The 72089-nt window shown below is 41.5% G+C and overlaps 2 protein-coding genes across 2 annotated transcripts; one reads left to right on the top strand and one right to left on the bottom strand.

Annotated features, from left to right (window-relative positions):
• The first annotated feature begins 2944 nt into the window (after positions 1-2944).
• On the top strand, positions 2945-6036 carry LOC123667097 (NADH dehydrogenase [ubiquinone] 1 beta subcomplex subunit 9-like). Its single transcript, XM_045601083.1, has 4 exons — positions 2945-3105; positions 3740-3838; positions 4525-4670; positions 5747-6036. The coding sequence occupies exons 2-4, from the start codon at positions 3741-3743 to the stop codon at positions 5923-5925; spliced, it is 423 nt and encodes a 140-aa protein (XP_045457039.1). The 5' UTR covers positions 2945-3105; position 3740; the 3' UTR covers positions 5926-6036.
• A 6294-nt stretch (positions 6037-12330) lies between these two features.
• On the bottom strand, positions 12331-67741 carry LOC123666918. Its single transcript, XM_045600937.1, has 20 exons — positions 67584-67741; positions 59585-59696; positions 48783-48936; positions 47337-47439; positions 45353-45655; positions 43219-43291; positions 42173-42253; positions 40534-40561; positions 38826-38952; positions 37584-37838; positions 36129-36380; positions 35005-35091; positions 34115-34224; positions 33612-33736; positions 19225-19230; positions 18929-19084; positions 16045-16211; positions 14497-14588; positions 12997-13084; positions 12331-12506 (listed from the first exon to the last, which is right to left on the bottom strand). The coding sequence occupies exons 1-20, from the start codon at positions 67663-67665 to the stop codon at positions 12331-12333; spliced, it is 2577 nt and encodes an 858-aa protein (XP_045456893.1). The 5' UTR covers positions 67666-67741.
• Positions 67742-72089: the final 4348 nt, after the last annotated feature.

Below are 72089 nucleotides of genomic sequence, written 5' to 3'. Positions count from 1 at the left end.
GGCATTCGTGTGATATAGAAAAAAAGAACGGGATAATTATTTTTGTACCTAGTAGTTTAATTTGTAATAGTGTTAGGTCATCAGGCACATACATTTTCTTTTTTACAGCGCTAAAAGATTGTCAAGTATTATAGTTACAAATATTGTTAATAAAATTGAACGTTTTTTATACGCAATATCAAAGATTACTCCTAAAAATGTAATCAGATCTCGATGAAATTTAAATGTGACCACATGCTAATCGGATGATCGGCTTTCGATTAAATTAAAAATCATCAAAATCGGTTCACCCTGTAAAAAGTTATGCGTCTTTTCGAGAATTTCCCTCGATTTCTCTGAGATCCCATCATCAGATCATGGTTTCCTTATCATGGTACCAAACTAGGGATATCTCCTTTTCAACGAAACGAGAATTATCAAAATCGGTTCATAAACGACGGAGTTATCCCCGAACATAAAATATATATATACGGTCGAATTGAGTAACCTCCTCCTTTTTGTGAAGTCAGTTAAAAAATAGACTAATTATGTTAAATAGCAGTATTGTTATTGTGCAATCTTTTTATTTTTTGTTTAGATTCCTATTCGCTCTGGGGTTTTTGATATTTTTTTTGCAAAAGAAGGCTAATAATGAAACATAAATGGTCTAAATAACATTAAGTTAATTTAAATTTCGATTTTTCTTTTTTAAATGTGATTATTGAGTTATTTTTGTGAAAAATAACTAATTATTGCAACTTCTATGCAGCTAAAGGTTTATTTTGTTGATCTGTACTAGTTTTAAGTGCTTAAATACTAAGTTTTCATAAGTTTTCTAAGACTGTTTAGTTGGCTTTCAAGTTAATGTAACAACCCAATGTGATAAATAAAGAACAAAAAATTTTGGTATTTTTTCTTTTTGTCTGACAAGCTTAAATCAGTACTATAATAGCCCTAAAATATGACACCTGTAAATATTGGGATTAACCAGATACAAACAATTTTTGGTCTGGGCGTTCAGTACTTTATTAATTAGTTCTAATATTAGGACATTGGGTCATCCTTGGAAGTCCCCTCTATTAAAGTGGGCCGCAGGAGGATAAAGAAAAAATTTCTGTGACCTTCCTTTGCGTACCGCTTATGTAGTTGTTTTTATTTTACTACCCTGTTCTTTAAGAAATGACAAGTGCGTGTCTTATAGACTCACACGGTTCCAGGTGCTGGGTCTTCATCTTCCGATATAAAATATTTTCTTTTCGGACAGGATAACCTCAAATTATATATAATATATAATATTAATATTATATATAATTATATATAATATCTTTTCAATATCTATCTTTATACTAAAATTCATCAAAATTGGTTCTGCGATATAAAAATCAATTTATTACTACCAAATGTGTATTAATTATCAATTTTTAATTTTTCATTGTAATTATGATTCACTGTTTTGGCGATAGGCTTACATATAAAATATATGTTGTCGCGGACTTTTTCTGTAGGACTATTTAAGATAAATACTTTTCTCATACATTATATATATATATATCTTATAATATAAAGATTAATCCCAAATGTGTTGGTAAGCGTATAACTCAACAACGCCTAGACCAATTTTAACAATTCTTTTTTTTTAATGTTCGTTGAAGTCCAAAGATTGTTTTTACGGCGAGAAAAACCCTAAAAACAGCTCTTTTCTTTTTCCCATACAAACGTTTTCTAAGTAAAATGTAGAGTAAATTTGAACTTTATAGCTATTTAATAAAGTTCATATTAAATTACAACCACTCACTGTTGTCTAAGCAATGTAGGTGTGTTCCTAACGTCAAAAAGTCAATTTGCACTTTATTATCGCTGTACAAAGTTAAAATTCAATCATATCTATCAAAACAGTGTGCGTGTTCGCGTTGGAGGATCTAATGTCGCGTTCCGCTCTATTACCCCGGATCACGAGTGGAAAGAATGGTGTTCTTTTCCCACTCAATCGCAAAAGGTGAAAAATCGCATATTGGCGTGAAAATAAGAATGAGAGTTATGAGGTAGGTCGTGGGTCGACGAAATAAACAGCGAAGTAAATACGTGTGATTGGATATAACTCGAAAATTGCTGTCAGATCTCGATTAGATTTAAATGGGACTATATAGCAATCACCACCAAATCGGTTAACCCAGTAAAAAGTTCTGAGGTAACATGCATTCAAAAAAATACAGTCGAATTGAGAATCTCCTCCTGTTTTGAAAGTCGGTTAAAAGTAATCGTCAATATTGATACATCCAGTAAAAATGTATGATGTAACACACATAAAATGTACATTTGAATTGAGTGTTTATTTTGTAAGTTGGTTAAAGATGCGTATTAAGTTGCTTTCGTTAGTAACAGATGTCGTATCTATTTTAAATCCATCCATCCATCCATCAGCTTTTAACACTCCACTGCTGGACATAGGCCTTCCCTAATATTTGCCACCCCGTCCGGTCCTGTGCCCCTGAATTCAGCGGCTTGCCGCTATCTTCTTAATGTATCCAGTCTGTCTTAAATACGTATATATATACGTATAAAGAAATTTATGATTCAACTAGCTGTGCCTGCGACTTTGTCCACGTTTTTAATATGGTTATATTCAACGTGAACTTTTTTAGTATTTATGAACCCATTGATACAAGCACTAAATTTTACCACAAAATATTAATGAAAATCACATCTAAATTGAATAAGCCGTTTCTGAGATTACCGTGCACGATACGCACAGACAAATAGACAAAAATTCTAATAATCATTGTTTTGGATTGCTATTGGCGTTGATAAAGGTCTCAATAATATTTTTCTGATACATTTTAAATGTACAGACAGCGACCCGTTACATTTTTATTATATGTATTGAATGATAATAGATTTATTTAAAGCTGGCTTGTTATGTATGCTAATACATTTTAAAAAAATACGAAATTGACAAAACGTGTCCAATTGTAAAGTTTTAGTTGTCACTTATTTGTCGAAGAGATTTTAATAACATTTAAGAATTGCGTGCCTTTTTCATTCTAAGTTACATTGGCTATACCAACCAACCTTGACTGGCACGGCACTACTTCTAGCTACTAAAGCAATCAATCAACATTTCAGAAGGTAATTTTCAAAGGTATTGACCACAATCTGTTTCACAATTCCACCTACGACGCACGTCAAGCTGTCGTTCCCGGTTGTTATCATAAGTATTTGACTGATGACATGAACTTCATGTCTGTTGGCGGATTGGTGACCGCAGGGCTGGTTTTGTCACACCGAAGACGCTGCTGCCCGACTTCGGCATGTGTATTTCAAAGCCAGCAGCTGGATGATTATCCCAGCGTCAGTTAGCTTTCTTAGTTCCAAGGTGGTAGTGGAACTGTGTTATCACTTAGTCGCCTTTTACGACACCCACGGGAAGAGAGGGGGTGGCTACATTCAAACTGCCAGACACCAGACAACAGAGTTACTCGTAGTAAGGAATATATTCGCCAAAATGCAGTGAAGCAGCGTGATGGATTGAGCTGCAATCTTTCTCCTACGTGGAGAAAGAGGCCTATACATCAGTCGCTGATAATACAGGGCTGAATTGAGATCTTGTTCGCGGCTAATTTGAAAAAATTAGGAGAAACTTAAAATTATCTTTAATTAATATTATATTAGACTTGGTTTGGATTGTAAATAAGTTACAATCGTAGAAATATTTGAAATAGTTTATAGATGACTGCTTTTGAAAAGGACTCCCTGTTTTAAGAATGGTGTATGCTCCTGAATTACGCACGCACGCTCAGAAAGTGTGTACTCTCTACAAAAAAGCTATGAGACAGATAGAGGCGTATTATGGCGGTGCAAGGTACGTATAGCAAATAAATTAAAATATGTCACGCTCCTGTAATGTGGGGTGAGGAAAAATTATCTTAGCATAATTAATACTTATCAGGTTTTTATGATAACAATCGGATCTGACAGCTTGACATGCTCCAAATATCCACTTGGGAATACTACACGGACACCAGAAACAAATATTTGTTCCAATATAAATAACTATACCGAGCGAGTGTCGAATCGCCACCGCTGGTCAGAGGATACGATCCCCTACCTTTTTTTTATATACCTAGGTCGGCAAACAAGCATACGGCTCACCTGATGGTAAGTGATTATCGTAGCTTATAGACGCCTGCAACACCAGAAGCATCGCAAGCGCGTTGCCAACCCTATCCCCAATTCCCTCCAGGAGTTCTGCTCACCTTACTCAACAACAGGAACACATCACTGCTTGAAAGCAGTATTATTTAGCTGTGATCTTCTGTAAGGTGAGGTACTACCCCAGTCGGTCTGCTCCATATTTTGAGCAGGAAATTTCCTGCTGTGCCCTACCTCAGTTAATCTAACTGGTGTACTTGGGATTGAAATCTTTTTTATGTATACATCAAAGAGATTTAGCCTAATTCTATGGAGATGTCAATATTATCAACAAAGTACTAACTATCCAGTGTCCGGGGCGAAGTTACACTCCTAATGCCATCACTTCTGCTTCAGGCATGTGGTTCGCTACCATCAGGTTCTGTTGAGGAATAGATTCGACGTGAACGCCTGTGTGAGTGACCCAAAAGACCAGCGACTGCTCTACCGCGTCGGAGAACACGAGCTCTTCACAACGCAGCATCCAATGCCCATAGCCAAGTGTACGTAACTTTTTAGGGGAATATAATATAATAATAATGAACGCCTCACACTCAACAGCCTCCAGTAGGATTTTCTTCTGTGTCGGGGATCCGGAAACACATAACACACAAGCGCAAACGCCCAGACCACGAAAAACATCTATATGGCCGATACCATCTCTGTCGTGAGCGGTGATCGAACCGGTGACTGCCAGCACAAAGTTGCCAGCCAGTGCTATGACCGCTGCGCTAACGCGTCGTCAGCTACTACCGGGTTACTCTTAAAAAAAAGTCATATATTTATTTACAGTTCAAAATCGAAAGTATATACACCTGGACACTGATTTTATTTACACAAACTTTTTAGTTTTAGTTTTTTAAAGTTTTCTGCAATTTCATCAACGGTCACCTATATATTGATATAAGTCTATTACAATATCTGTGTAACTGGGGCCTCATCATCATCGTCATCATTTCAGCTTATCACAGTCCACTGCTGGACATAGCCAAAAATGGTGTGGACTCACGTGTATTGACCGTAGTCACCACGCTGGGCAGGCGGGTTGGTGACCGCAGGGCTGGCTTTGTCGCACCGAAGACGCTGCTGCCCGTCTTCAGACTGTGTATTTCAAAGCCAGCAGCTGGATGGTTATCCCGCCATCGGTCGGCGTTTTGAGTGTTTTTTTTTGTGTTATACACGATTATTTAGATAAATAACTGAAAGATAAAGTATCACGATACTTTTAATGGTGACGCAGAAATCAGTGACGGCGGCATCTTCCTTCGTATAGTAATTACTTTTTAATTTAACTTAGGTGTAAAGCATCCGTTCATCAGCAGAAATATGTCCCTACAAACTCAACATCAACGGTCACCTACATATTGATTTATAAGTCTATTACAATATCTTTGTAACTGAGGCCTCATCATCATCATCATCATCATCATTTCAGTTTATCACAGTCCACTACTGGACATAGACCTCCACAAGCTCACGCCAAAAATGGTGTGAACTCATGTGTGTTGCCCATAGTCATCACGCTGGGCAGGCGGGTTGGTGATCGCTGTATTATTAGTAAAGATTTATTTTGTTGTAGTTCCCAACTCTGTCGGCATAGCAGGGGGGGTGGCGTACGGCCGAGTTGTGGAGCCTCCAGACTGGGTCCTCGACTACTGGCATCCTTTAGAAAAAGCCCAATACCCGGAGTACTTCAAGCGAAGGGAGTGTCGGAAAAGGGAGTATATCGAGAAGTGGGAGAAAGGGGAGTTGATGTGACTCTTTAGTTATAGTTAGGAGTTAACTCCTTTGTCGTAGCAAATATTTTAGTCATGTTTATTGTTGCAACTATTTCAATAGATTTTTTTGTTGATTAAAAAAATTAGATAATTATGTTGATTTTTATTTCGACTAACTGCTCTTATCTAATATATAAAATTCTCGTGTCACAGTTTTCGTTGCCATACTCCTCCGAAACGGCTTGACCGATTTTGATGAAATTTTTTGTGCTTATCCGGTATCTATGAGAATCGGCCAACATCTATTTTTCATCCCCCTAAATGTTAGAGGTAGTCCACCCCTAATGTTTTTTTTTTTAGACAAAATTTTTAATATCTATTTTTTTATGATACAACATTAAAAAATACATACAACCCTAAATTTTCAACCCTCTACCATCAACCCCTATTTTTAATAGCGTTTAGCGGCAAGACAACGATTGCCGGGTCAGCTAGTTTAAAAATAAATGTAATGTTTACTACTAATTACAAAATGGCTTTTTTGCAAAATCCAATTTATTAAAATTAATAAGCTTAGAAAAATGGTGTTACTGTAATTATTTTTCCTTCTAACAAGATAGATTAAGCTAATTTTTTTACGAGAATCACAACGCACTTGGCAAAACAAAGAAATGTATATTGTCATGGGCGTATACATGGAGTGCTGCTTGAGGCAAGGTGGGGCAAACCCCCCACCCCGATTCGAACCCAATAATTGATATTTAAGATTTTAATAAGGAATTTTAAATATATTTAGCTAAAACCTTCTCAAGATATTATATTCATAGTTTACATAGTGATAGTAAATAAAAATAATAACATATACTACCCTATATATATACCTACTACTGATCGAGTTTTACGTTTATTTAAATTCTAAGTAAAATATACCTATTTAATTAATTTCCTAGATTAAGCCATAGTTAAAGTTAATAGTCAAATAATTTCATAGATTTAAGCATGCTGTGACACCTTCATAGGCTGTACAACTACCTTGTTTGTTATCGAGTGTTAGTATTTGTACGGGTCAACGCACATTGAGCAATATGATTGTTTTGCTAATTAGTAACCTCTTTAATTTAGCTGATTTATTACGAAATTGTTATTTTTCTTATGCAGATTTCTAATGAAATTGATATTTGTTTGCTACGAATGACGTCAAATGACGTCTGTACTTCTGCCTATATATACTCAAAATAATCTTAATAAATTTAGTGTTTGATCGACTCTCATTGGGTTTGGTTTCCCTCATAACCTTCCCTCACATGTCGTCTCTCACTCAACCATAGACTGTACCATACAGTATTAGATATAAGATTTGCTGTATTAGCTACTGGCTGTCCATAAATAAATCTAATATATAAAATTCTCGTGTCACAGTTTTCGTTGCCATACTCCTCCGAAACGGCTTGACCGATTTTGATGAAATTTTTTGTGCTTATCCGGTATCTATGAGAATCGGCCAACATCTATTTTTCATCCCCCTAAATGTTAAGGGTAGTCCACCCCTAAATTTTTTTATTTTATTTTTTAGACAAAATTTTTAATTTCTATTTTTTTATGATACAACATTAAAAATACATACAACCCTAAATTTTCAACCCTCTACCACCAACCCCTATTTTTAAATAGCGTTTAGCGGCAAGACAACGTTTGCCGCGTCAGCTAGTAAATAAATAAATTTTCCCCAACTTTACAAAGTTCTTGGTAGGCCCACGTATGTTATACTATAACTTTAATATCTGCCCTAACTTAAGACCATTTCCTATGCCCTAGGTTATAAGGAAGCAGCGTTTTGTCACTCACGATAGCCATTTTACCCATCTAATATATAAAATTCTCGTGTCATGGTGTTAAACATTGAACTCCTCCGAAACGGCTCGACCGATTTTAATAAAATTTTGTGGGCATATCGGGTAGGTCTGAGAATCGGCCAACATCTATTTTTCATACCCCTAAGTTATAAGGGGGGGGGATTAAGCGGGTTAATAACATATATGGCAAAGAAACTTTTGCGGGGTCAGCTAGTATTATACAAAAGATTTTAAAAATACAATAAAACAACAAGCATCGATTATATCTTTTATTTTTAAATTTTCCTAACAGGTATTAGTTTATTTTGTTACAATACAGCGAGAAGCGATGCGAGTCGAACGGTTGAACGCAAAACACAATTATTTTACAAGAACAAAAGTAACAATTGTGAAACAATTTATTTTACAAGAACAAATGTCAATGTCAAACAATTGTCAAACAATTGTAATACAATATCATTTATTACTTAAACAATATTGAGATACAAATCTTAAATGTGTGTGTATGTTCAACACATTGTTTTCTAATGTTTACGCGAATTTTACTCGTTACAATGAAACAACTTTTTCGGATTTTATCGCGGTTTATAAGGTTTCCGAAAAAATTGGTCCATTATAATGTGTGTTAAACAAGTTACCTTAACAGCAAGTTCGATTGACAATCTTATTTTCCCCTATCGCTTATTGATAATCTATCAGAGACTATGACGAGCTCAATTAATAAACAAAAACTATTAGTTTCACAAACTTCTATCTGACAGATAAATTGGGAGTTCGATGATATAATTATAGATAAACTGTGATTCCCCTAGTTTCGAGTGGGCAAAGTCACGGGAGAAAGCTAGTTTATAGCACTTTTAATTCATTACATCATCTGCCATATTAAGATTAAAAAAGTTATCTAACTAAAAATAATTATTACAGATAAAATTAAGACAAAATCTTTCTAAAACGGTTTTAGTCAATAGATAATAAGCACAGAACTATATAAAAAGCGAATTATATTAATGTTATTTTCGATAACACTTGATTTCTCTTGGACACAAGATCCCCATTCACACGAATTCGTGTAAATAATTCAAAATAATTAATTACATTAATGATTGTATGAATGACTCGATCGCTCCTGCGCGTCAAACAAAAGTAACATCGCGTCCTCCCTTACACAATACACGTAATTCTAAAAAATAATGAGTTTTGATTACGCATTAGCTAACAATTACAAGAAATTACTTACGACGTTTTACAAATGAGAACCACTGGACACTTAGAACCCTGCCGTATTCAATTATAAATATTATTTAGAACTATAGAGGTGGCAAAAATGGATACCGCCCGACTGATGGTAGGCGGACACCGTAGCATAAAGACGCCTGCGACACCAGAAGTATTCCAACCGCGTTGCCGCCCCTAACCCCCCCCCCCCCCCCCAGGAGCTCTGATCACCTCACTTCGCCACAGGAACACAATACTGCTTGAAAGCAGTATTATTTAGCTGCGGTCTTCTGTAAGGTCGAGGTACTACCCCAGTCGGGCTGCTCCACGTTTTAGGCAGGATACTTCCCCCTTGTGCCCTCGATAATGTTTTAAATTTTTTGCATTAATTTCGATATGACAATGATTCTCATTTGTAAACTCCTTTTATAAAAACTAATCACCGTCTTCGGGTACGTCTTCATGCTTTGAGTCGATAATCTTTGTAAAAGCAATGTTAAGTTAGTTACATTCCAAAAACATTTTTAGTCATAGCTCTTAATTTTTTTTTTCGTATTACCAATACAGTAGTCAATATATTTTACAGAAGATTACTATTACATAGCAATAACACTGTAATAACGTACATTTTATAAAAAATCCGAATGATTCGGATAATTTCGCATACAACATAAATTTACTTAATGTATATGTTATGACTAAAAACACATTTTTTAAACAATTTCAAACGCGAAAATAAATCCAATTTATACGTAATTTTCGTAAACTTACGGATGATTCCGCAGACATATCAACTTTACAAACTCCCAATACTGCAAACGAAAACGCACCCTCGACCGGCGTTCAATAATAAATAAACATTTTAAAAACTATGAGTCGATAACAAAATTTAAAAAAAAATAATAAAATAACTTAAAAAATAAATTATTTTACAGAAAATTTGGTACGAGCATCCAATTTGATTTGGATAAAAATATAAAATATACTATAGTCCTAATATTAATTATATATACAGCTCAGAGGGGTGGGTTCTAAGAATATCATTTCGAGCTAACGAGAGTCAAAAAAAAAAAACACGTAACGTACAAATTCAAAAGATTCGGAAAAACTCGCGAGATACGAATATCTCGGAAATTATTTCGTTTAGACCGACAGACGTTCCGACACTTGTGTCTGACATTGAAGACACTCATTAGTGTAGTATCAGTATCTCGTAGACAGCGGACATTTATAATAATATCGCTTAAACATGCGTAGTCCAAAACCAGTCAATCGAATAAAAGCCATCCACGGTCCGCAGACCAATATAAATCGACGACACTTAATCCTCAATGTCTAGTATGGGCGACGGTATAAAAAAAATTGAGTTCAACATTTTAAAAAAAAATCCTTAAAAATAAAGGCCTCTTAATATATCTAATAAAATCTCTTTCAACAACAAATAACGCCTGACGTGCCTCAGAGATGGGGAATAAATTCATTACTTTACATTTATAATTATTAAAATTATTTCAACAGAAAATAAAAAATTTTCGTCAATTATTTTACTATGTAAACTATTTTTTTTTTTTAAATCGTAACATACAATAATACTAATGAGTTAAATTATTGAACCTTAATAGTAATATGTAAAAAAAAAAAACAAACTTATCATATCTTTAACATATCAGCCAGATAACTTTTATATTAGAAATATTTATATTAAAAAAAAAAATCTAAGTGGACATTTAGAGGAACGATGAAAAATCTTCATAACTATCTATAGTAATAATCCTTACACGAACTAACCGACGGTATTCATATATTAACGGCTAAGCTATAAAAAAATTATACGGTAAATTTTTTTCATATATATATTTTTTTTTTCATATTTTATATTTTTTATATCTATACTAAAAAATATCCCTCTTCATTGTGGAAATAAATGGAATTTTATTTTGTAATCGTACTTCATTTACATCGATTTCATTTATTTTTACATTTAAATGTAAATAATCAGTCACACACCACATGATTTCTTACGATATAGCAACAATAAGTAAAAATATATAGTTTTTATATTATATTCGCTCGGTGACAGTACATTTAAATGAAGTCAAATGAACAGAAAACCTAGCTCCTTCATTTAGATATACTGTCACGTCGGAAATACTTACATATATTATCAATAATTTTGGTCGGCTATATAATATTTACAGGAATAGTTATTTTCAGACATGTTAGCGGTCTGACACGCTGTCTTGTCGCCACGACACTATGACGTGACACTTGACGGTTCACGTTTTATTCCATACGTCACTTGAAAGACGTCTCGACTTGTTATCGAGGCGTTATAACGAAAAAACTGACGAACAAAAATGGTGTGACTGCGAAATTATATTTATTATTTTCAGACAATTTAATTAATAATGTTTGAAATGTATTTTTGATAATTATACTAATATTATAACAACGATGTTATATGTTTGATGCATTGCAAAAATTAAATAGTTAGTAATTTATATAAAGTATTAAAATATTTATAAGAAATTAATTATTGTCTAGATAAACCCTTTTGTTTGTCAGCTTTACATATATATATCATAAAAAATATAAACATAGGTATGTATTATAAAAAAAAACATAGTAAATAAACTAAGATTGCTTTTAGATGAAATTTGTATAAATTTTAATTATACCCTTTTGAATACATGTATGTATACACGTCTCTTTATGTATTTATAATTGTTACTGAATTCTATCGAAACAAATTTGATTCCGTAATTGTTAAATGTCACGAAATATGTCACAAAAACAAACACAAACAATACTATACAAAAAAAAAAACATTTAAAAAAAATAACCGTATCAAATAAATTTTATTTTTATTTTTGATTGACAACAGATATCGATAATTAGGATAAAACAAAAATGAAAAGAAAAAACGTGACATCAAAACATTTTTGCTGTCACGTTTTTTATATAAAATATATATTTTTATTAAATAATCTAATTCTCGTTTTCATTTTTTCAATAAAAAAAAATAGTTTACATATTACGTGACAGTAACGTGACACTACTTCTGCAGTAAAAGCAAAATATATCATAAAATGTAACATAATCAACTAAGATTGTTCGAAAACAATTTCACAAATAAAGAAAAAAATATACACTTACAGGTACAAAAAGTTCAATGATCGATTAACACTAGTAAACTAGTTGAACGATTGCTTATAAGACACAAAATATAAAACGTGACGAGAAAAATAAACAAGTCCAAAAATCTCGGGGCAGCGTCACGTCATTAGCGACTAACATTCCAATCTCCGGTGCGACCCAACGTGACGTTGACGATCTCCGAGGAGACGTGACGGTGACGGGACGGCTTACCTGGCGTGTCACGAGTCCGACTTGGCGTTTCTTGCGGCCACGATGGTGAGGTCGGGCCGCGTGCGCATCAGCTGTGAGGGGGAGGGGGTGGGGGGCGCCGGGGGAGAGGGGGGCGCGGGGGAGGGGGGCGCCTCCGAGCGCAGCGACTCCAGGGACGCCACGCGGATGCTCGGCCACTTGCCACCTGGGGGGGGGGGCAGAGGCGTAAGTTGTGAAGTTAGGTGGGGCACAGCAGGAAGTATCCTGTTCAAAACCTGGAGCCCGTCTGGGAAGCACCTCAAGCTTACAGAAGATCACAGCTGAATAATACTGCTCGCAAGCATTGTTGTGTTCTGGTGGTGAGTGACGAAATCCTGGGATTGACTTGACTACTTTTACGTCCACTTACAAATTGTATTATACCTCATAACTTCTTACTATCTGCGTCGATTTTGATGATAATTTTTTAATCGACAGCCGATGCTTGTTATATTGTCTCACTTAAATTCGATTAAGATCTAATGATAACTTTTTGAGTGATCTTTGATAACGCGAATTTACTTGAGTACTTTTTCGTCTAACTACGTTGTATTACTCATAGATATAATTGAAGTCAGTTTTTTTTTTCGTTTGAGAGCGTACACAATTATGTTTGAAAACGACCATAGGCTATAAAAAGTAAGAGTGTGACTCACTGCAGGCGGGCTTGTCTATGGCGGAGATGACGGTGGCTGCGAGGGGGTCCTCGTCCGCCAGGCTGCCGGCTGGCTTCTTACCGGGGACCTGGAGTGTAGCGCATCTCGATGTAAATACATGCCTCATAACATACACACACGGGCGTCTGTTCCTATAGTAGGTAAGCAACTTAATGCTTGTACTACAGGTAACAGCCGACTGTTATAGATATATATATATATATATATATATATATATATATAATACTAGTTGTGACCACGACTTCGTCTGCGTTTTGGGTATTTGCATGTTCAATTTGATTCTTTATATTGGCATTACTTTCTTATTTTTGGACCGATTGACATGAAACAAACAGTAAATGTTGAGTGAATCTTACCACAATATATTAGTGAAAACCACATCTTAATCGGGCAAGTCGTTTCTGAGAGTAGCGTGCACAAACAGACAAAAATTGTAACAACCATTGTTGTGGGTGCTATTTGCGTTAGTAAAGGTCCCGATAATATTTTTTCTCATATATCTTCCATGTAAAAACAGCAATCCGTTACATTTTTTAAATAAATAAATAAATAAATATCTACAACATACACTCACGATCATCTGTTCCTAAAGTAAGCAACTTAATGCCTGTGTTATAGGTAACAGCCGACTGGTATAGCTACATATATTTTTTTGATAAACCTACATACAAATAATACATATCGACTGTCCCTACGTATAATATCCAAATTGAAAAAAGGCACTTTACATTTTATACGCTGAATGATTTGTTAAGTATCGATATTGAGTATAAGCTCACGAAAAATGTGATTTTTTGTGTATTTTATAGCATTTTCTTCTCTTTTTTCTTTGAAAATATAGGTACATCAAAAGTAGTTTTTTCATGCAATAAAAAAAAATAGAAAATTTTCAGATTCGATACTGTACGTAGGGACAGTCGATATATAAATAAATATATTACACCCGTCTCGGGGTGGGAATCGAACCCACAACCCCCGGAGCTGAAAACAGCTCGCTACAAACTGCGTCAACGGGCTAACGACCTACATCTTTAAAATTCTTTATATTTAAACTAAATAACAAGTAATTCAGGTTTTACTCCAAAACATTTGATGGTCGGTGACAAAACGGTGTTTTTTTTCAAACGGTCTCGTAAGGAAAAGGGGTCATTCATAAATTACGTGACACGTTAAGGGGGGTCGACGAAGCGTGACAACGTGTGACAACGAGTGGGATTGGTCAAAATTTTTTATATATCTAATAATTTTTATTTAATATTTAAATTAGTTAAATAGAAGTAAAAATAATGTCGAAACTGATGTTATATTAACAATAATATAGGCGTCAAATTGCAAAATATATGACGTCACAATAGGTAGGGGGCGGATATGGCATCATAAATGTGACCATCTGTGACAAGAACGGGGAGGTACCAACATGTAACGTAATTTATGGATGATCCAAAAGGTTAAGAACCACTGGCTTAGAGTATCACCCACCTTGTCGGGTTTCCTCGGCTTGAGGGCGGTGTTGTATGTGCGCGCGCGCTGCTTCAACGCCTCCGCGACACTTGGGTCCGTCTCCAAACCGCCTGGAAACAGGTTCATTAGTGGCTTTAATACAGCCTACTACTACCTAGACTACTTTAGTCTAAGAAATATATACCCTCGTGTGTTTAATAACAATGATCCAGTGCATACGCAATTATGAACGTACTTACGCGTTAATTGGACATAATTGAAACTATATTTTATTAGACAACGTTTCAGATATACATATATCTATATATGTATTATCTTGCATGAGTCGCATCGCAGTCAGCCTGTGACACCCCACTGCTGGGCATAGGCCTCTTTCTCCATGTTGGAGAATTGGAGCTTAACTCATCACGCTGTTTCACTGCGGATTGGCGGATATTAACTCTACTATGAGAAAAGATCGCTATCAGGTGTATATGGTAACAGTCGGGACCACCAAACCGGAAAGAAATATTCGTACAAATACCCGCAAGCCGTCGGTGTATTAGGCGACTCTCGCACCGCTGAAACTGAGGTAGGGCACAGCAGGAATTTCCTGCTCAAAATATGGAGCAGCCCGACTGGGATAGTACCTCGACCTTACAGAAGATCACAGCTAAATAATACTGTTTTCAAGCAGTATTGTGTTCCTGTTGGTGAGTAAGGTGACCAGAGCTCCTGGGGGATTGGGGATGGGGTCGGCAACGCGCTTGCGATGCTTCTGGTGTTGCAGGCGTCTATAAGCTACGGTAATCGCTTACCATCAGGTGAGCCGTACGCTTGTTTGCCGACCTAGTGACATAAAAAAAAACCGCTGCACCAGAGACCTTGTTATGCATATGTAATGAATTATCATCATTAAACATACGAGAGTATACATTCCTTCGGATCTCGTACTGTTATACCCAGGTTTAATTCGCGGTTGGTGCTGACGCCGCTATTGTAATTCCTTTTAATTGTTCCATTTTCCATGCGGTCGAGTCAGTTGCCGTTTACCATCCAGCGCGTTACTATATATATTTTTTACCCAGAAAAGGAAAGTGAGGTGTTTTTAGGGACAGTTACTGTTAGTGTTTGGACGATACAATAAACTAAATCAATATTTGAACAACTTGTGTGTTTATTTTAAAAAGACTACCGAGAGGTGCCGCTTAACAATTGGTGTCGGAAGTGGGATACGCGGATATGGGGACCGCGAACCTAGGTATAACAGTACGACGTACGTAAGGACTGTCCTTGTACGAGTAATGTGGACGATTAGTAAATTATGCTAATATAATATTGCTAATTATCAAGACGTCATGAGAAGTCCATTATTAGCGTGACAGATGGCGCTATTACATTACGACTAGGTCGGCGAGCAAGCGTACTTATAGACGACTGCAAAATCAGAAGCGTCGTTGTGTTGCCGACTCTACCCCCTCCCCCCCCCCCTCAGCTCCGGTCAGCTCACTCCCCACAGGAACGCAACACTGCTTGAGGGCAGTAGCAGCACCAGAAGCGTGCGTGGAGTACGGAACCTCCACAAACACTTAGGCAGAACCGTAAACAGACGGATCTCCGCCGCCTCCACGCCCAGCTCGCCGTGACAAACAGACGGACAGTCACCCTGGTCGTGCTCGGCCACGTAGGCGGCGAGGTTGGCGGGGTTGACGCCCAGCGCCAGCGCCGCCGTAACAAACAGACGGACAGTCACCCTGGTCGTGCTCGGCCACGTAGGCGGCGAGGTTGGCGGGGTTGACGCCCAGCGCCAGCGCCGCCGTAACAAACAGACGGACAGTCACCCTGGTCGTGCTCGGCCACGTAGGCGGCGAGGTTGGCGGGGTTGACGCCCAGCGCCAGCGCCGCCGTAACAAACAGACGGACAGTCACCCTGGTCGTGCTCGGCCACGTAGGCGGCGAGGTTGGCGGGGTTGACGCCCAGCGCCAGCGCCGCCGTAACAAACAGACGGACAGTCACCCTGGTCGTGCTCGGCCACGTAGGCGGCGAGGTTGGCGGGGTTGACGCCCAGCGCCAGCGCCGCCGTAACAAACAGACGGACAGTCACCCTGGTCGTGCTCGGCCACGTAGGCGGCGAGGTTGGCGGGGTTGACGCCCAGCGCCAGCGCCGCCGTAACAAACAGACGGACAGTCACCCTGGTCGTGCTCGGCCACGTAGGCGGCGAGGTTGGCGGGGTTGACGCCCAGCGCCAGCGCCGCCGTAACAAACAGACGGACAGTCACCCTGGTCGTGCTCGGCCACGTAGGCGGCGAGGTTGGCGGGGTTGACGCCCAGCGCCAGCGCCGCCGTAACAAACAGACGGACAGTCACCCTGGTCGTGCTCGGCCACGTAGGCGGCGAGGTTGGCGGGGTTGACGCCCAGCGCCAGCGCCGCCGTAACAAACAGACGGACAGTCACCCTGGTCGTGCTCGGCCACGTAGGCGGCGAGGTTGGCGGGGTTGACGCCCAGCGCCAGCGCCGCCGTAACAAACAGACGGACAGTCACCCTGGTCGTGCTCGGCCACGTAGGCGGCGAGGTTGGCGGGGTTGACGCCCAGCGCCAGCGCCGCCGTAACAAACAGACGGACAGTCACCCTGGTCGTGCTCGGCCACGTAGGCGGCGAGGTTGGCGGGGTTGACGCCCAGCGCCAGCGCCGCCGTAACAAACAGACGGACAGTCACCCTGGTCGTGCTCGGCCACGTAGGCGGCGAGGTTGGCGGGGTTGACGCCCAGCGCCAGCGCCGCCGTAACAAACAGACGGACAGTCACCCTGGTCGTGCTCGGCCACGTAGGCGGCGAGGTTGGCGGGGTTGACGCCCAGCGCCAGCGCCGCCGTAACAAACAGACGGACAGTCACCCTGGTCGTGCTCGGCCACGTAGGCGGCGAGGTTGGCGGGGTTGACGCCCAGCGCCAGCGCCGCCGTAACAAACAGACGGACAGTCACCCTGGTCGTGCTCGGCCACGTAGGCGGCGAGGTTGGCGGGGTTGACGCCCAGCGCCAGCGCCGCCGTAACAAACAGACGGACAGTCACCCTGGTCGTGCTCGGCCACGTAGGCGGCGAGGTTGGCGGGGTTGACGCCCAGCGCCAGCGCCGCCGTAACAAACAGACGGACAGTCACCCTGGTCGTGCTCGGCCACGTAGGCGGCGAGGTTGGCGGGGTTGACGCCCAGCGCCAGCGCCGCCGTAACAAACAGACGGACAGTCACCCTGGTCGTGCTCGGCCACGTAGGCGGCGAGGTTGGCGGGGTTGACGCCCAGCGCCAGCGCCGCCGTAACAAACAGACGGACAGTCACCCTGGTCGTGCTCGGCCACGTAGGCGGCGAGGTTGGCGGGGTTGACGCCCAGCGCCAGCGCCGCCGTAACAAACAGACGGACAGTCACCCTGGTCGTGCTCGGCCACGTAGGCGGCGAGGTTGGCGGGGTTGACGCCCAGCGCCAGCGCCGCCGTAACAAACAGACGGACAGTCACCCTGGTCGTGCTCGGCCACGTAGGCGGCGAGGTTGGCGGGGTTGACGCCCAGCGCCAGCGCCGCCGTAACAAACAGACGGACAGTCACCCTGGTCGTGCTCGGCCACGTAGGCGGCGAGGTTGGCGGGGTTGACGCCCAGCGCCAGCGCCGCCGTAACAAACAGACGGACAGTCACCCTGGTCGTGCTCGGCCACGTAGGCGGCGAGGTTGGCGGGGTTGACGCCCAGCGCCAGCGCCGCCGTAACAAACAGACGGACAGTCACCCTGGTCGTGCTCGGCCACGTAGGCGGCGAGGTTGGCGGGGTTGACGCCCAGCGCCAGCGCCGCCGTAACAAACAGACGGACAGTCACCCTGGTCGTGCTCGGCCACGTAGGCGGCGAGGTTGGCGGGGTTGACGCCCAGCGCCAGCGCCGCCGTAACAAACAGACGGACAGTCACCCTGGTCGTGCTCGGCCACGTAGGCGGCGAGGTTGGCGGGGTTGACGCCCAGCGCCAGCGCCGCCGTAACAAACAGACGGACAGTCACCCTGGTCGTGCTCGGCCACGTAGGCGGCGAGGTTGGCGGGGTTGACGCCCAGCGCCAGCGCCGCCGTAACAAACAGACGGACAGTCACCCTGGTCGTGCTCGGCCACGTAGGCGGCGAGGTTGGCGGGGTTGACGCCCAGCGCCAGCGCCGCCGTAACAAACAGACGGACAGTCACCCTGGTCGTGCTCGGCCACGTAGGCGGCGAGGTTGGCGGGGTTGACGCCCAGCGCCAGCGCCGCCGTAACAAACAGACGGACAGTCACCCTGGTCGTGCTCGGCCACGTAGGCGGCGAGGTTGGCGGGGTTGACGCCCAGCGCCAGCGCCGCCGTAACAAACAGACGGACAGTCACCCTGGTCGTGCTCGGCCACGTAGGCGGCGAGGTTGGCGGGGTTGACGCCCAGCGCCAGCGCCGCCGTAACAAACAGACGGACAGTCACCCTGGTCGTGCTCGGCCACGTAGGCGGCGAGGTTGGCGGGGTTGACGCCCAGCGCCAGCGCCGCCGCCTCCACGCCCAGCTCGCCGCGCTGCAGCCGCTCCAGCACCTCCGCCGGGCCCTTCGCCTGCCAGAAGTCGCGCGCCGTGCTGGAAGGGAATGGCGGGTACTCTTAACGTTGTCAGTCACTCGTAAGGAATATTTTCGATCGACTTTTAAAAAAACGGCCAAGCGCGAGTCGTGCACGGAGGGTTCCGTACGATTATTTATAAAAACGGCTAAAAGCGACATAACTCTATTCTGTGAATATTTCAAGTGTCTAAAAAAGTCACGTTTGTTGTATATATATATATAAATATTTCGACTGTCCCTACGTACAGTATCGAAACTGAATTTTTTTTTTTTTTTTTTTTATTACATGAAAAACTACTTGTTATATTTTTAAAGAAAAAAGAGAAAATGCTATAAAATACACATAAAAAATTACATTTTTAATGAGTTTATACTCAATATCGATACTTAAGGTTAAACAAGTCGCTCATCTTTCCATACAAACGTATAACAGTACCTACTACAATGTTTGACGTTGACCATTCAAAATTAAGGATAATATCAATTAATCTCGTCATTATCTATGTATGTATGTACCAAAAACCGTAAAAAAAGTGTACATTTAAAAAATACAAGCTTCTAAACTTTCGTATTTCAACACTGATTTTAGCCCAACTTTGGGCGAAAATAAATAGTATACGGAGAAAGAAAACTCTAAAATAAAGCCCGTACCGATATTTTATTTTATTTTTTATCTTACTTTATTTTGGAAACAAACGGTATTACATAAATATACAGGAAAATACAACACAATAGTATCACTTAACCAAAAATAGTTTCCGATATTAAAAAAGAACATATGACAAAGTTCAGAAGAGATGCTTCACAACAATAGTTCAAGATCAAAAAACTTAATAATAATACTAAAAACATTACTATAAATTGATTAACAATCATTGAGAGAAAAAAAATTAATCAATAAAGAAATTCAAAAATCATTACGGGCATTATGGAACAAATAAATTAAAAAAAAAACAGTTTAAAAAATCACAAATCAAATAATTAAGTATCAAGCTACAATTAAAATCATAATTAAATTAAAATCAAAAAATAAAATCAAATTAAGAAGAACATCACGAATATCATAACATCTGTCAAAGATACATTAAATCAAAGCATTCATCACATGCAATTTAAATTGATTGAGAGAGAGATGAAAAATGTCAATATTTATAAACAAATTATTGTACTGGGCACAACTTCTGTTAATAAACGCGTTTTTATAAAATTTTGTTCTTGTAGCTGGGATGTCAAATGTAATTTTATGTCTAGAATTTAAACGTGGACACTTAAAATTTAATTTTGAAACCAAATATGACGAGTCAATTACTTGGTTCACAATATTATACAACAGAACTTGATCCCGCTGAACACGCCGGTCAACGGCCGACATAGGTTTTATCAGAACATTCAAATTTTCCGAAGAGATTGCTGTTATAGTCTTTAGGTACCTGTTGTGTATACGGTCGATTTTATAAATATGACACCCGTACTGAGGACTCCAAACAGTAGAAGCATACTCTAGAATAGGTCTAACAAATGCATTATACAAAAGTGTGTGGGTGGAAGCATGCTTGAACTCCTTGGATATCCTGAGCACAAATCCCAACATACGATAGGCTTTGCTAGCTACATAATCGACGTGCTCATCAAAGAGTAATTTGGAGTCAATAATAACTCCAAGATCTCTTACCACATCAACCCTCGATATCACTTCGCCATTCAGTTTATAGCAATAATTTATACAAAAACGCTTCCTACTAAAAGTTATTACATTGCATTTTTTCAAATTTATAAACAAAGAGTTCACTGAACAATAATTACTAAACCGAACTAGGTCATTCTGAAGGTCTATACAGTCATTGTTGTCTTTAATAATTTTGAAAATTTTATTGTCATCCGCGTATAATAAGAAATTGGAGCACTTAAAAGCTGAAGTAATGTCATTTATATATATGTTGAATAATAAAGGCCCGAGATGGGATCCTTGAGGTACCCCGGATGGCACTGGAATAAAAGATGAAGTAAATCCTTTTATAGTAACTGCTTGACTACGGTTAGCAAGGTACGACTCAATCCAACGCAGAAGGTCACCGTGCACACCGATGTATTTCAATTTATCAAGAAGAATCGAATGAGATATTTTATCGAAAGCCTTAGAAAAATCTGTGTACACGGCGTCAACCTGAAAACCTTTGCCCATTGCACATGAAATAAAATCAACGTATTCCAAAAGATTTGTCTTCGTTGATTTTCTATTAATAAATCCATGCTGCTGGGTAATGATCGTAGGTCTTATTATAGGTAGTATAATGTCGTATATAATCTTTTCAAACATCTTCGGAATGCAGCTTAACTTTGAAATAGGGCGGTAATTTTTAAACGGTTTTATTTAGCTCACCCCGTTTGTTTTATTTTTTATTATTCTTGGGTCAAATTTAGTAATTCAAATTTCACCCTCTTCCTGTCAACCGATTAATCTGAAATTTTGTATACACTTTGGATTTTGGTGACAATACAATTATGTTTATTCATTATCATTATAAATTCAAGATGGCCGCCGCTACAAAATGGCGGATAATTTATGTTTTATTAATCCCATCAATATGGGTATCAAATGAAAGGGCTCAACAAGCAGAATACAATATACTATAAAAAATTGAAATCCAAGATGGCGGCCGCTACAAAATGGCGGATAACGTAGGTTTCATCAATCCCATCAATATGGGTATCAAATGAAAGGGCTCAACAAGCAGAATACAATATACTATAAAAAATTGAAATACAAGATGGCGGCCGCTACAAAATGGCGGATAACGTAGGTTTTATCGATTCCATCAATATGGGTATCAAATGAAAGTGCTCAACCAGTATAATCAATGTACTATATAAAATTAAAATCCAAGATGGCGGCCTCTACAAAATGGCGGATAACTTAGGTTTTATCAATCCCATCAACATGGGTATCAAATGAAAGGTCTCAACAAGTAGAATACAATTTACTATGCAAAATTGAAATCTAAGCTGGCCGCCGCTACCAAATGTCTGATAACAATTTTTTATCAATCCCACCAATATGGGTATCAAATAAAAGGGCTTGACAAGAAGAATACAGTGCACTATACAACCTCAATATTTAAGATGGGCCTTGCAATAATGAAGCACTAAATGAATTAAACAGAATGCGAAATAAAAACTAAAAACTAGAAAATAAAAATAGGTAAAAAAACTTTTTAAGTTAAACGGTTTTATGTTAAACAAACATTGCAATGTTTAAGATAAATGTACTAAAAACCAAAAAATAATAAAATAGATACAGTCGTGGGAATTATAAACATATGCATAGACTAGACTAAAATAAAACCGTGGGGCACGTCAATTGCCTACAAATTATCGACTTAATGTGCGATAAAAGAATCATTTAATTCGTCGTTAAAATAGGCAGTTGGCCCGCAGACGGTGAGGAAATTACTTACTATTTTCTTGCTCATGGAAATTCCAATAGTTATACACTCCATGTAAATAAAAGAGATGTTTCAACTAGTTTATCGTTGGACATTCACACTGCTGGCTGGCGAGGAATCGTTTCACTGCTCGTAGTTTGTCTTTGATAGACAAAACATATGATAAAAGTACTACTCGCTCACCACTATGAAACCCTAAAACTCGCTTATAATCGAGCTTGCTAGCTTGTTTCCACATTCTAGCCCTACTTATCACACGTCCATCGTTGTCGGTTGAACAACTGCCTAATTATAGTGTAACATTACAAAACAAACATTTTAATCAACGATTGTAGACAATTGACGTGCCCCACGGTTTTATTTTAGTCTAGTCTATGCATATGTTTATAATTCCCACGACTGTATCTATTTTATTATTTTTTGGTTTTTAGTACATTTATCTTAAACATTACAATGTATGTTTAACATAAAACCGTTTAACTTAAAAAGTTTTTTTTATGTTATGTTTATCACCGCTTTTAAGGATTGGTATGACATAAGATCTTTTCCATTGAGAAGGCATTACAGATGTTCGCAAAGATTTAGAAAAAAGGCAATATATGGGAAACCTTAAGCTGTCAGAACAGCTCTTCAAAAATATAGCAGGTATCCCATCAGGGCCACTGCCTTTATTTAGACTTAAAGATTTTAAATATTTGTCCACCATCGACAAAGAAATATCAACAGAAAACATGTTTAAACTGTTGTTGCAAGTATGAATATCGTAGTCGTTACTATTAGACGAAGAAATACCGGAATTTGACTCAAAGGATGAATAAAAATAGCTGTTAAAGAGATTAGTAATCTCTTGTCCATCTCTTGTAAAAAAATTATCCAGATAAAACATATCAGGCAATTCAGTATTCTGGCGTTTAGATTTTACAAATGTCCAAAAATATTTAGAATTTTTAGCAATGGTATTCTCAGCATGATCTATGTATTTCTTATAGCAATCGTTTTCAACCGTTTTTTGTCTATGTACGATTTTTATTTTTGTGTTACCCACAATTAGGAATTCTAAACATTTTTGAATATCATATCAAAAATTGACCGCTCCAGCGGGATTCGAACCCGCGTCTTCGACATACCGTGTCGACGCTCTAGCCAATTAAGCTATGGAACGATATACTCGCCAGAGCGAAACTTTTGATATGATGATTTTTACTTTCGGTTTAAGCGAACCGTGGCGCCGTCTATAGTGAGTTCTTTACAGAGACTCGTAACTATTCAAAGTTTCATATTACAATGAAAATCTTTGACAGGAGACGACACCATGCTATTTTTAATATGTACGATTTTTATTTTTGTGTTACCCACAATTAGGAATTCTAAACATTTTTGAATATCATATCAAAAATTGACCGCTCCAGCGGGATTCGAACCCGCGTCTTCGACATACCGTGTCGACGCTCTAGCCAATTAAGCTATGGAACGATATACTCGCCAGAGCGAAACTTTTGATATGATGATTTTTACTTTCGGTTTAAGCGAACCGTGGCGCCGTCTATAGTGAGTTCTTTACAGAGACTCGTAACTATTCAAAGTTTCATATTACAATGAAAATCTTTGACAGGAGACGACACCATGCTATTTTTAATATGTACGATTTTTATTTTTGTGTTACCCACAATTAGGAATTCTAAACATTTTTGAATATCATATCAAAAATTGACCGCTCCAGCGGGATTCGAACCCGCGTCTTCGACATACCGTGTCGACGCTCTAGCCAATTAAGCTATGGAACGATATACTCGCCAGAGCGAAACTTTTGATATGATGATTTTTACTTTCGGTTTAAGCGAACCGTGGCGCCGTCTATAGTGAGTTCTTTACAGAGACTCGTAACTATTCAAAGTTTCATATTACAATGAAAATCTTTGACAGGAGACGACACCATGCTATTTTTAATATGTACGATTTTTATTTTTGTGTTACCCACAATTAGGAATTCTAAACATTTTTGAATATCATATCAAAAATTGACCGCTCCAGCGGGATTCGAACCCGCGTCTTCGACATACCGTGTCGACGCTCTAGCCAATTAAGCTATGGAACGATATACTCGCCAGAGCGAAACTTTTGATATGATGATTTTTACTTTCGGTTTAAGCGAACCGTGGCGCCGTCTATAGTGAGTTCTTTACAGAGACTCGTAACTATTCAAAGTTTCATATTACAATGAAAATCTTTGACAGGAGACGACACCATGCTATTTTTAATATGTACGATTTTTATTTTTGTGTTACCCACAATTAGGAATTCTAAACATTTTTGAATATCATATCAAAAATTGACCGCTCCAGCGGGATTCGAACCCGCGTCTTCGACATACCGTGTCGACGCTCTAGCCAATTAAGCTATGGAACGATATACTCGCCAGAGCGAAACTTTTGATATGATGATTTTTACTTTCGGTTTAAGCGAACCGTGGCGCCGTCTATAGTGAGTTCTTTACAGAGACTCGTAACTATTCAAAGTTTCATATTACAATGAAAATCTTTGACAGGAGACGACACCATGCTATTTTTAATATGTACGATTTTTATTTTTGTGTTACCCACAATTAGGAATTCTAAACATTTTTGAATATCATATCAAAAATTGACCGCTCCAGCGGGATTCGAACCCGCGTCTTCGACATACCGTGTCGACGCTCTAGCCAATTAAGCTATGGAACGATATACTCGCCAGAGCGAAACTTTTGATATGATGATTTTTACTTTCGGTTTAAGCGAACCGTGGCGCCGTCTATAGTGAGTTCTTTACAGAGACTCGTAACTATTCAAAGTTTCATATTACAATGAAAATCTTTGACAGGAGACGACACCATGCTATTTTTAATATGTACGATTTTTATTTTTGTGTTACCCACAATTAGGAATTCTAAACATTTTTGAATATCATATCAAAAATTGACCGCTCCAGCGGGATTCGAACCCGCGTCTTCGACATACCGTGTCGACGCTCTAGCCAATTAAGCTATGGAACGATATACTCGCCAGAGCGAAACTTTTGATATGATGATTTTTACTTTCGGTTTAAGCGAACCGTGGCGCCGTCTATAGTGAGTTCTTTACAGAGACTCGTAACTATTCAAAGTTTCATATTACAATGAAAATCTTTGACAGGAGACGACACCATGCTATTTTTAATATGTACGATTTTTATTTTTGTGTTACCCACAATTAGGAATTCTAAACATTTTTGAATATCATATCAAAAATTGACCGCTCCAGCGGGATTCGAACCCGCGTCTTCGACATACCGTGTCGACGCTCTAGCCAATTAAGCTATGGAACGATATACTCGCCAGAGCGAAACTTTTGATATGATGATTTTTACTTTCGGTTTAAGCGAACCGTGGCGCCGTCTATAGTGAGTTCTTTACAGAGACTCGTAACTATTCAAAGTTTCATATTACAATGAAAATCTTTGACAGGAGACGACACCATGCTATTTTTAATATGTACGATTTTTATTTTTGTGTTACCCACAATTAGGAATTCTAAACATTTTTGAATATCATATCAAAAATTGACCGCTCCAGCGGGATTCGAACCCGCGTCTTCGACATACCGTGTCGACGCTCTAGCCAATTAAGCTATGGAACGATATACTCGCCAGAGCGAAACTTTTGATATGATGATTTTTACTTTCGGTTTAAGCGAACCGTGGCGCCGTCTATAGTGAGTTCTTTACAGAGACTCGTAACTATTCAAAGTTTCATATTACAATGAAAATCTTTGACAGGAGACGACACCATGCTATTTTTAATATGTACGATTTTTATTTTTGTGTTACCCACAATTAGGAATTCTAAACATTTTTGAAAATCATATCAAAAATTGACCGCTCCAGCGGGATTCGAACCCGCGTCTTCGACATACCGTGTCGACGCTCTAGCCAATTAAGCTATGGAACGATATACTCGCCAGAGCGAAACTTTTGATATGATGATTTTTACTTTCGGTTTAAGCGAACCGTGGCGCCGTCTATAGTGAGTTCTTTACAGAGACTCGTAACTATTCAAAGTTTCATATTACAATGAAAATCTTTGACAGGAGACGACACCATGCTATTTTTAATATGTACGATTTTTATTTTTGTGTTACCCACAATTAGGAATTCTAAACATTTTTGAATATCATATCAAAAATTGACCGCTCCAGCGGGATTCGAACCCGCGTCTTCGACATACCGTGTCGACGCTCTAGCCAATTAAGCTATGGAACGATATACTCGCCAGAGCGAAACTTTTGATATGATGATTTTTACTTTCGGTTTAAGCGAACCGTGGCGCCGTCTATAGTGAGTTCTTTACAGAGACTCGTAACTATTCAAAGTTTCATATTACAATGAAAATCTTTGACAGGAGACGACACCATGCTATTTTTAATATGTACGATTTTTATTTTTGTGTTACCCACAATTAGGAATTCTAAACATTTTTGAATATCATATCAAAAATTGACCGCTCCAGCGGGATTCGAACCCGCGTCTTCGACATACCGTGTCGACGCTCTAGCCAATTAAGCTATGGAACGATATACTCGCCAGAGCGAAACTTTTGATATGATGATTTTTACTTTCGGTTTAAGCGAACCGTGGCGCCGTCTATAGTGAGTTCTTTACAGAGACTCGTAACTATTCAAAGTTTCATATTACAATGAAAATCTTTGACAGGAGACGACACCATGCTATTTTTAATATGTACGATTTTTATTTTTGTGTTACCCACAATTAGGAATTCTAAACATTTTTGAATATCATATCAAAAATTGACCGCTCCAGCGGGATTCGAACCCGCGTCTTCGACATACCGTGTCGACGCTCTAGCCAATTAAGCTATGGAACGATATACTCGCCAGAGCGAAACTTTTGATATGATGATTTTTACTTTCGGTTTAAGCGAACCGTGGCGCCATCTATAGTGAGTTCTTTACAGAGACTCGTAACTATTCAAAGTTTCATATTACAATGAAAATCTTTGACAGGAGACGACACCATGCTATTTTTAATATGTACGATTTTTATTTTTGTGTTACCCACAATTAGGAATTCTAAACATTTTTGAATATCATATCAAAAATTGACCGCTCCAGCGGGATTCGAACCCGCGTCTTCGACATACCGTGTCGACGCTCTAGCCAATTAAGCTATGGAACGATATACTCGCCAGAGCGAAACTTTTGATATGATGATTTTTACTTTCGGTTTAAGCGAACCGTGGCGCCGTGGAACCGTGGCGGTCAATTTTTGATATGATATTCAAAAATGTTTAGAATTCCTAATTGTGGGTAACACAAAAATAAAAATCGTACATATTAAAAATAGCATGGTGTCGTCTCCTGTCAAAGATTTTCATTGTAATATGAAACTTTGAATAGTTACGAGTCTCTGTAAAGAACTCACTATAGACGGCGCCACGGTTCGCTTAAACCGAAAGTAAAAATCATCATATCAAAAGTTTCGCTCTGGCGAGTATATCGTTCCATAGCTTAATTGGCTAGAGCGTCGACACGGTATGTCGAAGACGCGGGTTCGAATCCCGCTGGAGCGGTCAATTTTTGATATGATATTCAAAAATGTTTAGAATTCCTAATTGTGGGTAACACAAAAATAAAAATCGTACATATTAAAAATAGCATGGTGTCGTCTCCTGTCAAAGATTTTCATTGTAATATGAAACTTTGAATAGTTACGAGTCTCTGTAAAGAACTCACTATAGACGGCGCCACGGTTCGCTTAAACCGAAAGTAAAAATCATCATATCAAAAGTTTCGCTCTGGCGAGTATATCGTTCCATAGCTTAATTGGCTAGAGCGTCGACACGGTATTTCGAAGACGCGGGTTCGAATCCCGCTGGAGCGGTCAATTTTTGATATGATATTCAAAAACGTTTTTTGTCTCTTACGCAGCATCCTAAACGTACAATAGTCCCTATAGTTACCGTAAATTTTCCATTTTTTATGAAACTTTAACTTTTCCTTTATAACCTTGACGAGAGAAGAAGAATACCAGATAGGATATTTTCTATGCTCAAGTACAACCTTAGTAGGAACAAACGTATCAATAACTTTATTGATAATATTATAAAAAACTTCAACAGCACTTTCCATATCCAAGCAATTCAAACATTCCAGCCAATTAACCTCAGACAACTCTTTATTAATAATACTGTAGTCAGCTTTGTTAAAAAGCTTAACAACCCTCGGAACACCCGTAAGATAGTTAGACCTTAAATAAGTAAAATCAATATCCAGAGCCGGGTGATGTGAATCTTCTTTAACTAGTGGAAACTCACACTGTTTCACTAAAACACTGTTAGCATTACTTATTACCAAATCCAGATATCGATTATTAGAATTAGGAACTATGTTAAATTGGTTAAGATTATTTATGTGCAAAAAAGTCGATAGCGAGTTTACCTGAACATGTGAACCTTGTTGTAAATGAGATAGTTTAGTAGCGCCTGTATCATCAACAGACCAATTAGCGGTTGAAATATTAAAATCACCGACCAAAAGATAAAGATCTTTAGGGTGCAAAATGATTGATTCAGACACCTGTTCGTAAAACTTAAATTGGTCATCGCGTTGTAATAAACACTGGGGGAAGTAGCAGCAATATACTCGAAAGTCTGTAGGCTTATTATTAGATTTAACGCCAATACAAATGGAAATTACATCCGATGAACAAGTTTTAGTAGACGGTTGGACAACAACATCCTTAACAGTCAATCCCTTTCGCACAGCAATCAGTACATCACCTCCCAGTTTTTCATTTCGAGATTCATAATCGCGATCACAACGGTACACTGAATATCTGGAGTCAAAGAGCTCGGAATCAAATACACTGGGCATCAACCATGTTTCAGTCAGGCAAATAACATCGTATTCGACATTAAGCACATGGGAAAAAAAGTAACTGGTTTTTGAACGAAGTCCACGAACATTTTGGTAATAAACAAAAAATTTGGAATCCATTAGAACAATTAATAACTATAAAGAAATAAAAAATAAAATGAAAAATAATGTATATGCATAAAAACTACAATTTTTCTTTATTAAAATATTGACCAGTAAATTATTCATTAAAAATAGTAATATATTACAAAATTTAGTAGTAAAATACATCCCATTGGTCCTAAAGTAAAATAGTACTTCCCAATTATTAAGTGAATAAATATGAAAATCGAGTAAAAAGACTAAAAAATATCTTTTGTGCAAATCCAGCCCTGTGTAGGAACAATCAACAGATAAAGTTAAATAAATAATAAAATTAAATAAATTCTTCCTCTCTCTCTCAAAATAAATGAATAAAAAATTAAAATATATATCAATAATACTTATCGAACAACAAAAAATACAGTAATATAAAATAACATAAATGTATACATTATCAATACCTATTACATCTTTATATAGATATAGTTTAGTTATTCAAAAGTGTTCAAAGTCGCGGTCTGTTCGTGTTTGTGTGTATGTATGTATGTCTCACCGGTAGGGCCGGTTGATGCAGCCGTACACGTCGCGGTACCGCCCGTACAGCGTGCCGTAGCTCACGCCGAGGATCTCGGCCGCCTGCTTCATCTGTCGCGGTCTGTTCGTGTTTGTGTGTATGTATGTATGTCTCACCGGTAGGGCCGGTTGATGCAGCCGTACACGTCGCGGTACCGCCCGTACAGCGTGCCGTAGCTCACGCCGAGGATCTCGGCCGCCTGCTTCATCTGTCGCGGTCTGTTCGTGTTTGTGTGTATGTATGGATGTCTCACCGGTAGGGCCGGTTGATGCAGCCGTACACGTCGCGGTACCGCCCGTACAGCGTGCCGTAGCTCACGCCGAGGATCTCGGCCGCCTGCTTCATCTGTCGCGGTCTGTTCGTGTTTGTGTGTATGTATGGATGTCTCACCGGTAGGGCCGGTTGATGCAGCCGTACACGTCGCGGTACCGCCCGTACAGCGTGCCGTAGCTCACGCCGAGGATCTCGGCCGCCTGCTTCATCTGTCGCGGTCTGTTCGTGTTTGTGTGTATGTATGGATGTCTCACCGGTAGGGCCGGTTGATGCAGCCGTACACGTCGCGGTACCGCCCGTACAGCGTGCCGTAGCTCACGCCGAGGATCTCGGCCGCCTGCTTCATCTGTCGCGGTCTGTTCGTGTTTGTGTGTATGTATGGATGTCTCACCGGTAGGGCCGGTTGATGCAGCCGTACACGTCGCGGTACCGCCCGTACAGCGTGCCGTAGCTCACGCCGAGGATCTCGGCCGCCTGCTTCATCTGTCGCGGTCTGTTCGTGTTTGTGTGTATGTATGGATGTCTCACCGGTAGGGCCGGTTGATGCAGCCGTACACGTCGCGGTACCGCCCGTACAGCGTGCCGTAGCTCACGCCGAGGATCTCGGCCGCCTGCTTCATCTGTCGCGGTCTGTTCGTGTTTGTGTGTATGTATGGATGTCTCACCGGTAGGGCCGGTTGATGCAGCCGTACACGTCGCGGTACCGCCCGTACAGCGTGCCGTAGCTCACGCCGAGGATCTCGGCCGCCTGCTTCATCTGTCGCGGTCTGTTCGTGTTTGTGTGTATGTATGGATGTCTCACCGGTAGGGCCGGTTGATGCAGCCGTACACGTCGCGGTACCGCCCGTACAGCGTGCCGTAGCTCACGCCGAGGATCTCGGCCGCCTGCTTCATCTGTCGCGGTCTGTTCGTGTTTGTGTGTATGTATGGATGTCTCACCGGTAGGGCCGGTTGATGCAGCCGTACACGTCGCGGTACCGCCCGTACAGCGTGCCGTAGCTCACGCCGAGGATCTCGGCCGCCTGCTTCATCTGTCGCGGTCTGTTCGTGTTTGTGTGTATGTATGGATGTCTCACCGGTAGGGCCGGTTGATGCAGCCGTACACGTCGCGGTACCGCCCGTACAGCGTGCCGTAGCTCACGCCGAGGATCTCGGCCGCCTGCTTCATCTGTCGCGGTCTGTTCGTGTTTGTGTGTATGTATGGATGTCTCACCGGTAGGGCCGGTTGATGCAGCCGTACACGTCGCGGTACCGCCCGTACAGCGTGCCGTAGCTCACGCCGAGGATCTCGGCCGCCTGCTTCATCTGTCGCGGTCTGTTCGTGTTTGTGTGTATGTATGGATGTCTCACCGGTAGGGCCGGTTGATGCAGCCGTACACGTCGCGGTACCGCCCGTACAGCGTGCCGTAGCTCACGCCGAGGATCTCGGCCGCCTGCTTCATCTGTCGCGGTCTGTTCGTGTTTGTGTGTATGTATGGATGTCTCACCGGTAGGGCCGGTTGATGCAGCCGTACACGTCGCGGTACCGCCCGTACAGCGTGCCGTAGCTCACGCCGAGGATCTCGGCCGCCTGCTTCATCTGTCGCGGTCTGTTCGTGTTTGTGTGTATGTATGGATGTCTCACCGGTAGGGCCGGTTGATGCAGCCGTACACGTCGCGGTACCGCCCGTACAGCGTGCCGTAGCTCACGCCGAGGATCTCGGCCGCCTGCTTCATCTGTCGCGGTCTGTTCGTGTTTGTGTGTATGTATGGATGTCTCACCGGTAGGGCCGGTTGATGCAGCCGTACACGTCGCGGTACCGCCCGTACAGCGTGCCGTAGCTCACGCCGAGGATCTCGGCCGCCTGCTTCATCTGTCGCGGTCTGTTCGTGTTTGTGTGTATGTATGGATGTCTCACCGGTAGGGCCGGTTGATGCAGCCGTACACGTCGCGGTACCGCCCGTACAGCGTGCCGTAGCTCACGCCGAGGATCTCGGCCGCCTGCTTCATCTGTCGCGGTCTGTTCGTGTTTGTGTGTATGTATGGATGTCTCACCGGTAGGGCCGGTTGATGCAGCCGTACACGTCGCGGTACCGCCCGTACAGCGTGCCGTAGCTCACGCCGAGGATCTCGGCCGCCTGCTTCATCTGTCGCGGTCTGTTCGTGTTTGTGTGTATGTATGGATGTCTCACCGGTAGGGCCGGTTGATGCAGCCGTACACGTCGCGGTACCGCCCGTACAGCGTGCCGTAGCTCACGCCGAGGATCTCGGCCGCCTGCTTCATCTGTCGCGGTCTGTTCGTGTTTGTGTGTATGTATGGATGTCTCACCGGTAGGGCCGGTTGATGCAGCCGTACACGTCGCGGTACCGCCCGTACAGCGTGCCGTAGCTCACGCCGAGGATCTCGGCCGCCTGCTTCATCTGTCGCGGTCTGTTCGTGTTTGTGTGTATGTATGGATGTCTCACCGGTAGGGCCGGTTGATGCAGCCGTACACGTCGCGGTACCGCCCGTACAGCGTGCCGTAGCTCACGCCGAGGATCTCGGCCGCCTGCTTCATCTGTCGCGGTCTGTTCGTGTTTGTGTGTATGTATGGATGTCTCACCGGTAGGGCCGGTTGATGCAGCCGTACACGTCGCGGTACCGCCCGTACAGCGTGCCGTAGCTCACGCCGAGGATCTCGGCCGCCTGCTTCATCTGTCGCGGTCTGTTCGTGTTTGTGTGTATGTATGGATGTCTCACCGGTAGGGCCGGTTGATGCAGCCGTACACGTCGCGGTACCGCCCGTACAGCGTGCCGTAGCTCACGCCGAGGATCTCGGCCGCCTGCTTCATCTGTCGCGGTCTGTTCGTGTTTGTGTGTATGTATGGATGTCTCACCGGTAGGGCCGGTTGATGCAGCCGTACACGTCGCGGTACCGCCCGTACAGCGTGCCGTAGCTCACGCCGAGGATCTCGGCCGCCTGCTTCATCTGTCGCGGTCTGTTCGTGTTTGTGTGTATGTATGGATGTCTCACCGGTAGGGCCGGTTGATGCAGCCGTACACGTCGCGGTACCGCCCGTACAGCGTGCCGTAGCTCACGCCGAGGATCTCGGCCGCCTGCTTCATCTGTCGCGGTCTGTTCGTGTTTGTGTGTATGTATGGATGTCTCACCGGTAGGGCCGGTTGATGCAGCCGTACACGTCGCGGTACCGCCCGTACAGCGTGCCGTAGCTCACGCCGAGGATCTCGGCCGCCTGCTTCATCTGTCGCGGTCTGTTCGTGTTTGTGTGTATGTATGGATGTCTCACCGGTAGGGCCGGTTGATGCAGCCGTACACGTCGCGGTACCGCCCGTACAGCGTGCCGTAGCTCACGCCGAGGATCTCGGCCGCCTGCTTCATCTCCAGCTCCTTGAGCCGCACGGCGTCCATCACCTGCCAGGGGGGGCCACTTCTAATTAAACTAAACTCAAAAACAAATGTGCTCTACGTAGGTATATGTTTCGAATAACCCGGTGGTCTTGGTAGTGTTTTTGCCGGCTCCAGGGGTTCTGATTCTCACATCCACAATTTCTGGACCAGTATGGACGATTGTTATTGATTGTTGTTGATTGTTAATGTAGGGTAAATAATAAATAGGGTTAAGGGTAAGGTTAGGGTAATTGTAAAAAGGGTTTAGTTAGTATTATTGTTGCGTCTCGTGTCAGTGCGTGTGTGTGTGTGTGTGTGTGTGTGTGTGTGTGTGTGTATGTGTGTGTGTGTGTGTGTGTGTGTGTGTGTGTGTGTGTGTGTGTGTGTGTGTGTGTCACTCACGCGCTTGACGTAGTTCTCCTCCCAGAACTGCGGGCGGCGGCCGTGCTGCAAGTAGTCGTTCAGCTTCACCACGTCCAGGAAGCGAGGGTCCTGCACCCCCGCCTTGCTCGCTATACATTATAACAAATACATAAATAAATAAACGGCACACATTCAATTCACATTCAACGCCCCACTGGGATTCAGTCCTGTATCGGGGTCCAGAACATACAATATATAAGCACAAACGCCCGAACCACGACAAACATATTATTATAAGCAGTATTGTGTTCCTGTTGGTGAGTATAGTGACCAGAGCTTCTGGGGGATTGGGGATTTGGTCGACAACGCGCTTACGATGCTTCTGGTGTTGCAGGCGTCTATAAGCTACGGTAATCGCTTACCATCAGGTGAGCCGTACGCTTGTTTGCCGACCTAGTGACATAAAAAAATCCCTCAAACAAAAAACTCATCAGAATCCTGACGCCTAAACTAGAATTTAAGAACCTTGTGGCTTCGAAAACAGTGACATTATATAAAATATTCACATCTAACAGAGATCCTATCACAGGTGGGTCACGAGATATCCAGCTTAGGGGAAGTACACCGGTGCAGCGTTACAGAGGATCACAGCTAGATGACACTGCCCTAAAACTAAGGTGTCAAGAGATCGTCGCCAAGCTCCTAAGACCCTTGTTGGCGACATACAATAATACACTTTTTTCATTTAAAGAGTACCCGATATTTACCTAAGGAACACGACACTGCTTGAAAGCAGTATTGTTTAGATGTGATCTTCTATAAGGGCGTTGTACTCCTCCAGTTGAACTGCTCCAGATTTCGAGCAGGATATGTCGTGTTGTACCCTACCTCTAATTATAGACGAGAATGATATGACAGAGTGCACTCACGCTTGATGTAGTCGATGTGAGCGGTGCTCGCGGTGGAGGAGGCTGAGGAAGCGTGTGCGCGCGGCTCGCTGCCGTCGGACTCCTCGTCTGTGCAACAAACACACACGTTGTGACAGGTTGCGACATGTTACGACAGGTTATGGTACGTCATTATCACACAAATAGCATCATTGGGGCCGTGTATATACGACTTAACGTTGCGCTTGCAACGCGTTTTGATATGTTGCGACATGTCACGACACGTCACGACACCGCAAATGATGTTTCTTTGTTTATATAAATAAAAATAACTGGCCGAAAAGTATATAAGTGCAGAATAGCATTGACTGTGCCGAATTCGATCATTCTTTTTTATTTTGTGTTCGTTATTGTCAGGATTAGGTTTATATAAAAGAAAATTTTATAAAGATGATATTTTCATAAAGAAATAAATGATGCCGGTACGAAATACGTTGGGTTCAATTAGTATTTATAGAAATGAAACCGCACATTGATTACTCTTACCTTACAGGCGATATTATTTACACAAATGTTGTACACAGTTTGACGGTAGTTTCAATTATGAATTTTTATCCGACTTCTTTTTAGATACCATCAGACCGGCACACAACCCCCCCCCCCCACTCACCGGCGCTGCCGTCCCCGTCCACCCGGAGGCGCGTCCGCAGGAAGCAGCCGATGTCGGGCGCGTCCGGCCACTCCTCGTCCGACGGCTCGCGCGGCCCCAGCCTATAGGACCCCCCCCCACTCACCGGCGCTGCCGTCCCCGTCCACCCGGAGGCGCGTCCGCAGGAAGCAGCCGATGTCGGGCGCGTCCGGCCACTCCTCGTCCGACGGCTCGCGCGGCCCCAGCCTATAGGACCCCCCCCCACTCACCGGCGCTGCCGTCCCCGTCCACCCGGAGGCGCGTCCGCAGGAAGCAGCCGATGTCGGGCGCGTCCGGCCACTCCTCGTCCGACGGCTCGCGCGGCCCCAGCCTATAGGACCCCCCCCCACTCACCGGCGCTGCCGTCCCCGTCCACCCGGAGGCGCGTCCGCAGGAAGCAGCCGATGTCGGGCGCGTCCGGCCACTCCTCGTCCGACGGCTCGCGCGGCCCCAGCCTATAGGCCCCCCCCCCACTCACCGGCGCTGCCGTCCCCGTCCACCCGGAGGCGCGTCCGCAGGAAGCAGCCGATGTCGGGCGCGTCCGGCCACTCCTCGTCCGACGGCTCGCGCGGCCCCAGCCTATAGGACCCCCCCCACTCACCGGCGCTGCCGTCCCCGTCCACCCGGAGGCGCGTCCGCAGGAAGCAGCCGATGTCGGGCGCGTCCGGCCACTCCTCGTCCGACGGCTCGCGCGGCCCCAGCCTATAGGACCCCCCCCCACTCACCGGCGCTGCCGTCCCCGTCCACCCGGAGGCGCGTCCGCAGGAAGCAGCCGATGTCGGGCGCGTCCGGCCACTCCTCGTCCGACGGCTCGCGCGGCCCCAGCCTATAGGACCCCCCCCCACTCACCGGCGCTGCCGTCCCCGTCCACCCGGAGGCGCGTCCGCAGGAAGCAGCCGGCCACTCCTCGTCCGACGGCTCGCGCGGCCCCAGCCTATAGGACCCCCCCCCACTCACCGGCGCTGCCGTCCCCGTCCACCCGGAGGCGCGTCCGCAGGAAGCAGCCGATGTCGGGCGCGTCCGGCCACTCCTCGTCCGACGGCTCGCGCGGCCCCAGCCTATAGGACCCCCCCCCACTCACCGGCGCTGCCGTCCCCGTCCACCCGGAGGCGCGTCCGCAGGAAGCAGCCGATGTCGGGCGCGTCCGGCCACTCCTCGTCCGACGGCTCGCGCGGCCCCAGCCTATAGGACCCCCCCCCACTCACCGGCGCTGCCGTCCCCGTCCACCCGGAGGCGCGTCCGCAGGAAGCAGCCGGCCACTCCTCGTCCGACGGCTCGCGCGGCCCCAGCCTATAGGACCCCCCCCCACTCACCGGCGCTGCCGTCCCCGTCCACCCGGAGGCGCGTCCGCAGGAAGCAGCCGATGTCGGGCGCGTCCGGCCACTCCTCGTCCGACGGCTCGCGCGGCCCCAGCCTATAGGACCCCCCCCCACTCACCGGCGCTGCCGTCCCCGTCCACCCGGAGGCGCGTCCGCAGGAAGCAGCCGATGTCGGGCGCGTCCGGCCACTCCTCGTCCGACGGCTCGCGCGGCCCCAGCCTATAGGACCCCCCCCCACTCACCGGCGCTGCCGTCCCCGTCCACCCGGAGGCGCGTCCGCAGGAAGCAGCCGATGTCGGGCGCGTCCGGCCACTCCTCGTCCGACGGCTCGCGCGGCCCCAGCCTATAGGACCCCCCCCCACTCACCGGCGCTGCCGTCCCCGTCCACCCGGAGGCGCGTCCGCAGGAAGCAGCCGATGTCGGGCGCGTCCGGCCACTCCTCGTCCGACGGCTCGCGCGGCCCCAGCCTATAGGACCCCCCCCCACTCACCGGCGCTGCCGTCCCCGTCCACCCGGAGGCGCGTCCGCAGGAAGCAGCCGATGTCGGGCGCGTCCGGCCACTCCTCGTCCGACGGCTCGCGCGGCCCCAGCCTATAGGACCCCCCCCCACTCACCGGCGCTGCCGTCCCCGTCCACCCGGAGGCGCGTCCGCAGGAAGCAGCCGATGTCGGGCGCGTCCGGCCACTCCTCGTCCGACGGCTCGCGCGGCCCCAGCCTATAGGACCCCCCCCCCCACTCACCGGCGCTGCCGTCCCCGTCCACCCGGAGGCGCGTCCGCAGGAAGCAGCCGATGTCGGGCGCGTCCGGCCACTCCTCGTCCGACGGCTCGCGCGGCCCCAGCCTATAGGACCCCCCCCCACTCACCGGCGCTGCCGTCCCCGTCCACCCGGAGGCGCGTCCGCAGGAAGCAGCCGATGTCGGGCGCGTCCGGCCACTCCTCGTCCGACGGCTCGCGCGGCCCCAGCCTATAGGACCCCCCCCCACTCACCGGCGCTGCCGTCCCCGTCCACCCGGAGGCGCGTCCGCAGGAAGCAGCCGATGTCGGGCGCGTCCGGCCACTCCTCGTCCGACGGCTCGCGCGGCCCCAGCCTATAGGACCCCCCCCCACTCACCGGCGCTGCCGTCCCCGTCCACCCGGAGGCGCGTCCGCAGGAAGCAGCCGATGTCGGGCGCGTCCGGCCACTCCTCGTCCGACGGCTCGCGCGGCCCCAGCCTATAGGACCCCCCCCCACTCACCGGCGCTGCCGTCCCCGTCCACCCGGAGGCGCGTCCGCAGGAAGCAGCCGATGTCGGGCGCGTCCGGCCACTCCTCGTCCGACGGCTCGCGCGGCCCCAGCCTATAGGACCCCCCCCCACTCACCGGCGCTGCCGTCCCCGTCCACCCGGAGGCGCGTCCGCAGGAAGCAGCCGATGTCGGGCGCGTCCGGCCACTCCTCGTCCGACGGCTCGCGCGGCCCCAGCCTATAGGACCCCCCCCCACTCACCGGCGCTGCCGTCCCCGTCCACCCGGAGGCGCGTCCGCAGGAAGCAGCCGATGTCGGGCGCGTCCGGCCACTCCTCGTCCGACGGCTCGCGCGGCCCCAGCCTATAGGACCCCCCCCCACTCACCGGCGCTGCCGTCCCCGTCCACCCGGAGGCGCGTCCGCAGGAAGCAGCCGATGTCGGGCGCGTCCGGCCACTCCTCGTCCGACGGCTCGCGCGGCCCCAGCCTATAGGACCCCCCCCCACTCACCGGCGCTGCCGTCCCCGTCCACCCGGAGGCGCGTCCGCAGGAAGCAGCCGATGTCGGGCGCGTCCGGCCACTCCTCGTCCGACGGCTCGCGCGGCCCCAGCCTATAGGACCCCCCCCCACTCACCGGCGCTGCCGTCCCCGTCCACCCGGAGGCGCGTCCGCAGGAAGCAGCCGATGTCGGGCGCGTCCGGCCACTCCTCGTCCGACGGCTCGCGCGCGCCCCAGCCCGCCACGCGCTCGGCCGTGATGTCCTGCAACCGCTCACACCGTCACGGTGGGGCCATGACGTCCCACCACTCCACACAGGCCCCTCTCAGAGTGGAAGAAGCTTCCACTTAATCCACCACGCTGTGGCAGTGGCAGTGGAGCAGCCCCACTTCGGGTCGTTAGATATTATTCCCTATGAGTAACGATCGCTATCGGGTGTACGTGATAGCAACCGCGACCGACGGCTTAACACGCTCCCAGAGACACGATGGAAAGATACATAAGAACAAACATCCAAACCAGAAATAATTATTTGTATATACGAGTATCCATCCCGAGCGGGAATCGAAACCGCAAACCGATGGTTTTAGGCGCCTACACTCACAACTACACCAAAGCGGTTATTTAGTAACACACAATAACAATCAATCAGTCAATTCAGCCTACTGCAGTCCACTGCTGGATATAGGCCTACCTAAGTTCGCGCCAGACATCCCGGTTTTCCGCAATCCTCATCCAGCCTACACCTGCTATTTTACGTAAATCGTTGGTCCTGCGAGCCGGAGGACGTCCCACACTGCGTTTGCTAAGACGCGGTCTTCACTCCACCGCGACAGGTGACCAGCCCACTGCCACTTCAACTTGCTAATTCTGTGAGCTATGTCGGCTACTTTCGTTCTCTCGCGGATAGTCTCATTTCTGATCCTATCTCTGAGTGAGACTCCAAGCATAGCCCGTTCCATTGCACGTTGAGCGCGTTTAAGCTTGTGGACCAGTCCCTTGGTCAGTGTCCACGTCTTGGCGCCAACACATGCAGGACTCATTTCTCGAAGACTTTTGTCTTCAGGCATTGCGGTATCTTCGAAGTGAAGACTCGATAGTTCAGTTAAATTGTGTTTTTACTAAGAACGATTTTGGGGTAGTTCCGATTTCTTTCATTCCATATGTATATTGGGGTGTTGAATCCAAATCTGAGGTTTACGGACCTACTTTTGTGACGCAACATTAAAAAATTTGCTTTCCTTTCGGTTGCGAGGTGAAAATTGGCAATTTTCAAGTCGCATTTCAGACCGAACGATTGGTCTGAAAACATAACTAAATGACGGGATTTGCGGAATATTACTAGTTAGTATTATTATTATTACTAAAATTATAAATAATAATAATAAATATAATAATAATTAATTTAAATAATTTTAAGTACTTAAAGTCAACAAACTACTAAAATTTAAGAGTACAAATTGACCGATTTATCGACGAAACCCGCTAAACGCCGCCGAGCTCAACCGAATTCGGGTCCATATCGAAGTTAGCAAAAATAAAAAATACTGTTTTCTTATGTTTACGCGAATTTTACACAAACATTACATTTTCCGAAGATTTTTAGTTTCTCCCGTGACCATGGTTGCTGTAAAGTATCCGAAACGTCGGGCATCTAAAAAGTTACTAAAACCGCGATAAAACCCGAAAAAGTTGTTTCATTTAAATGAATAAAAAATATCAAAAAGTTGCATTGCTGCCTCGACTAATTGACTTTTTTATTAATACTTAATACTTAGGGTAGATCTTTTTGACATTCGTCAAGTGCGTATAATAACAACTTTATGGCGAAACACTTCACTTACCAGATTCCCATGCCGCCACTCTTGATCCCTTTCCCTGAAATAACGGAAAAATAATATAAATTACCAATGTCTCCTGTACACTATATTCTATTCGTGTGTTCGCCGACGCCATCGTCACAGCAACCAGCCATTGCTTTAACGATAGCGGTTTCTGTTTTATATGTTGTTTTATAAATAAAAGTCTTCTTGTGATAAGCCATCTTTATTACATCCTGTTCTTATTCTAACTACTGACAATGTTGCCAGTTCCATCAATCTTATTAACCCTTATAGGAATAGAGATGTGTTGCCATATACAACGGTTTCTTCCCCCACTCGTGATAACAGTTAATATAGACCATACATATATTACACACTAGCGACCCGCCCCGGCTTCGCACGGTTTCAAAAACTATCAGTGTTCCTCTACTATAACATGCATGTATTATACATATAAACCTTTCTCTGGAATTCACTCTATTTACTAAAGGAAACCGCATCAAAATCCGTTGCGTAGTTTTAAACATCTAAGCATACAGACGGCGGGAAGCGACTTTTGTTTTATACTATGTAATGATATTCAAATATTTTTATCATTCGTCCAATCGCTCTTTAAATTTCGTTATTCGCTGACCATTCATTCACTAATATTATTATTTAATAAATACTCTTTATTTTTCACCATTAGAAGAAAAAACAAAATCTAATATTATAAAGCAGAAGAGTTTGTTTGTTTGTTGAAGGTGCTAATCTCAGGAACTACTGGTCTGATTGGAAAAACTATTTCAGTGTTAGAGAGCCCATTTATCGTCGAGGAAGGCTATTGACTATATATCATCACGCTAAGACCAATGGGAGCGGAGCACCAATGAAGAATATTTCAAAATCGGGTTTTTTTTTTCCCTTTCGAGAGCTTCCGGTGCGTGCACTGCGTTTTAAACAGTTTAAATACGAGTTAAAGTTAGCCCAAAGTAACTATTCCACGCAGACGACGGAAGAAATAATACTGTTTTCAAGCAGTATTGTGTTCCTGTTGGTGAGTAAGGTGACCAGAGCTCCTGGGGGATTGGGGATTGGGTCGGCAACGCGCTTGCGATGCTTCTGGTGTTGCAGGTGTCTATAAGCTACGGTAATCGCTTACCATCAGGTGAGCTGTACGCTTGTTTGTTGACCTAGTGACATAAAAAAAAAAAAAAAACGAAGTCCCGGACAGAAGATAGTTAAAGATAGAAGAGTAGTAACATAAAATGCGGTCAAATAACAGAGGCGGTCTTATCGCTGACAGAGCGATCTCCTCCGGACAACCTTTGGATATAAGGACATGAAGCAGAAACTGCAGTGAGGAAGTGAACAAATAATTGGTGTGAGAATTAGAATATATTGCAATAAAGTACATATAGATATTATATAATAATAAACATGCTACATACATAATACTTACATACATAAAATACACATATACAAAGACGATATAAGCGATTAGTTATCAATTTCTTATTTATTTGACCATTCATCCACTCACCCACTCACTCACTCACTCACTCACCCACTCAACCACTCACTCACTCACCCACTCACTCACTCACCCACTCACTCACTCACCCACTCACTCACTCACCCACTCACTCACTCACCAGCATATGAATACACAAATACAAACGTTTTAACGTGTCCGCTGTTCTCGTCGTCGGTGTGCTCGGTCCCGCTCACAACCCTCTGGCGCTTCGGGCTCGGGCTGTCCCTGGAAACATACGACACATTTAGCAGTTAGACGATGTAGTGACACGTAATAATTAGAAAACCGGTCAAAAATTGAATTCAGTTTCGACAAATGGCACCCACAAAAAAATACGGTCTTATCCCTTTTCGAAGTTCGGCTTTAGTTTCGATTTCGACCGAAAATGAACAAAAATCCTATGATATCAGTTCATTGAAGAAATATTTATACATACATTCGCAACTTAATCATATAATTAATTTAATATATATAAATGTATAAAATTCTCGTGTCGCGGTGTTTGTAGTTAAACTCCTCCGAAACGGCTTGACCGATTCTCATGAAATTTTGTGTGCATATCGGGTAGGTCTGAGAATCGAACAACATCTAGTTTTTATCCCCCTGAGTTATAGGGGGGGGGGGATTAAGGGGATTCATAACATATATGGCAAAACAACGATTGCGGGGTCAGATAGTATTAGTATACAAATTAGTTAAAAATAAAAACGAAACTTATTTTATTTTATCTTATTTAAAGCCATTTCTGTATGTAAGTGAAATTAAATGAAAACTGCTTCAAGTACCTACCATACGACGACACATTGGCGCAACGGTCACAGCACTGGTTTGTGACTGTTGCGCTGGCGGTTGCGGGTTCGATGCCCGCACATAACAAACATTTGTATTGGCCATACAGGTGTTTGCCGTGGTCTGGGTGTTTGTGCAGTCCTTGTGGGTCTCCCCACCGTGCCTCGGAGAGCACGTTAAGCCGTCGGTCCCGGTTGTTATCATGTACCTGATAGCGATCGTTACTCGTAGTAGGGAATATATCCGCCAACCCACATTGGAGCAGCGTGGTGGATTGAGCTCTGACCTTTCTCCTACGTGGGGAAAGAGACCTATGCCCAGCAGTGGGATATTACAGGCCGAATCGTAACCACGCCGCCCCACTGCGGGCTCGGATGGTTGAACCAATGAATGCCACTTACGTATCTGAGAGTTCCCTTTGCGATATGTTGTTCTTCTCCTTCTTGGGCAGTTTGATCAGCGGCGGCGGTCCTCCTGCGGATTCGGAAATATAACTTTAGTTCATCAATGTACTGTAATGGGAGATGGAAATCAAACCATGTCGAATGCTTTAGTAAGACTACTTTATCAATATGTTACTCACGTAATTTATACTTAGGTTTAGGATATATGTATATACGCTAATATAATATAATACGCTATAATGAGCTAATACACTACAGTACAATTATTTTTTATTGTGAACCAAAAATAAAAAAAGAATTAAAAAAAACGAGTGTTCTTTAGACCACACTACTAAAGTAAAACTTCTTTCTGTAGCTCCATCTAACTTATATATCTCCCTCTCTAACTTTCGTTCGCCTCGCCCGATCACACTATTCGTAACTCTCTCGTTACGCATCCACCAGCCTACTCCACCCAAAACAAGCGTGCGTAGAATTCTACTTCGACAATAAAAGAAAAAATTTAATCGAATTGAGAATTTCCTCTTTTTGGAAGTCGGTTAAAAATAGGCTATTGAGGGCAACGGATAACATAATTATAATTATTATAACCTTCTAAAGTCCAAATGATATTTACATACCCTATCTCCTATCAAGAAGATATTTAGACAATAGTCGATAAGGATAATTAATCATTAAGGTCCCTATCAAGACGATATCTGGACGATAACTTCTATCCGGTAAAGCGTAAGATACATAGTCATAGGGTATCGCGCGATCAATGATTCCTTGACGGCGATTTAGAAAAAATTAAAAAGAATTATTAAAATCGGTACCCATAACGAACACCGCCCTCAGTACTTGTAGTTCTTCGGTGAACCAAACGTTGGCGCGATTTAATGTACAACTAACGCCATCTAGTACTCCAATACTGAACCTACTTAGAACGATAGCTATCACGGCGGGTTTTTATTAATATTCTATTCCCTTTTGTACTCAGTTGTTATTTACAGATAATTGTGAACGAAAAAAAAAACCGACTTCAATTACATCGACAAGTAATACAACGTAAGTAGACGAAAAAATAGTCAAGTAAATACGCGTTATTAAAGATTATTCAATTTCAATCTCGATGAGATTTGAATGGGACGACGAAACAAGCATCGACTTTCGATTCAAACAAAAATCATCAAAATCGGTACACCCAGTAAAATGTTAATTATAATATATAATAAGCAAAGGTTGGATTAAATGTACAATTTTATACACACAGGAACAAACGTATGCTTTTTGCATCCACAAATTATAGAAAAAAAAACTAAATTGAAGCAGTTACTACATAAACGCTTTTTCCGTCAAAGCTTTGTTAGCTAAGAGTTTAAAATTGACCTACAAGCACAGAAATTTGTCTGCTCACATTTTTAACCGACTTCAAAAAAAGGAGGAGGTTACTCAATTCGACCGTATATATATAATTATTTTTTAATGTATGTTCGGGGATAACTCCGTCGTTTATGAACCGATTTAGATAATTCTTGTTTCGTTGGAAAGGAGATATCCATAGTTTGGTACCATGATAAGGAAACCAGGATCTGATGATGGGATCCCAGAGAAATCGAGGGAAACGCTCGAAAAGCCGCATTACTTTTTACTGGGTGTACCGATTTTGATGATTTTTAATTTAATCGAAAGCTGATTTTTATCACGTGGTCACATTTAAATTTCATCGACATCTGATAACTACTTTTTGAGTAATCTTTGATAACGCGTAGTTACTTGACTATGTTTTCGTCGATCTACGTTGTATTACTCGTCGATGTAATTGAAGTCAGTTTTTTTTTTTCGTTTGCGAGCAAACACAATTATTATTTATGATACAACATTAAAAATACATATAACCCTAAATTTTCAACCCTCTACGATCAACCCCAATTTTTAAATAGCGTTCAGCGGCAAGACTGCGTTTGCCGAGTCAGCTAGTATATATATAGATGTATATATACTTAAAATCACAGAAAGTTGACCCCTCCGCAACCGCTACCACACTGTCACACTTCGTCGACCCCCTACCCCCCTGAATGTCACATAATCAATGGATGACCCCTGATTTCAATTTGTGTATGTTGTGTCCGTGCTTGTGTCTCTAACTCACCATTAACATTAAATTTTTCTATATTATCTTCATAATCTTCTGAATCCATCTGATTGTCGAACTCCGGCGTTTCCCGCTCTACATTTTTATCCTGAGTATTCTTGTTATGCGCAGTCTTACATTCTTGCCTTTCCTGCCTTTCTTGCCTTTCTTGCCTCTCTTGCCTTTCTTGCCTCTCTTGCCTTTCTTGCCTCTCTTGCTTGCCTTGCTTATCCGTCTTGTCTGGCGTCTTGATCTCGGGCCTGTCGTGTGTCTTGAGGTCGGCCGGTCTCTTGTCCTGAGCGGTTGTTGCTGTCACCGCTCCTGGAATTATTTTTTGTTATATTTTTAGAAATCGTAATCAGATAAACGGCGGATTCCTTAACTTTTCATGTAAGTTGGTATTAAATTCGGTGAAAGAAATTTTATATATATATATTTTTTCTTAATATAAGTAAATAGAAATAATAAATAAATAAATATCTTAATAATAATAACATACACACACGGTCGTCTGATTCTTCCTACAGTAAGCAACCTTAATGCTTGTGTTACAGGTAACAGCCGACGGATATAGCTAAATATTTTTTCGATAAATATACATAGAAATAAGATATACTCAGGCGGGAATCGAACCCGCAACCCGCGAAACACTACAAACTGCGCCAACGGGCTAGTCAAATATACTTAAATAAATAAGTAAAGAAGCTGTGAAGGCAGACAGACCTATGTCACAATCACACGTGGAGTGCAATAGAAGTTATATAGCGCTCAAATCAAGTGATTAATTTGCTAGAGGTCGAAGAACTCCTGATTATGGTTAACTATACATTTAACAAATTATTTTTTGTTACGAAAGTGTAATCTTCTATAATATAAAAATGAGTCGCTGAATGTGTTGCTAAGCGCAAAACTCGAGAACGGTTGGACCGATTTCGCTAATTCTTTTTTTTTAAATGTTCCTTGAAGTACGAGGATGGTTCTTACGGAGAGAAAAAAATCTAAAAAAAAAAAAATTAAATTTCCTGAAAAAGTCTAAAAACAACACTTTTCTATACTCCCATACAAAAGATTTGTGATAATACTTAAAAGTCACTGTTAGGCGATACGAAGTTCGCCGGGTCAGCTAGTACAAGAATAAAATTTGACATTTAGGTAGATAAAAGTATACTTTGAAATTGTTATTTTGAAATATTTTTATAGCCAATGAGTACAAATTACAGACGACGCGGTAGCGTAACGGTCACAGCACTGGTTTGTGGCTGTTGCGGTGACGGTTGCGGGTTCAATTCCCGCACGTGACAAACAACGCACAATGTATTGGCCATACATATGTTTAGCCGTTAAGCTGTCGGTCCCGGTTGTTATCATGTACACCTGATAGCGATCGTTACTCATAGTAGGGAATATATCCGCCAACCTGCAGTGGAGCAGCGTGGTGGATTAAGCGCTGATCCTTCTCTTACATGGGAAAAGAGGCCTATGTCCAGCAGTAGGATATTACAGGCTGAAGCGCAGCGCGAGTAAAAATTAAGTTTTAATTGTTACGACCAGGACTAAGGGGGCTGGACCAATTTAGTGGGAGTACATCATAGTACCTATTTTGTTATAAACTACAAAGGGGGCAAACAAGAGTGCAGTACACCTGATAGTAAGCGTAGACCATGGGACGCATCCAACACCAGGTGCATTACAAGCACTCCCCAACCTTTTTTTTTTACGTGGGGAAAATCCTTCATGGATTCCCTCCAGCGCGGGGGCGCCAGAAGATTATGTCAAACTCCTACTGGCCAAAAACCACCAAGTGTGAGCCTGGGTGGGGCGAGATTGGGTCGCGCTAGCATTCGTCACCTAAGCACTCCCCAACCTAACCCAGATGCTTTGGCTACCTTACTCACCACAGGAATATACTTTTTTTTTTCGTAAAATATACAAATACAACATGGATTAACGTCTTTAGTGTCTCATTTGGCTATAATGCTTGGGGTGATTGAAAGGGTCTCACCTGTGGCGCAGTCAGGCGGCTCGTCCTTATTGTTCCACCGGATATCCGTCAGGCCCTTGATGCGGAGCTCCTCTGCCGTCTTCAACAATCCGGCCAGCTGCGTCTGCAAACCAAACCACACCACATTAGTACCTTATTCCGATTTTCATTCAATCAATCATTACAGCCTATACAGTCCACTGCTGGACATAGGCCTCCACAAGTTTACGCCAAAAATAACGTAAATTCATGTGTTTTGCCCATAGTCACCACGCTGGGCAGGCGGGTTGGTGACCGCAGTATTGGCTTTGTCCCACCGAAGACGCTGCTGCCCGTCTTCGGCCTGTGAATTTCAAAGGCAGCAGTTGGATGGTTATCCCGCCATCCGTCGGCTTCTTAAGTTCCAAGATGATTGTGGAACCTTATTATCCCTTAGTCGCCTCTTACGACACCCACAGGAAGAGAGGGGGTGGCTAAATTCTTTAGTGCCGTAGCCACACAGCATTCCGATTTTGATTTCTTTCAATTCATCCTTGCAAGTATGTTGTTGACCCTATCCGCAATCCTTCCCTTATGCTCTGGCCACCTTACTTACCACATGTAAAAGCGAGAGTTAGGAACAGTATTATTTGTCCATGATCTCCTGTAAGTTTGAAGTGCTTTCCCAGCTGTTCCAGTTGTTGGGTGGGGTATTTTATGCTGTGATGTACGTCAATACTATTCCATTACACCACTATAACTTACATGAGACATTTCATTCTCAATTTTAAGGTGTCACGATAAACCTAACCCACTGTTGAATAACCTGTCAATAAGCTGATAACTTCTCCTTCTTCAGATTTGTCAATTTTCGGACGATCAATTAAGAATCAATATACCCAGGAGCGGGCAGTCGGCAGCAGAAGAAGACATCGGAAAGCTGCTATATTCAGAGGGCGCAAGATAGGACGAAGTGGCAAACTATAGGGGAAAACTGCTAAGAGCTGTAGTGCTATTCTGTAAGAACATTTTCGTGTCTCGACAGCGGAATCCGCGGTGAGATATCAAATTGGTATTCATTAAAACTCGACAGTCCCGTAGCGCCACACTTGTGAGTGCGGCGACGAGTCGAACCCTGTTGCGTGAGAACGTTGACATTTAATAGTATGAATTCGGTATTCTGTAAGGGGATTTACCGCTTCATACATCACAATTCGAGACTTGATTCGACACTTGATTTCATGCACATATTCTAAAATAAAGTCATAAGAAAAGAATATCGATAAAATAAACACAGCTCTAAATTGCCGCTCTTCGATTCGACACTCACTTCACATCGCTTATGCGTACGGAATGTTTACAGAATTCCAAACCAAGGTCAAGTGGGTTCGCTTTCGAAGTGAGCGCTGTCACTCAGGTGAAGCTCGATATCGAAATTGTTATTTACAGAATAGCCCTGCTGATGGATGGATGGACGGAGCCACTCACGTGGTGCACGTTCATCTCGCCGGTGTACATGTAGTCCAGCAGCGCGCGCAGGTGGCGCGGCTCGGCGCCGTCGATGACCAGCACGGGCTCGCCCTGCGCCTCGTGCGCGCCCAGCAGCGCGCCCAGCAGCTCCGAGCACGCCGCCAGCACCACCCTGGAGCGGCGACACGCGCACTTGGCAGGTCAGACTGCGTACACTTACAGGTAACGACCGCTCTGGTGTAGTGCCACGTGCGCGTCTAAACACCGTTGTCTGATCGCTCGGGATGATTATTTTTATTTGTACAAATATTTCTTTCCTGTTCCGATGTCTGTCCTTGTGCCCCCCCCCCTTACCCCCGCGGTGGCGCAACGGTCACAGCACTGGTTTGTTGCTGTTGCGGTGACGGTTGCGGGTTCAATTCCCGCACATGACAACAACGCACTATGTATTGGCCATACATATGTTTGCCGTGGTCTCCCCACCGTGCCTCGGAGAGCACCTTAAGCTGTCGGTCCCGGTTGTTATACAATCGTGACATGATAGCGATGTTACCCCCCCCCCCCCATCAATCCCCCCACAATGAAAATTTAAACCAAGCTGAAAAGAACGCGGCAAGTACACTACCTCACGGTGTGGTGTGGAAATGCGTGCATATAATATAAATAGAATGTAGCACCTTCAATTTTAAGATGGACGATACTTTAGGAATGGTGATTGTCAGCTAAACAATTATAATAAACTAGCTATACCCGTGAGAATACTCACCGCTAAATAATTAAAAAAATTACCGACCGTCAATCATATGTTGACGTTGTCTCAAAATCAAAATCCGTCATATATATAATATTAATAATTAATCAATTTACAAAAACAAAAGCTATAGTATTTTTTTTTTTAGTTGTTGATGCCGGTAGAGCAAGCAATTATCTATAAAGTGATATACATATAATTTATGTGGAGTAATTGTGAGGTTTTTTTTCTAAAAAAAAAACATCGTAACCTTAGCGTATTAATATATATACATATATATATATATATATATATATATATATATATATATATATATATGATATTTTTAACCGACTTCAAAAAAGGAGGAGGTTACTCAATTCGACCGTATATATATATTTTTTTATGTATGTTCGGGGATAACTCCGTCGTTTATAAACCGATTTTGATAATTCGTTTTTTGTTGGAAAGGAGATATCCCTAGTTTGGTAAAATGTGTTTTTATATGAAATAAAAAAAAAATGTGAAATTGCAATGAATAAATTAACTATTAAAGATACCAAATTTAAAATAAGTTTCTTAATTAATATAAAAGGTATCACGTTTTTCCCTTTTATAAGCCTCTATTGTAAAGTTCACTTTTATGAGTTAGCTTAGTATAAATTGCTGGTGTCGATTTAAATTTCATCGAGATCTGGTCACAACTTTTGGAGTAATCTTTGATAATGCGTATTTACTTGACTATGTTTTCGTCTACCTACGTTGTATTACTTGTCGATATAATTTAAGTCGATTTTTCTTCGTTTGCCAGCAAACACAATTATTATAGATAATTTTATGACCTACAACTGTATCTGGGCGATATTTTTGATAAAACAAACTTGCTTTCGAGAAAATCCAATAAATCGAAAATTTCGACCTTTGACCTTGAATAACTTTTTTAGCACACATTGGATGAATGAGGACTTTTGGCACATCTACTGGTCCACCCAGGGTCTATAGCACAAATCAGCTCTGTCGCAGTTTTTGTAATTAGAAATGTCTTTTTGGACCGGACTATTAATTTATACGAAGACGCGTTGGCGCAACGGTCACATCACTTGTTTTGTGGCTGATGCGCTGGCGGTTGCTGGTTCAATCTCCGCACATGACAAAAATTTGTATTGGCAACGATGTTTGCCGTGGTCTGGGTGTTTGTGCAGTCTCTGTGGTCTCCCCACCGTGCCTCGGAGAGCACGTTAAGCCGTCGATTGTTATCATGTACACCTGATAGCGATCGTTACTCATAGTAGGGAATATATCCGCCAACTCGCATTGAAGCAGTGTGGTGAATAAAGCTCTGATCCTTCTCCTACATGGGGAAAGAGGCCAAGCAGTGGGATATTATTGGCTGAAGCGTATTCATTTATTTACAAACTATTTAATTAAAGTCGAAGCAGATCGGTTGTAAAAAATTAATTTAATTCCATTTCTTGTTCTTAAATAATACAGACTTCAATACGAGTCTAGGTTTGCAGACAGGATGTCGTAAAATATATTTTTCTTTCTATTTTATTACAAATAATTAACTGTTGACTATTTTATTACTTAAAAAGAACTTGATGTATTTTCATTCCAATTATATATACAGTGTGCATAAGCTACGCTCTTACCCGATGCTTTACTTATTGTGTCTTATATAAAATGTTATAGTTATTTTATTTTATTTTATTTTCGAATTTCGAAAACATCAACTAAATTACAAATATAAAATAATTGTGTTTGCTCGCAAACGAAAAAAAACCGACTTCAATTACATCGACGAGTAGTACAACGTAGATCGACGAAAAAATAGTCAAGTAACTGCGCGTTATCAAAGATTACTCAAAAAGTAGTTATCAGATCTCAATAAAATTTATATGTGATCACATGACAAACATCAGCTTTCGATTAAATTAAAAATTATTAAAATCGGTACACCCAGTAAAAAGTTATTGCGGATTTTCAAGAAGTTCCCTCGATTTCTCTGGGATCCCATCATCAGATCCTGGTTTCCTTATCCTGGTACTAAACTTGGGATATCTCCTTTCTTATAAAAAAAGAATTATCAAAATCGGTACATCCAGTAGAAAGTTATGGATACGTGGAATAAAATTAATTTAGTATAAGATCGAAAACAATAATTTTGCAAACAAATCTATACAAAGGCCACACATACATACATACATACCACTTTTGAAATAAATCGACTACCTTTGATTTGCGAAAAAATCGATACACAACGGTCTTATCAGTATGGTATATGTAATAATAATGTTTAAAGAAACTACTTTCCAATACGAGTATAATCTTTAGCTTGCAATCTGACCATCAAGGAACAGTTGTAAATTACAATTAATTGTACATTTATTACAGCAATTTAACTTGCTATCGTAAAAACAAGATTCCTAATGAAGCGTCCATTGAAATATAGAAAATAATAATTATTTATTTAATCTAAATTTAAACCTATATCACGACTGAGGCTGTAACATCCCACAGCTGGGCTTTGGCCTCTTTCTCCATGTAGGGGAAGGGTTAAACTATTTATTAATATTTATTAAAAGTTTATTATACTTATTCACATTAACTATATTTATTCACTAGAACTAGAATAGGATTTAGAAATCGAAAATTATTGAATCTTTAGGCAGCCGATGCCTTCGGGATATGGGATTAGACTGACTACCAAAGGTTCTAACAATAATCATATGACAATATTGCTGACGCGGTAGCGTCACAGGACTCAGCAATTCCTCTTGCATAACCCGGGTATAACAGCTCGCTATAAAGTGTGTATGATAACAACCGGGACTGGTCAACGTGTTCTCCGAGGCAAGTTGAGGAAACCCACGAGAAAAAACATTCAAACAGGAAACGACTATTGGTACATAGAAATATTCATTTTCGGTCTAGTCTACTTGCTTTTTAGATAAATGTTACAGCCAGCAATGAAACACCCAATTCGTCAACTAACAAATCTACATCCTCATAGCCTAAGTACTAAATAAAGGCGATCCATACTAAAAATTATATATATATAAGTAATAGGAGACACTAGATCTCTGTCTGTCTGTCACGCTTTCACGACCAAACAGGCCAAGTGTGAGCTGTATTTCTTTATTTATTTTATTTGTTTACTAGTCGTATCCCGCGGTGACACCCGTGTCTGATATAATATGAGAGCATAGCGTACTAAAATATAATATAGCCTATAAGCCTTCCTCAGTTAGTAAAATTCTTCTATATTAATAAAAATGAATGTTGCTAAGCGCATAACTCGAGAATGACTCGATCGATTCGGCTAATTTATTTCTTTGTATGTTGCTTAAGGCCCACGGAAGGTTTTAATACAAAAAAAATTATTAACTTTTGACAGAAAGAAGTCTGTCCGGGCAGCTAGTAATAAATAAATATATAAAATGATAAATGCTTTACACTCAACACCCCCAGAGGGTTTTCTCTATTTAGGATCACAGCTAAATAATACTGTTTCAAGCAATGTTGTGTACCTGTTGGTGAGTAAGGTGACCAGAGCTCCTGGGGGTGATTGGGGATATCATCTGCGACTGGTGTTGCAGACTTCTATACACTATGATAATCGCTTACTATCAGGCGAGCCGTACGCTTGTTTGCCGAGCTAGTCGTATCTATACATATAATAAAATGGTAGGAAAGTCAAAACTGTACATTGAATATTTTTTTTAAAAGAATACTTGAGGTGTAATCTACAATCGACACCGAAGCCAAAAATATAGTTTTTATAATATTTGTCTGTTTGTCTGTATGTATGTCCGGGATAAACGCAAAAAGTACCGCATGGATTTACTTCAAATTTGGCACGAATATTATTAAGAAGTCGGGTCAACATATAGGCTACATATTATCACGCTATCTCCTACGGGGAACGAGCACTGAACCTTTATTACTTCAACGCATTCTGTAACAACGTGTAATCTAACGACGCATATTTTAATATTGTTGTTATTATGTTAATAATCATGCTATAAGCTAGCTTCACACTATGAATAAAGACATTCTGTAGTATATTCAGTATCAGCATTGCACCCGTGCGGGCCGCTAGTAAATAAATAAAAAACCAAATATTAGAAAACATGAGATTCATTCACGCTGACAAAACTGCGGGTGAAATAAACTTTACTAACCGACTTCAACAAAAGGAGAAGGTTCTCAATACAACTGTATAGTTTTTATGTGTGTTACCTCAAACCTTTTTACTGGGTGTACCGATTGTGATCTTTTTTTTGGAGTTTACTGTTTAAGAATCGATTTTCAAATAAAGACTGAAGTATGACAAAAATATGAGAGAATCGATTTTCAAATAAATGCTGCACCCAACGTAATTATCTCGTCAATTGTACATTTTTTGTTTGTAAATAAATAAAATGAAATATCGCTTCAGCCTGTAATATCCCATTACTTACTTACTAGGCCTTTTTCCCCATGTAGGGGAAGGATCAGAGCTTAATCCACCACGCTGCTCCAATGCGGGTTGGCGGATATATTCCCTACTACGAGTAACGATCGCTATCGGGTGATAAAAACCGGGACCGACGGCTTAACCTGCTCTCCGAGGCACGGTGGGGAGACCCACAAGGACTGCACAAACACTCAGACCACGGCAAACACCTGTATGGCCAATACAAATGTTTGTCATGTGCGGGGATCGAACCCGCAACCGTCAGCGCAACAGGTACAATCCATGGCTATGACCGCTGCGCCAACGCGGCGTCACATCAATAAAATGAAATATGTAAATAAATAAAAAATAGCACCCAACTTAGTAGTATGAACTCAAATTATACCACGTTTCATTCGAATTAATTCAAATAATTTCACGTCATCAAAATGCAAAAAAAAATCAGTTTTATCGTTAGCTTCGATTTCAGACTACCCTCTAAAATATTTTCAAACTACCTTCAATGTACAGAACTGTACTGTAACTGTCAAAATCAAAATAAAAATTACTAAATTCCTAATAGGCCTCAAAATCACTTTCGAATCATAATTTACAAATTAAAATTGGATTTGTTATGATCATTACTGATAGTAGGAAATATATCCGCCAACCCGCAGTAGAGCAGCGTGGTGGATTAAATTCTGGTCCAATGGTATTAACGCTATACGGAATGTAAATTCTGCAGGGAAGAATCGACACGAAACTCCGCAGTTACTCTTTAAGAGAAAAAACTATGTTTTATCTATAATATATATAAAAGCGAAAGGTCACTCACTCATCACGAAATCTCCGAAACTATAACACCTATAAACTTGAAATTTGGCAGGTAGGCTCCTTATAAGACGTAGACATCCGCTAAGAACGGATTTTACGAAACTCGACCCCTAAGGGGGTAAAACGGGGTTTGGAAGTTTGTATGAAAGTCCTATGTTTTTGAAGTAAGAGACCTCAAATTTAAAATGTATGCTCTATAGATGGTGAGAAAGTGTCCAAATAATGTATCTTTAGAAATCAACCCCTTTTTGGGGTTGAAACGGGGGATGGTACGTTGACTCACTGATCACGAAATCTCCGAAACTATAACACCTACAAACTTGAAATTTGGCAGGAAAGCTCCTTATAGGGCGTAAACATCCGCTAAGAACGAATTTTACGAAAATCGACCCCTAAGGGGGTAAAACGGGGGTTGGAAGTTTGTATGAAAGTCCTATGTTTTTGAAGTAAGAGACCTGAAATTTAAAATGTATGCTCTATAGATGATGAAAAGGTGTCCAAATAATGTATCTTTAGAAATCAACCCCTTTTTGGGGTTAAAACGGGGGATGGTAGGTTGACTCACTGATCACGAAATCTCTGAAACTATAACACCTACAAACTTGAAATTTGGCAGAAAGGCTTCTTATAGGGCGTAGACATCTGTTAAGAACGAATTTTACGAAACTCGACCCCTAAGGGGGTAAAACGGGGGGTTGGAAGTTTGTATGAAAGTCCTATATTTTAGAAGTAAAATACTTGAAATTTAAAATGTATGCTCTATAGATAATGAAAAGGTGTCCAAATAATGTATCTTTAGAAATCAACCCCTTTTTGGGGTTAAAACGGGGGATGGTAGGTTGACTCACTGATCACGAAATCTCCGAAACTATAACACCTATAAACTTGAAATTTGGCAGGTAGGCTCCTTATAGGACGTAGACATCCGCTAAGAACGGATTTTACGAAACTCGACCCCTAAGGGGGTAAAACGGGGGGTTGGAAGTTTGTATGAAAGTCCTATGTTTTAAGTGTAAAAGAAATTTAAAGTGTATGCTCTATAGATAGCGAGAAGGTGTCCAAATAATGTATCATAATCTATACATATAAAAGAGAAAGGTCACTGACTCACTCATCACGAGAACTTAATAACCGCTGGATGGTCCATCCATCCAGGATGGACAAAGGTGAGGCAGGGAGGTAGATTATAGTTAGTTGACGTCCGCTAAGAACGGATTTTGCGATATTCCACCGCTAAGAGGGTTTATTAGGGTTGATAGTTTGTATGAAACATATACAGCCTGAAAATAAAACTAAAAATGTGGTGTATAGAGAGGTTTTATAAAAATAACTATTAAATTATACTAAATTGTGCCTTTTAAAAAGTTACTCAGTGTGATAAGTATTTCAAGTGACTGAAATAAAAAATAATTTGCGTTAAAAATCTTTATAGTAATGTATATCTTCATAACCACGCGGACTTAGTCGCGGGCGACGGTTAGTGTATTAAAAAACAAAGTCCCCAAAAGTGTATGTGATCGATTCGCTCAAAAACTACTGAACGGATTTTCATGCGGTTTCACCAATGGAGAGAGGGCTTCAAGAGGAAGGTTTACGGAACGGCTAAGCCGATTTTGATGAAAGTTTCACTGGAAGTTTGCCGGGAAAACTTTGTGACACACTGATTTCTACGCGGGCGAAGCCGCGGGCACAGCTAGTTATTATATAATTTTACTAGCTGCTGCCCGCGACATCGTCTGCGTGAACGCTATACAGCACCAAAAATACCTACGATCATACCTTTTAAAATAACATTCATTTACCCGTTTCATCTTTACATTTCATATCTACAGAAAAATCTCATAGATGGCGCTGCTTTAAAATTGTCTTGTCTACTTATATTCATTTAATTATGTTTATCGGCTTAGTTACTTATATTGCGTGATTTTTATAGTGTGAAGCTAGCTTATAGTATGATTATTAACATAATAACAACAACATTCAAATATGCGTCGTTAGATTACACGTTGTTACAGAATGCATTGAAGTAATAAAAGTTCACTGCTCGTTCCCCGTAGAAGATAGTGTAATAATATGTAGCCTATATGTTGACCCGACTTCTTAATAATAGTCGTGCCAAAGTAAATCCATGCGGTACTTTTTGAGTTTATCCCGGACACATATACAGACAAACAGACAAAAATTCTAAAAACTATATTTTTGGCTTCTGTATCGATTGTAGATCACACCCCAAGTATTATTTTAAAAAAATATTCAATGTACAGTTTTGACTTTCCTACCATTTTATTATATGTATATAGATTATAAGTATATATAGCAAAAACTATAAAAGCGTGACAGACAAACAGAATTACATTATTTTAAATATTAATTATAAAAAATTAAAGGTACACTTATCGCATTTTATACCATATTTCGGCAACGTTATCTTCCGTCAATAATTAAATTAATAAGTATTTCATGTTCTTGAATATTAAATGTCTGAAGTACATTTAGTTTTATTATTATTTGATTTTTATACTACGCACGTGAACCAAGCAACTGAAGCAGCAGCCCGACTAGGGAAGTAAATCGACCTTACAGAAGATCACAGCTAAATAATACTGCTTTCAAGGAGTGTTGTAAGGCGACCAGAGCTCCTCGGCTACCCAATTCCAAAACATAGTAAGGGACAAATTTTTTGAAATAAATTTTTTAGCATTTTTCGTTCTAATGGAGTCGTGTGAACATATGTAGGTATATACAGATATATTAAAAAAAAATTATAGATGTCCCTTACAGTGTTTTGAAATTGGACAGCCTTCCTGGGGAGCGTCGGGCAATACGCTTGCGATGCTCCTGGTGTTGCAGGCGTCTATAAGCTACGGTAATCGCTTAGCGTATGCTAATTTGGCGACATCATTACATAGTATAAGGCAAAGTCACTTCCCGCTGTCTGTATGCTTAGATCTTTAAAACGACGCAACGAATTTTGATGCGGTTTTCATTAGTAAATAGAGTGATTCCAGAGGAAGGTTTTTTTTTTTATGTCACTAGGTCGGCAAACAAGCGTACGGCTCACCTGATGGTAAGAGATTACCGTAGCTTATAGACGCCTGCAACACCAGAGGCATCGCAAGCGCGTTGCCGACCCAATCCCCAATCCCCCAGGAGCTCTGGTCACCTTACTCACCAACAGGAACACAATACTGCTTGAAAACAGTATTATTTAGCTGTGATCTTCTGTAAGGTCGAGGTACTACCCCAGTCGGGCTGCTCCACATTTTGAGCAGGAAATTCCTGCTGTGCCCTACCTCAGTTAGGTTTATATGTATATTTATTTGCTTGAGTCATCTACCACATTACACGACCGAAACAAAAATTTCTATCTTAGCAAATTTATATTATCTTTAGCGCAGTCCCACGCCAACATATTTTTACATACATTACCCATAAAAAATTTTTTATCAATTTTATTAATTCATATACCATGTACCTTTTTACTTTACGACCGCGAGACGCTAATAATGCAAATTAATTACTTTTTTTAAGTGATATGAAATGCATTGAATGGTGGGCCCTCGGTAACTCATTTGGTGATCGATAAGTGGGGGAAAGTTTTTGCACGCTTGATTGTTACAATTAGTGCGTTACAAAAAGTGTGATCGGGCGAGGCAGACCGAACAAGAGAAGCACGAGCACACATTTTATTTCTCTCTTTCTCTCATAGCCAGTTACGTTTCGTATGTTTAAGACACAGTGCAGGCCTATTGTGCAGAAGTTTTACTTAAGTCGTTTTTTTTTATTCTAGTAGATTTTAGAAGCTTTTTTGAATCATCATCTTACAAATAGTATTAATAACTTTGTTATCATTAAAGTGATTCTATCCTTATTATTAGATACAAGCTGTGTGGCTACGGCAGTATAGAATACAGCCACCCCCTCTCTTCCCGTAACCCGTAACCGTAAACCCGTAACGTTCCTGGTGTCGTTAGAGGCGAATAAGGGATATAACACATTTCCACAACCACCTTGGAACTTGAAAAACCGACAGATAACGAAGACGGTCAGCAGCGTCTTCGGTGCGACAAAGCCAGCCCTGCGGTCACCAACGCCCCTGCCTAGCGTGGTGACTACGGGCAGAACACATTGATTCACGCCATTTTTGGCGCGAACTCATATGTTTTCAATAATTAACTCTGATTTGAAACATCGGTAAAATTGTATAGAAAAGGAGGTAGATGATCAATTTTAAGCATTCATTATTATTCGATTTGTTAACAACGTTACGCTGTTCAAAAATACAGAAAGATTGTGATAATCGCCTTGGCTATTTCATTTACAAAACCCACTGGTGCATGACGTTTAATTTTCATTTTTTTTACGTTTTTTTTTTCGCATGTTTTAATGTTTTTCTATATAATGAGGGCAAAATCTTTAAAATAAAATATATAGCACCAACTTCGCAGATTGCTGATAAAATTTATAAAAAAATATAAAAGTCAAGTTAATGATCGTCTACTGGAGGATAATTGAAATATTATCAACAAGCCTTGAGATTGTTTCATGTCATCTAATAAACCTAAAAAATTCAAACACAAAACGTGGTGTACGATAAAAATTTATCAGGCACTTATAATTCAGACTACACTATCTGTCAGATACATACATCAGACAGCTATAACATAACAATGATAAAAATTATCAGACACTTATCTGTTAGATACCATTATTAAACCATAACCTAACCGAGTATAATAAAAAACTCACACATCAGATACATTCACAATCTATCAGCAACTTTATCAGCCACCCTGATATCATGAGCTTAAGTATTACCTGTGGGCCCGTAGCGAGACACCTCGTACGTGCTGTGGGTCCAGCGGTTCCTTGTTAGGAAGCTGGGTCGCGAAGCTCGGCGAGCAGTATAGAGTCACGTCGCAGAAGCGTTCTGTAGGGTGAGAGGGTGATTTAGTACAATATAATATAGAGGTAAGGTAAGTATGGTCCGAGAGCCAGTGAAGATTTTCACAACCAATTTCCTGCCGATCGAAATTTCGTAAAATGCATTAGGGATTTATATTATGAATATTCGCAACCGTCAGCTACGACTCCGTAGCTGGGGTTAGCAGTGGCAGCCTCTCCCATAGAGAAAAAAAAAATGTTTACCCTTGAAACTTTTTGTGACATATTTTAAGGTACCAGCTGACGACGAACTTTCCACCGAGATACATCCAGCTAACATTTTTTTTTAATTCATTGTAGCATATAAACTATCACCAAGTAATTTTTTTGTTGAGAGCAAATCATTGAAAACCAACGAAGTTTCGAATGGGAGGATATAATTGACCAAATTTGTACCTGACTCCCGGACCAGTTGGTATTAAGGTCGATAAACATTTCGCTCTCAAAAACTTGAAAATTATTTACAATTAAAATTACAATTCGTTTGTAATAATATTAAAAAAAATCAATCTCAAATTTCTCGTTAAAAGTAAATAATAAATAAATAAATATCTTATAACATAAACACACGGTCGTCTGTTCCCATGTTAAGCAACTTAATGCTTGTGTTACGGTTAACAGCTGACTGTTATAGTTATATATATTTTATGATAAATCTACAGAGAAATAATACATATATAAATATATAAATACAAATATTACACCCAGACTCAGGCGGGAATCGAACCCGCAACCCGCGAAACAGAAAGGGCCACTACAAACTGCGCCAACGGGATAGTCAAATATACATAAATAAACGTTCGCGGATAACTTCGTCGTTTATGCACCGATTTTGATTATTCTTTTTTAGTTGGAAAGGAGATATCCCAGGTGTGGTACCATGATAAGGAAACTAGGATCTAATGATGGGATCCCCGAGAAATCGAGGAAAAATTCGCAGTGACGACTAGTGCGTTTGTTAAATTTTTTCGTCTATTTACGTTGTATTACTTGTCGATGTAATTGGAGTCGGTTTTTTTCGTTTGCGAGCAAACACAATTATTCTTAGACTAGTAAGCCTTTTTGTGCCTATTTAGACAGTTGATCTGAAGGAGTAAACTCCAGTCGTGCGTCGGAGCTGACATACGGTTTTTTTTTTTATGTTGACAGCAATACAAGAACATGCGTGAAACATAACGTTCGGCGCAGTGTACAACAGCAAGCGACAATGCCAATAATGAGATCGTCGCCATCAAATATTAACAATTAATTAATTAACAATGGAGAGTACTGCAATTACATCGGTAATTAAAAGCAACAAATCTCTGCGATCACCAAAATTAATTAACAATTAATAATGAGTGCTGATAATCATGTTAACAATTAAATACAAAAATTTTGTTACACTGCTACTGCTTGTAATGGAAAATAATTTAGATTTAATAGAGAAATATAATAAATATAGTAATATAATAGATAGTAACACCAGGTAGGAACGAAGTTCCTTCGGATAGTATAGAAGCAACAAAATTTGAAAAAAAATGTTGAATTTTATATATATTTTCTAGTTCTTGATTTTTTTTTTTAATTTTGTTGATTGGTTTTTAATTAAGTACATAAAAGTATTTAGGAAATTTGGTATTTTAGAAAAATAAAATAAATCAAACAAAATAATAATAATAACAATTCAAACTATATAACACACATATATATAAGGTCGGAAAATACACGTCAGTACGGCAGACCTGATGGTAAGCGGTTACCGTAACCTGATAGACGCCTGCAACACCAGAAGCATCGCAAGCGCGTCGCCCATCTTAAACCCGAAACTAGGAGCTCTGGTCACTTTACTCACATCGGAGCACAACACTATTTAAAATCATTATTATTTTACAGTAATCTGTAATGTCGGGGTATTTTAAATAAAAAAATTACGTTTTAATTTTCCAAATTCGTAACCAATTTTTGAAGTAAAACTTCTTTACGACCGCTTGACTTGGGGAGTAAGCTGATGAATGCGTGACGAGAGCGTTACGGAAAGTGTGATTGGGAGAGGCGAACGAAAGTTGAAAGGGTTGAGACGGTTACGTTTCGTAAGTTTTACTTCAGTCGTGTGGTGTAAAGCACACTTATTTTCATATATTTTTTTTCGTAAAAACTTTCTACAAAGAATAAAAAATATCCGTGCTTCGGAGAGCACGTTAAGCAGTCGGTCCCGGTTGTTATCATGTACACCTAGCGGTGGGCGTTATTTAACGTAATCGGTTTCAGTAACTAGTTACGAAGCTAATAACCATATACGTAGTTTCGCCGATACGAATGTAACGATTATTTTACGTACGCAGTTTTTTTGCGTACGCAGTTTTATCAAAAACTTGACACAACGACCGGCGCATAAGCGTTTTGCCTAATAACGTAACAGGTTACTAATATTAATCATTACAATACGCAGATACGCTTACGCGTAGGATAAAAAGAGATGGCTATAAGTACTATAGATGCATCTTTGTTTTCGAATATGCTCATGGGATTTTGTACGCAATTGACTATGAGCTTAAGTTTATTTTAATACGCACAGTTTTTTTTAAAGAAATTTTAATTTCGGTCGTGTTTCTTTTTAAATAATTATTTTCGAATTTACTATTTAGCATTAAGACAGTTGACGAGTGATTAATTACTAACGATTAATGTTATTGTCTCGTGTTGAAGTATATACTAAAATAGTATGGGTTTTTTGTTGTATTTTTAATTAGGTATATGTATGTATGTATGTATTTCGAAAAATAATTAAAAACTGTACATAAAATCAAATGAACTTCTAAATACGCCTGCATCGATTATTATGACTATACAAAAATCAAAAAGTAATTTAAATAACATGTTTTGCAGCCAGTCGTAAGCCTGGATAAAATATGAAGGGAAGTTAATTTAATTATACTATCCATCAATATTAACGTACGTAACGGCATTCGTATATGTTACAAGTTATAACATATAACTACTTCATAACCATAATACAAACAAAAGTAATATGACGTCGCCGTCCCGTACTGATACTGTATACAAAAATAACTAGTTTCGAAAAATAAGCAGTTTCGAAACTAGTTACGCGTATCCACGAAACTACGTATAACCGATTACACATAAAAGACGTTACGACCCACGACTATGTACACCTGATAGCGATCATTACTCGTGGTCATATACCTGCCAACCCGCATTGGAGCAGCGTGGTGGATTGAGCTCTGATCCTTCTCCTACATGGGGAAAGAGGGCTATGCCCAGCAGTGGGATATTTAGAGGCTGAAGAGTGATCAATTTATAAAAAAAAACTAACATTATAATTTCCAAAAAGATGATTGATAGTTCTCTTGACTACTCCTATACCTACTCGAAAAAGCCACTTTTTATCCTACATTCCCACGGGATCGGATATCACGCGAGTCAAATCGCGACTACTACATCGCGTTATACTAGCTTTTGCTCGCGACTTCGTCCGCGTGGAATAGGAACAATTCTGTCATACATGATTTTAGCGCAACTGCAGCGCACGCAGCGGAAGCTCTCAAAAGGAGAAAACCCAATATTAAAACATTCTTCATTGGTGCCCCGCTTCTATTAGTCTTAGCGTGATGCTATATAGCCTATAACCTTCCTCGATAAATGGGCTATCTAGCACTGAAATAATTTTTCAAATCGGACCAGTAGTTTCTGAGATTAGCGCGTTCAAACAAACAAACAAACTCTTCAGCTTTATATTAGTATAGATAGGTGCATACTCAGCGGGACCGGATCAAGCCTCATTCATATGCATAAAAAAAAAAGTTACGATATGCGGGGAACCAAGAACAAATCACACATAACTGTAATTACAGACTTGGTTTCGGCCTTACTCTACCAGTCATCGAATCAGAAGAACAATAAAGTTACTTCAGACTTGGCTCCGGCCTTTTGATATATCAGAACGAAACTTACAAATTCAGACTAGGCTGTATGGATTATAGTCCTTTGCCTTTCCCTATTGGGGATAAATTTTAAAACAACAACAAATCACACATAACTGTGGTTTTGTTCTTGGTACGTGGCCTATTATTATTATTATTTTTTTACTAAGTATAATGTTACTTATATATGGCTATGTTTTTGTTGTTGTCGTTTTGTATCATTTATGTTACGGGGGTGACATAATCACTAAGTGATTAAGCTCCCATTAAATAAAAGATTAAAAAACAAACATATGCATAAAATTGTTCTCACGGAGATATCCTGTCCTAGACTTATCTTTGATCTAAACTATTCTAGACATTAGCATATTTTGTTAGTGTGTTAATAGCTCGTAAATAATAAAAATTACTTTTTTATTTCAGACAAAAAAAAAGAATGGAAATTTTATCACTAAAAAGTTGTTTTATTGATTTTTCTTTACATTTAGACATTGAACGCATTATCTTCAGTATATTAATAGGTGAAGCAAAAACTTTGTACCCCCTTTTCATAAAAGTTGCGCGAACGGAGGAGTATGAATCTTCGCACAGTTGTAGTTTATATAGAGAAGGAGTGCAGAGTGCTAATATTTTGTTTTAAATTATGCATAAAAAAAACGCTAAATCAATAAAAAACATTACACACCATGTATTTGACACACACATGCGTATATATACTCTTTTGTTTATTGTGATAGAAGTATAGTCTATGACAACAGAGCCTTAATAATGTTCAAACTTACAATTTAAACTAATTTGAGCGACCAGTAGTTATTAATATTAGCTTTATGTTGAAAGCTCCGCTGTGCTTTAAACACATTATATCAAAAAAGCGAGGTGAACAAACAGCCTCACGGAAACCAAAACAGAGTACTTTTATTAAGCTAGGGCACAACAGGATATCATCATTCATCATCATTGGCCTTAGTCCGTCTATTGCAGACGATTTAGATAGTGTCAGGTAGACACTGTGTCGCCTAGGACACTCTTTAGGAAAACGCAGAGTTGCCTAAGCTCTGCGCCACCCTATCGACCTCACTGGCTAGGCCCACAGGAACGGCGAGTCGATACGTGTGGAGCCAGTTCGACTGCAGGAGTCTTTCGCATTTTAGAGCTTAGCCACGAATGCTTGACGGAGACCCCATTCCGGGTTTCAAATGAAGTTTTCCTTCTTCAGGACGCTGATAATTTTGAACCAGGTTGATCCCTCGGTCGTCTTTTACAACCCCCACGGGAAGAAAGGGGGTGGTGCTATTCTACTCGGCCTCTCGGCTTCCGATGTAAGGTGTCCAGAGCTCCTGGAGAGGATCGGTGGTAAGGTCAGTACGCTTATGGTGCTCCCCATTGTTGCAGGTAATGGTCAGTAGTAACACTTTACACCTAAGTGTAAAAAATACAGTACAATTTGTTGTGTATTTTTTTTTTTCATTTTATTACTTTTTATTCTAAATATTTCTCATTTATTAAGGAGAAATTAATAGATGAAGTGTATTTATTCGGCGCAAGATTACATAGTTGACAAAGATATAAGGACTTAGTGAGGCTGTATTACATACAAGATATTAGGTACTAGTTTTGTACTAAAACACAGTTAATATATTATTTTCAAAAGAGTAACATCGGAATTCCGAATCGGTGGTACGTTTAATTTTAAAAGTAATGACTACTTTAAAATTTTAATTTGTAAAATCGAATGTGCTTTTGAAGCCAATTTGAATAAATTTATATTTGAATATAATTTGATTTGATTACAAACATCAGCCAGTTACAATTTAATCATATGTATAGATTATATTTATACTTTGTATAATCATTAGAAATCAATAAATATTATTTCATATACGTAAGCAGGGAAGGGTGGGGGCGAAGACTATAAATAGCCGCTTCGACCCGAGCGGACGTCAGTCGCGTCGGCGATTATCGATCGAGATTAATATCCAATACAAAAATATACAGATGATTTTATACTATAATTAGGTACTTTTCTTTTCAGTGCACATTTTTATTATCGCCGCTACTATATCCTGCCCTATGCTCGAAAGTTCCTTTATACATCTTTTATCACACAAATACTATTTCTGATATTTTATAGGTCTCTTTCCCCATGTAGGAGAAGGATCAGAGCTTAATCCACCACGCTGCTACAATGCGGGTTGGCGGATATATTCCCTAATATGAGTAACGATCGCTATCAGGTGTACATGGTAACAACCTCTTGTTGTGGTTGGTGTACGATAACGAATATTATTATTAGGGAACCGGGGAGTACTTTGCTCAAAATCTGGAGCAGCCCGACTGGGAAAGTACTTTAACCGTATTGAAGATCACAGCTAAATAACATTCGTATCAAGTAGTGTTGTGAATATAGTAGCCAGAGCTTTTAGGGAGGTGGACCACATCTCGCCCCATTCAGGCAGTCTGCTCACACGTGGTGGTTTTTGGTCAGTAAGAGTCTGATATAACCCTTCGTGTGCTGGCTTTGAAATACACAGGCCGAAGACGGGCAGCAGCGTCTTCGGTGCGACAAAGCCAGCCCCATTTCACCAATCCGCCTGCCCAGCGTGGTGACTATGGGCAAAACACATGAGTTCACGCCATTTTTGACGTGAACTTGTGGAGGCCTATTAGTTAACTGCGAAAGGCTGCTGTGATAATCCTTCCGATGCCCCCGCGCCGGAGGTACTCCTCCGTGAGGATTTCCCCACGTAAAAAAAGCGTCAGCAACACGCATTACAAACACTCCTGTTATAACAACATACATAATACGTGGTAAATTACAAACGTACATAGGTTACGGTATCCGCTAACCATCCGACAAAATGCACATTTGTTTGCCGCCTCTATAGAATCAAAAATAATTAAGGAACCCCAAAACCCAAAATGTTCATCGAACACGAAATCCGTTTCGCAATGGCAGACATTTTGACCGTATCGAAGGTCGCGACACTTCCGCATCGGGACACGTTTATCTTACACTTGACCTACAAGACTTTTCAAAGTTTTATTTTAAAAATATTCTCAACGATATTTTCGTTTTAATTTGACCTTTGATACCATATTTTTTTGTCGTAATTTACAGACTGTATAATGGATAATAACGTACTTCAGCTAGACATTGAAACTTGAAATATCCCGGGACGTTATCTGTACAACCCGCCAAGAAAACTACGCCCAAACTACGAGATTTACGAAATGAATACGCCGTTGCAAGGTGAGGTCCTTTATTTGAAATTATACAGGCGAAACAATATACCTATATTTTTTTTTTCGAATTGTGGAGTGCTGTGGGCTATCGGCCTTTACAGCGTCACAGATGAGAGGGGCCGGGTACTAAAGACACCGGCCGCGAAGGAAGAAAGGGAGCCTTCTGGGAGAGGTCGGGGAAAAACGCACGCCCTAAGGGGGTCTCCTAGCGAGATCGCACCTCGGCTTAGAGCGTCGTCGAAGTGGCGAAACAATCTTATATGGAGACGCATATATCAAAACCGTAGAACCAAACGATGGCGCAATTTAAATGCGTACAGCGACATCTATCGTCGAGTAGCAATATTACGTTGAACAGTTTCGATATTATGAATTAATCCTCCTGCCCTCGGGGCTGCCAGGACGAGCCACACACACATAATATTATGAATTACTAGCTGACCCCGCAAACGTTGTTTTGCCATATATTTTATTACCCTTCTCAATCCCTCCCCCGGGGGGGGGGGGGGGTTAGCGACGAACACGCGGGAGATTCCGCGAGCACTAGTATAATATACACGAAAGAATTCTTGTTCCTGTGTGAGTCAGCTAGAAAGCTCCTGGGGGGAGGGGGGGTAACCGCTAGCCATCAGGTGGACCATACCCTTGAGAGCAGTGATATTTATCTTGTACAATTGAGGTACACGGTGCGATGCTGGTGACCTCACCTTTCTCCAGTAGCTGCGCGAACATGCTCTGTACATTGGAGTGGTGGTGCTTCCACCGCAGGCAGTACTGCTGAGGCACCATGACTTCGCTGCTTATTTACTATCACAATTCAAACTTCTGGAATGTTCTTCGGTGGTTCATACCTGAAACAATACGAGAAACTTTTTACTTTCAGATTTTTAATAATAGACTTTTCTTTCTTATTACCTACTATTTTTTTTTCTTTCAATTTTTTTTTAGGACTGTGCGTCTGTTGGTGGTGTATATCATAAATATCTAATATATAAAATTCTCGTGTCGCGGTGTTTGTAGTTAAACTCCTCCGAAACGGCTCGACCGATTCTCATGAAATTTTGTGTGCATATCGGGTAGGTCTGAGAATCGAACAACATCAATTTTTTATACCCTTAAGTTATGGGGAAGTGGGTGTTAAGAGGGTTAATCAAATATTATGAAATTTTGTGTGCATATCGGGTAGGTCTGAGAATCGGCCATGTATTTTTCATTCCCCTAAGTTAAAAAGGGAGGGGGGGATTTAGAAGGTTAATAAAATATATGGCAAAACAATATTTGGGGGGTCAGCTAGTTTTGTTATAAATTTCAATTTTAAGCAACATTATTTTAATTCTTTTTATACAACTAGATCGATAAACAAGGGTACGGCTCACCTGATGGTAAGCGATTACTGTAACCTACAGACGCCTGCAACACCAAAAGCATTACAAGCGCGGTACCGATCCTACTTCCAATCCCCCCAGTAATTTAATCACCTTACACAGTAACAATACTCCATCATAGCAGTATTATTTATCTGTGATCTTCTGTAAGGTCGAGGTACTTCCCCAGTCGGGCTGCTCCAGATACCGACCAGGATATTACCTGCTACGGCAGGTAATATCCTGGTCGTACCCTACCTCAGTTATGATAAGATGGTGTTATTCAATATCTTCGAACGAGAAATTCGCTAAAAAAAACATAAACAATCTTAATTTTAATATTATTATATTAAATACGTCCAATTTGTTTGACGGGATATGAATAAGAGCGGCTGTCAATCGCGTTCACATACAAAAAAAATATGTAATATTCGAAAATATATAATATTTAAGCTCCGTATGTCATTCGCCATATTAAATCTCATTAAAAACTACAGTTTATATTTTTCGTGCAATTGAAATGTCTTTATTAGGGTTCCGCGGTGAGAGGTCCACATATGCACGTATTATGTTTATGTATTGGCGAATCAACTAACTATATAATTGTGTATGCTCGCAAATGAAACAAAAAATCGACTTGAATTGATATCAACAAGTCTAAAAGTCGAAAAAATAATCAAATAAATATCCATTATTACACTATGTGGTTATATAATTATGTAAATATACATTACTGTGCGGTTACGGCAGCAAAGATTATAGCCACCCCCTCTCTTCCCGTGGGTGTCGTAAGAGGCGACTAAGAGATAACACAGTTCCGCTACCACCTTGGAACTTAAAAAGCCGACCGATGGCGGAATAACCATCCAACTGCTGGCTTTGAAATACACAGGCCGAAGACGGGCAGCAGCGTCTCCGATCTCGACTGAGCGGGCAACAGCGTCTACGGTGCGACAAAGCTATCCCTGCGGTCACCAATCCACCTGCCCAGCGTGGTGACTATGGGCAAAACACATGAGTTCATGCCATTTTTGGCGTGAACTTGTGGAGGCCTATGTCCAGCAGTGGACTGCGATAGGCTGATCTGTGGTGCATGTGTGTATTACAAATAAAATTTAAATGGACACATGACAAGCACGAGCTTTCGAATATAAAAAAGAAACAAAAAAAATTAGCCGAATCGAGAAACTGCTACTCTTTTTTAAATTCGGTTAAAAATACCGGCCTCCCTTTTCCGGAGCTACAACTTTTACCTTAGAATAATAACCTCAAAAAATCATTAGAAAATCATAAAACCGAATGAATAAATTAATAACGTGTAACCTACCAATGCCATATTACAACCGTAGTCTGATGTCGCTTCAGCGTGTAGTATCCCACTACAGGACATAGGCCTCTTTCCCCATGTAGGAGAAGGATCAGAGCATAATCTGATGTATTATAGCCTAATTACGCACCAGAAGCAAATTCGCCTGTAAGCCAGTGATTGGCTATACGCGTTAGTTAAAAACAAATTTAAGGAAACAAAATAAAAATGTTAATACGGAACCGTAAGTATTTACCGAAATTCGTAATAATCTTTAAAAAAAAAGTCACCAAAAATTCGTTTCGGCTCCGTTTCTCTGACTTTTCAAACTTGTCAGAATTGTCAAAATTGTCGCGTCGCGTTCACGTCGCTACTGAACGACGTCGCGTTCTACCAATTAATGTTAAATCTTCAATAAGTATATCTTTAAAAAAAAAAGCGCTCTCAATAAATGGATTATTACGCTCTTGAGTTCCCATGAAATAAATATAAAAAAATAAAAGTAATTGACACGAAAAATACTTCGTAAGAGACTCTAGTACGTAACAAAAATAAATATAAGTTAAAATAAATTATAAATTAAGAGAAAATAGCTGGCCAGCGGACCAATGCTTATAGAAATAGTCGAGTACAATACTTTTTCATTAAGAAGGTGGGAGGGACTATACCAGAACCCTAGCACCGATGTTAGCAAAGTGGCAAGTGGTTACCATACCCTATCCTAGACCTTCCCCACGAGCTCTGGTCATCTTACTCACCACAGGAACACCCCTACTTGAAAGCAGTTTTATTAAACTGTGGTCTTCTTCTTAAGGTCGAGGTACTTATCCAGTCGTGGTGGTCAGGATTTTGAGCAATTTGTATTTGTTGTGTCCTGCTTTAATAAATTACTATCTAAGAAATATATATATATTATTTTTAATAAAGAGAATAAAGGTGGATTTATATTAGACTGACGTGTCGTGTCGTGTCGTGTCGTGACGTGTCGTGACGTGATGTTTATTTGAAATAAAGCTATTATTATTATAATACAGCCGCAGCTCTAGAAAAGGTCAAACGTTTGAAATGTTCTTCTATGAGTCATCGAATTCTGATTTAGATTTTGAAGAAGATATTCAATTTTCAATGCTCGCAACTCTTTTGAAAAAAGAAAGGAAGAGATTTTGGAATTATCCAATCAATAGACACGTATATTATATTTGTTTTTGTATTATAAATAGCATTATATTGTCGTACAATTTCAATTAAGTCATCCATTTTTAAGAGCCAAATAAACCTATAATTTTACAATTTACGTAAATAAGCAAGCGACGCTGACGCGTCATGACACAACACTGTTCACATTAATCTGACGTGTCGTGATGGCGCCGTTTCAGCACCCCCTCAACCCGCTTATCTGACGCGAATCGGGATCGGTTCTGATCCGACACATAAGACGCCATCACGACATGTCACACATCAATGTAAACGTTGTCATACAAAATGTATAATACCGATTCTGTTCTGATACGACACGACACGACACGTCAGTCAAATACAAATCCGTCTTGAGAAAATTCGAAATCAAAATTATAAAAATACTATCTGAGTCAGTATATAATTATGTATTTGTATATGTGTGATGTGTAGTTGTGTACGCCTCATTTACGTATGTTATTTGTAATGTGTGTATGTGTGATGTGTGTAAGTGTTAGTCAACTGTGTCTCAACACCAAAAGTCTATTATAAGCATTATTTGTGCGTCAGAATGTACTGATTATGACTGTTGTTTTCTTTATTTGTCAACGATATCTCCGTAATACCAATTTATTAACTTTAGGGAAACCTGTTATTGGGTATAATATTTGTGGGATGCTATATAATAAAAATCGTATGTACAAGCTGTTGATTACCTGAATAAACAAACATTTCCCATATGGTACGCTGTTGTACCAACAAAGTCGACGACAGCCAGTCGGTTCAAATCGCACTAGAAGCAGATACCTGATTGGTTGTTTTTGCCTGTAATTTTCCAATGTTGGTCACATCTCTTAATCTATATAGGGAAAGAATTCGGGTTTGCTCCACTGCAGGTTGATAGATAAATTAACTTTGCAATCATTTGCCTAAGTGTAATCAAATTGAATCACTAATTATGTCGCTAAGCGCAAAACTCGACTGGTCACTACGACTGGAACGACTGGATCGATTCGACTATTTTTTTTTTTCTTAAGTTACATAATACTTCAAAGAAAGTTCTTCCGAAACCAAAGTTAAGAAAAATTCACTGAAAATTAGATTCAAGATTTCAACTTCACGTTAATCGCAAGATAGGACGTCTAGAAACTCGGCTAGTCTTAAACAAAACCTAGAACAAACATCGGTAATAATCGATAATACCGGAAAAACTTCAAGTACCGGTTAACAAAAAAAAAGTCTAAATAAACGCTCCGCTGTCAGCCGGCGATTATTTCGTACGAGTCGATCGGAGCTCATTAAAACAAAAACGCCAGATTCCGACGCGCCCTGTCACATCGAATACGTGAAATATAAAATGGTGATCG

The sequence above is a fragment of the Melitaea cinxia genome, chromosome 27 (assembly GCF_905220565.1).
Source record: "Melitaea cinxia chromosome 27, ilMelCinx1.1, whole genome shotgun sequence".
NCBI classification, from domain to species: Eukaryota; Metazoa; Arthropoda; class Insecta; order Lepidoptera; family Nymphalidae; genus Melitaea; species Melitaea cinxia.
Note: the sequence above shows the minus strand (reverse complement) of the source record. Positions and strands in the feature narration are given on the sequence as shown.

Coding starts and splice junctions, on each gene's coding strand:
- LOC123667097 (XM_045601083.1), top strand. CDS start 3,741: ATGGTGTATGCTCCTGAATTACGCACGCACGCTCAGAAAGTGTGTACT. Junction 3,839..4,524: donor GCGTATTATGGCGGTGCAAG/GTACGTATAGCA, acceptor CTTCTGCTTCAG/GCATGTGGTTCGCTACCATC. Junction 4,671..5,746: donor TCCAATGCCCATAGCCAAGT/GTACGTAACTTT, acceptor ATTTTGTTGTAG/TTCCCAACTCTGTCGGCATA.
- LOC123666918 (XM_045600937.1), bottom strand. CDS start 67,665: ATGGTGCCTCAGCAGTACTGCCTGCGGTGGAAGCACCACCACTCCAAT. Junction 37,839..38,825: donor GGACGGGGACGGCAGCGCCG/GTGAGTGGGGGG, acceptor CGGGGACGGCAG/CGCCGGTGAGTGGGGGGGGG. Junction 35,092..36,128: donor GGACGGGGACGGCAGCGCCG/GTGAGTGGGGGG, acceptor TTTGTTGCACAG/ACGAGGAGTCCGACGGCAGC.